The sequence below is a fragment of the Oenanthe melanoleuca genome, chromosome 1 (assembly GCF_029582105.1).
Source record: "Oenanthe melanoleuca isolate GR-GAL-2019-014 chromosome 1, OMel1.0, whole genome shotgun sequence".
Lineage (NCBI taxonomy): Eukaryota > Metazoa > Chordata > Aves > Passeriformes > Muscicapidae > Oenanthe > Oenanthe melanoleuca.
Genome location: NC_079333.1, coordinates 17036945 through 17108689, shown reverse-complemented (window position 1 = coordinate 17108689; position 71745 = coordinate 17036945). Strand labels below are relative to the sequence as shown.

The window sequence follows — 71745 nt, the reverse complement described above, 5'->3', positions numbered from 1 at the left end:
AAATTCCTTTCAAGCAACAAGGCTAGGATGTGGGTTCTCACACCCCAGCCAAGGGTTTTAAATCCCTTTTTGGCCCTCAGGAGTTTTAAAGCCAAGAATATAGGCTCAGGTTTTAATACACATGGGTTCCCCAGTTTATGAACAAGGCAAGACAGGGAAGAAATCTAAGAATGTATTTGCTCTGCCTGTAAAGTGAATCACAGGTAAGGAACAAAATAAGCATCAATTTTAGTGAGTCCTTTGCTTCAGGAAACTAATTTATGAGTCTCAATTTAGGCAATGTCTGGCCTTTTTATTGTAAACTCATTTTTCCTGTGAAAAAAGCACCATGAGTAACTCAGGTCTCATTTCATTGCAACCCATAAATAACAAAACAACTGACACTGCCAGATTGATTTGTTTTTACCAGCACAGGTAGATATATAGGTTTCCTTTGGTTCTACCATAAGCTGAATATAAAAGCAGAAAGGAAAATAAATACTGTGGATAATGCTTGTTGGCCACAAGGGAAGACAATATATTTATGCTCTACAAAACTCATTTCCAAGGAAGCAAGGAGGGAGCTTATCCACAACTTCATTGAATTCCTAGATACCCACAGGAACAAGTGGCTTGGTCTGTGACCAGGCAAGGAGGAAAATGTCTGCATAGTGAGTCTGCTATTTTTAAAGCTGTTATGCTGATGACTGGACAGGGACAGGTTGTACAGACAAAGCTGGTTTGTAAGAAACAGGAATTTCTGGAAGTGATAGGCTCAAAGACAGGAGACTGATGTGGCAGCTCTGAGGATCTGAGCACTTTAGTAACTTGGTATTTTTAGCATTTGGGGAATGCAACCAAGAGACTGAGAATCACTACTGCTGTGCTAGAGACATGCTCACCTCCTGGCAGACTGGAGAAAAAAATGCCCTGCCAGGGAGCAGAGGTAGGGGTAAGAGCTAGGGATGAAGCTTTCCATCCTGGTCTGGATTAGTGTGTGACAGGAACCTGCACTGGAGCTGAACACAAGCAGCTTGTGTCACGTTCTAGAGTTTGACTGGCTGTCACACTCACACCAGAACTGCTGCCTAGCCTGCTGCTTTAGAGGTGCTTGGTGTCAGATCTAAATCACCACCTTTTTGCTTTATACCTGGCAAAAGAAGTGAAGTGGTAATCTTGGCTGCTGAGGTGAACAGTGAGTGGTTGTGTAAACTCAAGCAGGTGCTCCTGATCACATAATCTGAAATAAGGTAAATCACAAGCATCACCAAGATTTATGGACATTATTAATCTGCTGCAAAGACTCAGAATATGATTATTTCAAGCCATGAGGATATAAAATTCTGATACTCTCTCCCTCTTGCTCCCCTCTCACATAGCCAGAAGCTTTACTTCTTAACACAATATTCCCATTTACCAGCTACATTGCTTAGAAGAAGCCATCTTCTTACAAATACCCTGTTATCACTTACATCTTTTCTGTTCTGCAGATATTCAGCTTTCATCAGTCCTGCATGAACACTACAATCTTGCTCCCACGCCTCCCTTTTCTTTTTTGGGGTTGCAAACAACTGTTTCCATAGCTAATTCTAAAGCAATTTCAGCACTTGTGTTGCTTAGAAAGGGACACAGCTAACCAATTCAAACATAATCAATTTATTTTTTTTGCTAGCCTGATGTGAATGGATACTGCACATTAATCCTGCTTTTCTGGAGTTTATTTGCTTTTTCTTCATATGCAACAGAAATTGCAGCACATTTTCCCTAGATTAAATTTCTAACAGGGACAACCAAAAGCATTTGTCTCTTGCAGGGGCTACTTTTAGAAAGGTTAATGCTGGTCACTGTTTCTAGGGAAACAAGGGTCTTTGATAAGGAGCTCTTGTGTCTAAACTATTTTTAATAACATTACATATTGGAAAGGAATGCAATAACATTTATCAGCTCTAGACAGAAGATAGTGTCAATATTGTCTAATATAGAAAAGCTGTAGAAGCTCAGCTGTGAACCCTCTCTATTTTCTTAGACAAAAAGATCAACCAGCTAGCTGAGCTTTGACAAAAGTTGGCCTTTAGACCACTCTTAATAGAATGTTTACTGTAATAACCTGGCACTCATGAAAAGCAAGATCAATGAGAGAGAAGGACATCAGTTCAATATACACATGCTTGGAGAAAACATATTTGGAGTCAGGATGCTGTGGATTGCTCTACAAAAAAGCAGAAGGACTATCTCTCCATGAGATGCATCTAAAGAGACTGAGAACCTGTTGTTTACCTCAGGGGCTTTTTTTGGTCACTGGTCCCTGCTGCTGTTGCAGTCTCTATTTAAAAAACAAATAGGAAGGAACCAAAATGTCTTAGCTGGATGAGAAAGTTCATCCATCTGGGAATAATTTCAGGAGAAGAAAGGTGCTAACATCATATCCTGGAGCAAAACCAGGCCCATTCTGTACAAATGATGCATTTTGTCTTGTGAAGAATCATGGCTTAATTCTTCAAGCTGTTGATGGCCTTAAGAGAAACTGGAGGGGGAGAAAAAAACTTAGATTTAAAAATAGTTGCACTCTGCTACATCTCTTAAGGATGATAAAATTGGCACTGAGCAGAACATTGAAAGTGTGTTTATGACAGCTAGATTCCCATTATTAGACTGGAGATTTTCAGGTCTCTGCCAGCCTTTGTGCTCCCCCTGCTGCAGTGCCTGTGCTCACTGTGCCATGGACACACATTCCTGCAGCATGAAGAGGTGTCAGGAGCATCTCTTTACTTTCCTTTCAGCAGCACCACTTTAAATGCTTTCCCTCAATTAATTCTTTGCTGACAGCTACTGTGTGATGAGGCAGTAGAAGGGAAATTTAAATCTCTCTATGGAAAGCATCTGCTTTCATACAAACACTCCTGGTGAAATCATTCCTAAGCCACCAAAAATGTTTTAAGTGCCTTTTAAGCCACTGTAATCCGTGATCTACTGCTAGCAACATGCAAACCCCTGACACCTCTTCCCATTTTGAGCAGCATGGGGCCAGCAGAGCCTGCAGAGCATGAACCCCCCAAACCACAGGAGTGTAGCTGATCCTCCCAGCTTGGTCCTCAGCCTCTCATCCCATGCCAGGCACTGAGCTCTGGGATGCAGCTCTGCTCCCAGCCCAGCCTGGGACAATAAACATCTCAGAGCTGTCACTGCTGCCTCTCCCCTGCTGACACTCCATCATTAAGGTATCTGAAGGACGTTTAGATAGGTCAGGTTTTTAATGGGAGAGCTTGGCTTCTGGGAGTGAGACTGACAACCTTTTGAGAGCAGATTAGCAGCGCTGATAAATCAATCCCTGACTGACTCACAGCCATAAGAAAAGTAAGAAGATGAAAAAAGAGCCTAGTTAAATAAATAGTCTCAGTTCTTTGGCTCTGGAGATGTACCAGGGGAGGGAAAGAAAGCTTTTGTCGTGTGCCTCATCACTCTTCTTTCTCCAAATTTGACCACATCCCCCACTCCACTAATGCCCTCTGTGGGAAGTTTTCCATCTCCAATGATCTTGAGCATCCTGCCCTGCCCATCAGGTCAGAGATTAATGGCATGCTTTCAGAATTGCTGTGCATCCTTTTCCCAACTATCACGTAGCCTAATCACCATTAGTGAATTTTGGGTTCCCCCCTCACCTTAAACTACTCTGCATTATCCATAACCACTGGGGGAAGGCAGAGGGTTAAAACCACTAATAATGCATTTAGGCAGTTCAGGTTGATCTTGTGAGTATTCATTAATGAAACATTTGTTTGCCTGGCACGTCATTGGAATTACCGTAGTCCTGCCACCAATTCCATTAAACCATCCTGAAGCTGATAGCAGAAGTATTTTAGTCTTGATCAATGCAAGGAGAAATAGAAATCTCTCTAGGGTTTGTATTATGCAATCTGACTTCAAAGACAGGGCACTTCATTAGCCTACTTCAGCCTCTGATATAATGCACTCTGTCTGCTCAAGCAGCCTGAAAACCACATTTCCATTTCAATAGGCAGCACTGTCCTAAAATACTCCTAGGTCTTCAGACACAACATATTCTAGCTCCTGGTGCCAAGCTCCTGCAAGACAACTTTTTGCCTTTTTTATATTTCAGCCTCAAGGATTCAGAGCCTGCCCTTCAGGTATGGGTAGGGGTGGGTACAGCCCTTGCTGAATGCCTGGCTTTGCTGCTGTGGAAGATTATTTTTCAGAGGAGCTGAGGGGGAAGGAAGTAAAATATTCATGCCCTTTTAGACACAGGAGGTTTTGTGAGTTTTCAATTTTTCGCTGCTCTAACTCTATGAGTCATAACTCAACTTTCAGTCAAGGATTGTTTCTATCTTTTGTTTACCTTATGGCAACTGCAAACTACACTAAAACATGCAGAGACAGTTTAATTGGTGAAACAATTGTCGTGGGGATACTTTATTAACTTTGCAAGTGCTGACAGAATAAACCCAATGTGATTGGCATGATGCTAAATAGCAGAAAAAACTGCAGGAAGGAGACTGTGTTTTTCAGCATTTACACTCTGTAAGCAACAACAAAACATCATTTCTTTCCAAATACAGATACACTGGGCTGGTCACCTCTGCTGAAAATTCAGCCAGCATAGCTTCTTGAAATATTAAGGCCAGTTTTTAAAGAAAATCTATTTCCATGAGTATTATGTTCTGCCTGAAAAAGCACAAGTGTGTGCTTCTCACATGGCCTAATGATTTGATGCTTTATGTCAGTTGAATTTAAACACCTCCAAAAATGGACATGACATCCTTCTCTCCAACAGCAATATTCTGGAGTCACTGGCTGGTGTGTGCATGTAAGTGTATATATAGGAGAGACACACATATATATATATATATATATATATTTATACATACATCTGTGTGTATATCTAGACATATCTATACATATATATAGACTTATAAACGTGAAAACAAGTTTATTTTCTAACCTCTCCCCTCCCAGCTGTGATGCTCCACATTTGGAGCTCAGCACTAGAGTAAAACCACCTTTTCCTTGGGAGACCTGCAGGACTGACCCTGCCAGTGCTGCTGTAGCACAGCAGAGCCATGGCACACTCACCCTGCTGTGCTCCCCTGATGCTGGAGCTGGAATCCTGGCCTGGGAGAGATGGGAAAGGGGGGAGTGAGGCTACAGGAACAACTCTCTTCTGAGTCACACTGGATCCCCTGCAGCAGTCAATCCTGTTGGAACAGAATTGACTCGAGTTGATTTTAAATATATATTTTTAATTTTTTTTTTCTTTTGTAACTGAAATACTCACTTTGTCTTTACAGGAAAAAATTAATTAAGGAGATGGACCAAAAAAATATCAGATCATATACTTGAGGCTTCTTGCACAAACCCAATGTATATGTACATTGTATTTATGTACAGCTATGTATATTGTTTTAGGCACTTTAGGTCTCACCCAGTGGTCTAGAAAAGAAAAGGGAAATAAAATATTAACATATCCAGCATGATGAAGCAAAGCTAGATTGCTGTAAAAATGCTGAACAGGGATGGAACACATGCCCCTCTGAAGCTTCACTTTAACTACCAGCAGCAGGAAAACACTAAAGAACCTGTTTGACCAGACCACCAGCCCAGCTGAGCGACTCATTTTCGCCAAAATTCACTCAGCAGAAAACCTTGGATTTGGATCTGTGCAGCCTGTCCCACTGGAACTTCTCACCAGCAGGTCCATCTATTAAATCTCCTCACAAACAGAGTATTTGGGAACAGTCTTGGTTGAAGGTCTGTTTATCACCTTTTATCTGTTTATGGGTTGTTCATCTCACATTTTCAGATGCCATTCTGTAGGTCTGGTGGTTGTGCCTTACTTCTGCTAGGAGAGAGAATGAGATCCTAACAAAAACTCCTGCAAGGCAACAAAAAATCATTTTTGTTGATATAGCTATAGAAAAATGCATATCATGCTTTGAAAAGGAACCTGATGTTTTCCTGAGGATCCAAATTTACAGCAGGAGGCTAACTGCAAAATTTAACACAGAACTTTGAGAAAAATATGGACTATTTTGGGGTATGAAAATATGTTTTATAAAAAAACAAAGGGGAAGGGGAAGGGGAAAGGGAAAGGGAAAGGGAAAGGGAAAGGGAAAGGGAAAGGGAAAGGGAAAGGGAAAGGGAAAGGGAAAGGGAAAGGGAAAGGGAAAGGGAAAGGGAAAGGAAAGGAAAGGGAAAGGGAAAGGGAAAGGGAAAGGGAAAGGGAAAGGGAAAGGGAAAGGGAAAGGGAAAGGGAAAGGGAAAGGGAAAGGGAAAGGAAAGGAAAGGAAAAGGAAAGGAAAAGGAACCTATATTTTTTGGCTGGATTATTCTGCCTCTTGCCTGTCAAGCAATATGGTCCTGGTAGAATCTCTGGTTCTTCTTGTACTGCAGTTGATGAAGAGGGATTTTCCAGAGCAGAAAAATCTCCCCTGTTGTCATCACCCAAATGTGCACCAGAACCACAGGGAAGGAACTTCAGATCTAAAGTCCAGGTGGTTTCCACTGGATTGCCAGCATGGCCTGGATGCCTATCTTTATCCATTACTGACACACCTCCATAATTCAAGATATGCAAGTTATCCATGATCAGAAGGACAATCAAATTAAATACACAGTGTGATGGAGGAATTGCTGATACCCAGGAAAGGGAAACTGAGGCAAAGGTAGGGGCTACATCCATATAAATAATGAGGCACTTAGTTACTAGCTGATTACCTTCAAAGAAGGACTAGGCAGTGTGTTCATGGTCATGCTGTTGGACCAGAGTTGTCCAGGCAATAGGGCTGCAGGAATTAGACAGTGCTCTCAGAGCAAGTCCCACCCTTCTCCATGGGGAAACAGGCTTCTCATGACAGGGGCCAGCTTTGTCACACTTGCTTGTTTCTAAAAGTAGGAATTTTACCTGTGTGAAAACGAATGGCAAGTTGTTTCTTACCCCAGCAGTTTATTCTAAAGAATGAGAGGAGCAGAATTTGGATGTTGCACATATAAGGAGCAATGCACTAATTGGCACTGCTGTTCACAGCAGAATAGGCAGATACATTCAAAGGCAATAGCAATGCCCATTATACTTCCAGTTACATTGAAGGGAGATTTGGCTCACTCTTCACTGGACACACGGATTTGAGTTTTAGCTATTTGCAACAATTGGAAAACTGTCCTGAATATGCCTGAACTGCTTACAGTTTTCTAGTGCCACACTGGATGTCTGCACCTTGTCAGGAAAAAGCATGCCCATTAAAGTATGACACCGACTAGCAGAATTTATTTCAATGAGAGAACTAATCAGAAAGCAGATGTATAGATCCATTCCCCAGAAATAATAAACCAAATGAGATTTCAGACCAAGTCCAACAGTAGGCACCATTCTGTCCCAAATTCATGCAATTTAGACAGGTCTTAATGATTTTTTTCATAGCATATGCATGAAGTTCAAACCCAAGTACTTCCTTAACCAGAAGGGACAGAGTCTTTCAGACTACAGATTCAAGATGTGTTTTAATGAGAGTTTAAGAAAAGTGTGAAGTTTATGGGAGGAGGTTCCAAAAGGACAAATGAAACAGAACCTTTCCCACTCTCCCTATTCCCAATACCTCAGTTGCCAGCAGTAACAGTGTGTGACATGTCACATGGGGCTCTGCTGAGATGAGCTCCACACCCCTGAGCCTGAATCCCTGATAAAGCCATGACATGGAAAAAAGGGCAGCCTGAGTGCCTTCACAACAGCCCAGCTCTGGGATCAGCAGCCTGCCATAGCCCTGTTATCTCCTCTAAGTGTCTCCTACCACTGCTATCAGAGCCAGGAGTGAAGGGGTATCAGCAGCAGAAAGGTATTTTTGCACTGTGCCCTCCCTGGATGGGGTTCCTGTGTGGGGACAAGGGGCTCCAGCCACGATGGCTGCTGGAAGGGGGCACTCAAAGAGAATCCAAACCAGTCATTCAGCCACACCTGAGCAAATTCAGAGCATTTGGCTTTCCTCAGAGTCCCCTCCTTTCCTCCCTGCCCTCACCTAAGGACAAGATGCTCTAGGAGGTGACCTGTGATCTCCCTTCACACCTTTCTTTTCTTGGGCTTGTGGAAAGCTCATGGCAGAAGGAGAACACCAACAGAGCTCCTTGCCTGTGGTTCCACATTTACAGAGGCAGAAAAGAACAGCTAGCAGAGATTTGTTTCAATCTTATTCCTTCTTTATTCATTAGTGTCTTCAAAGATATCCCCTTCCTCCCCAAAATGAACCCCTCACTGAAAGAACAGTGTGCACACTTCACCTCCTGCAACCTGACTAAAGATATTAAGCACTGACATAACTCACAAGTTTCAGCACTTGCCATATTTATCAGAGTTTCTTTGGAGATCTCAAATATCAAAAAAAAGGAATCCAGTACTTGCTAAGAGAATATCTTCCTAGGCATAAAGGATTAGAGTCCCAAAATAAAAGAAAAGCTTAAAATTCTGTGTGAACTGATGATAAGAACAGATCATTAATATTAAAAATGCAAATACAGAGAGTATATATACCACACTCCCACACCAATGGTATTTCTGATCAGCCAGTCAAGTAAATCCAGCCCAGCATTTATGTACTCAGCTTGAAGTAAAATATTAAGGACAGAATAACAGGAATATGACAATGATGTTGCCTCCAATAGCCTCCAATCAAGCATCACTAATCCAGGAAATTAAAAGATGAGATAAAACAAAGCCCAACTGAATTGAAATAAGAAACATGCAGCTACAGCCTTCAAAAATTCTTCATGTTGTGTCACAGTGAGGACAGATTGTGACTCAGGCATCTGCTCGTATTCATACAAGCCTACAAGCCTTTTTAGAGCTGATTCCACCTTTCTGGATTCATTGAATGAGTAATCACTAGCATTCATTCATTTTATCAGGGTTTTTTTTTTCCTCCCCTTCAGGAAGTTCCTATTTCAAAATGTCTGTGTGGAGACTGAATGAGAGGCACCAGCTGGGGCTCCTGTACAAGATTTCTGTCCTCCTGAAGCAGCAGAGTGCTATTTTAAGGGCAGAGCCACTGGAGAAGTATAAGACAACCAGCAGTCACCAACCCCTGAAGAGGCTGGCACCTGGTTTGCCTCACACAAAACAGCCCATTCCACAAGGTTTGGCTTTTCATATGGGTTAGGGCATTTTTTTCTCCAAAGGGAGAACACTTACACAGAAATGCTGGAGGGATCCTAGCAGCACCAAATGTTCTCTGTGGTTCTCCCTCATTCCCAGCAGCAGGCAAGGTCTCAGTGGTATGAGGGGACATTTCAAGCAGAAACATGCAAGCCATTCAACCATTAAGCCATTTAACCTTTAAAGACTAAAGCTAAGTGACACAGCTAATCCACCAGTGAAAGTCTGTGTCTTCTCTGTCTCCCCATAAGAGTGACATTCCAGTCACTGCAGAAGACTGATGGTAAGTTGCATTCTTTCCAATTTCATGGTGGAACTAGTTAAAATTTTTTAGGCTATACTCTGGATGTAACATTAAATACAGCCACTGCTAATAACTTAGCTTAATTATTAGCTGATTTATTCATATACATGCAGGCAGAAGATTTCAATTATTTTTAATTATGTGGAAAGTTCCAAGTGTCTTTTTTATTCCATTAAGATCATCCAGAACTCTGTAAAACCTGCAAGCGCTTAATTCTTTAAATGACAGTTTTTAATTAATTTGAACTCAGGCTAATTAAAATATTTGTAGACTGCAACAACCTATTTAATTTTTAAAAGGCAAGCTTTTACATCTGCAGCAAATATGTTCTATTTTCCACTGGGATTAAAGATCCAGCCCCTATTTGAAGTGCAAAACCCTCTTCACCCTTAACAGTGGAATTACAAGTGACAGCAGGTAATAGAAGTGCTCCATGGGCTTGGGCTGGATGCTACAAACCACCTGCTGAGCACACCCAAGTCCATTGCTCCCACTTGCATGAAAATCTGGGCACTGGAGACAGCAACAAGAGCTTCAGCAAGCCTTTGGTGGTAACAGCCTTGGCTTAAACCTTCACCAATCAAACTTACCTGTTTCTGCAGCACTGGATAAAGGGGGAAACCAATGGCCCCTGTGGCAGCCACCAACAGCCACCCTGCAACAAAATTAGCTAGGTACTCCACAGGACCTCTAGCTTCAGTGGGTAGCTTCAAAAGGGAAAGGCAAAGGACTTTAAATTTGTAAGCAACACAAATAAGGCTGTGGTTGTGCCACAGATGTCTCACCACCCACAGCTGCTTCTTCACTGATGATTTCTAATGCCATTTGACAAAGGGGAAGTGTCTCTGCTGACAGCCCAACAGGTCAGTGGCTGGCTGCAGGCTGGACTATGAAGCTAACACAGTTAGGAGTTGTTTTTCTGTACCCCAGAGCCCAGGCTTGCTGGCACCTCCATAATTTCCAAGCCAGCATCATGACGTGCCATTTCCACCCCAGTGGAACAACCTCCCCAGGGGCAGAGGAGGGACCCCATTGCTGGAAAGTTGTAGGGTGTGGTTGGACCAGGAGCTATCCAATCCCACCTAGGCTCCCTTTCTCATGGCAAGATGGACCAGATGATCTTTCCAGGTCCTTTCCTCCCTGGGCTTCCATGATCTCTGTTTACTATGAACACTAGGGGCACAGAAAAGAAGAAACTTCTCTGCAGAGCAAAACAAAGGCTTAAGGAGGACAAAGGAGCTGATCCCATAGATTTTGCTTCTTTCAGTCTGCAGTGCTTTACAGGCATGAAAGTCACCAAGTCCTTGAGTGGCATGAGCCAAGTTGGATTTTCTTCACAACACCTTCACAGCTGCTGGCAGTGAGCTTCCTTCACACACAAATATAGCTGATGTATACAGTGATTGTTGGCTTGATTCCTCCATTTAGGGTGAGCAATGCACATAGCCATAGAAACCAGCTCCTGCCACCCAGTCCTCCTCTTCTGAAGGCAATCCATTTATGCATGGCTCTCTGAAGAGGAGTTCACATTTCTCCTGTCTGCAAGAGCAGGAGAGGGAGTTCTGGCTCTGCTGCTCTGCCACACTCTGCAGACATGACAAGGAGTGACCTTGGCTATTGTTCTCCAAGTGGTTTTCCAACATGTCACATGCATCTGTTACCCACTTATCAACCCACTTGAGTCTGTGTAAACCAGCCAATATTCTCTTTCCTAGGCAGGGTTGTTAAAAATGCTACATCAGTGTGCAGTAATATCTCCAAACAAATTTCTCAGTCAAGGTATTAATAGCTTTAAGGTGTTGGAAAAACATTTTCAACGAGTTAATGGAGTTTCATAGCAAAATAGGCTTGTAGCTAACATTCACATTAGCATTTCTTCTGCCTAAAGAATTTTGAATCTGAGGACATTTAGCTTTTAATGCTTTAAAGATATGAGCATGCCTGAGCCTTTAACACAAGATAACAAAATCCAATTTCACTTGTCTTGATCAGCCTTTGTAAGTGTTGCTACTCAAGTGCTGAACTCAAGCCCCAGATCTGATCTGAGCTTTATCCCTTCCTAAATGGGTAAAAATAAACACATCCTTTCTTGCCCTTTATGGACACAAAAACATTGCAAAGAAGGAAGAACACGTGCTCTGAAGGACTGAGCCTATCAGCAAAGATTACCTCAAAAGGGCATGCAGCAAACAGTACTTTAGTTCCTGAGCTCTTTATGGTAAATAGTGGTGTTTATATATAAAATAAAATATTATTATGGCAGCTTAGCCTATAGACCTGTAAAAAAAAAATAAAAATCTCACCTCCTTCCCCAGAAAGCCCTAAAGAGGTTACAGAGACCTTTGCACAGAGGAATATGTAGAGACCAAGAAAAAGCCTAAAGCTTTTGTGATATTTTTAATTGCTACACAGTACTTTACTGAATGACTGAAAGGGAGGCTGGTCATATGCATGAACTGTGGAAAGCAACTATTTTAGACAGATTAAAACAGGTTTGACCTAAATGCCCAAGTCCAAAACTTACCAGAGCCCAGCTGGCATCAGTGGAATCCCTGAGCTGTGAGGCACGAGTGCAACTATCAAAAAAAAATTACCAGTTTCTATCAGTGCTGTGAATGGGCATTGTTTAATATTTCAGTCCAGCAGAGTTCTCATCCAAGCACATGTCCTTGTTAGATTTTCCTGGGTCTGATGATGTTTTATGAGTCTGGGAGAAACCCAGGAAAATGTTATCACTGAACAACAGACGGAGACTAATTCCAGACTTCAGCTACCTGATATAAAATTGTTATCACACTTCAACAAATGGAAAATAGTTGCCAAAGATTAGGACCATTCATTCTATCTCTCCTCTAATTACTTTCAACTTTAAGTTCTGAGAAATGGAAGAACTCTGGGGGGGTGTTGGTGTAGGGAACACTCTGGTTTGTGTAAGACAAGCCCCATGCTTCTTAGGCTGTGGGGCAACCTCCACTCTTACATCATTCTATCCATTTTTTAAATTACATGCATCACATGTGATGGTAAAAATCTTACAGATTTAAACACTAATACTTTACTATTAAACACTTTCCCTCTTAGACTTATTTACATAAAACACCAGCTTTATCTCAACAGGTTAATAAGGAAAGATAGAAGGGACTTAACAAGTATTACCCTCCAACAAACAGCAAAGTTATCACCTGGAGAGCTGCAGCTGTGGATTTGCACTCACTTGGACTTGGCCAAAAGGCTTTTCACCCTCCAGCAATGGTCACTTTCAATCCTCCCTTGCAATCAGGGTTGGTAAGCTAATAAAATCCTGACTGTAGATAAAGTCTAGCTTCTATCCTTTCTTCTCACCAACTTATGAATAAACATGACAGAATCATCGGGCCTTGAGTAGTTAGACATAAAATAAACAAGGTTTGGGAGCAGGAGGGAAAAAAGGAAAGAAAAATGTCATTTGAGTACTCCAGGCTTCAGAAATAGAACACAAATTGGAGGCTGTGTGACCTCGCTCCAGCACCTGCGTGCATAAGCGCTCTGCTGCCAGGGCTCTGATTAGATGCTATTTTTCCCCTGGGGGCTCTGCCTCATTCTGCATATCAGATAGGTCTGCGTGGGGAGGAAGGCAGAGCCAGGTGGTGAAGGAGACTCTGCTGTCTGCTTGTCCCTTTCACTCTGTTGCAGAAGCTGCCTTCTGTCTGAGTCAGAAGTGGGAAAAGAAAGATGGTTTTAAGACTCAAGTAATTGCTTGCTCCATTAGTATGCCAGGAGGAGTCACTACAAAGTACCTGTGTGATGGCAAGCAAGCCATTTACACCAACTTTTAGACAGACAACTACCATGACTGTTTGCATTTCCTGTGTAGCTAGAGGCTGAAACCCCAGATTTGCATGGAAATGCTGAGTGGAAGCACATGAAGTACTGCATGCCAGGGCTGCAGCCAAAGCCAGCAGGACCAGCCTCTGGAGTGATGGGAAGCACACCCATGCACGCAGCTGTGAAGTTCTGGGGACCAACAAATGGAGGTTTTCAACTTTCCACATAAGGAGCCCCAAATCAGCAGTTTACCCCAATGCATCTGGGTACCATGAAGGCAATTGTATGTGGACACTGCAACAGTAAGCACCCCACAGAAATGAGTGACTGAGAAAGGCTGCACACTACACACTCTAATTAGGGTTTAATAGCCACAGGCAGGCATATCTTGGCACACACATAACCAGAGAATATGATCAGCTGGAAGGGACCCTCAGGGGTCACTGAGTCCAGGTCCTGGCCCTGCACAGGACATCCCAAGAGTCACACCCTGTGCCCCACAGTGTTGTCCAAACACTCCTGAGCTCTGTCAGGCTGGTGCTGAGACCACTGCCCTGGGGAGCCTGTTCCAGTGCTCAGCCACCCTCTGGGGAAGAGCCTTCTCTAATATCCAACCTAAACCTCCCCTGACAGCCTCATGCCATTCCTTTGGGGGTGTTTGAGCACTGTCTGAGCAGCAGCAGCCTTTGAGCAGTTAGAGGCTGCAGCCGTGTTCTGCTCACACAGGGAGAGGCAGGAGCAGCCTCTGGCATGGCACTCCAGAGCAGAGCAGCCTCTGGAGACTCTGGTTTAACCTCTCTGGGAGAGCAGTCATCTGGGAGGGTAGCATGCATCAGCCAGCCCAGAGACTGTGAAATCTAAGCACACCTTGCCTAAAAATCCAGAGCACTTTGGCCAGACATAACCAGGGAGGATGCTGTTTCCCAGCATATCCATACACACTCCTCAACAAAAATGACTTCTGGCTAGTGAAAGGCACAAAGGCATTTACTTGGTCTTTGCAGAATACAGTTGAAGCAATTGTGATGCCTGGAAAGGCTGATCTGGAACAGAGACTAGACAGAGCAAAAGGAATAAAACAGGTATTTATTGAAAGGATGCACTTTAGGCAGTGCAAGAGCCTGGCTGGGGCTACACCCAAATCAAATCCAAGATGGATCCCAGCCATGAGTTTTTACACTTTTATAAGTTTTGGTTCATTTACATATTGGGGTCAATTGTCCAACCACTGCCCCAGGTTATGAAGTCTCAGCCCCCTGGCTTGCCCCCTTCCCTTTGCTGTTGTTTCTGCTTTTTATATAACTGTGTCCTTGATTCTCTAACTGGGAAGGGATTGTTTTGTCCAACTACCCTGTGAAGAGAACTTGCTAACACCTAATATGAAGTTTCACAGTTACACACTAAGAGAGTCTGAAAATATAAAAGCTAAACCCCAAGGCATCAATAGCACAATGCCTCAAAGCATATTCTGAATTTTTTGGTGCTGAAGCAAACTGCTCAACTGATAATGAAATGAACACAATAACTCTGAGATTTACCACTGCTTTAGTGAGCCACAACAAAACTTACATTGTTTCACCTCATCCTGAATATAAGCAAGAAAATAAAATGCTTCTTTCAAAACTAGCTTCACTTCCAATCACTAGATACATGACAAAAATAAACCAAAGGTATTTTCCTCAGCTTTACCCTCAAAGGATAAAAAGAGGAACAATTAGGGCACTCACCATGACCATGAACAGGCAGACACAGTCCCCACACTCCAACCAAGATTAAACAAAATATATTGTAACTGATCACCACTGGACTTTTTTTTCCTTTAAATATCAGGCTTATCAGTAGTCCCTGGCTTTTTAAATTACAATAGCCTTATATTTCCTTATAGAACATCCTGGTTGTGCTGTAAAACATAGCTGAAATTCAGTTTCAAAATTCAATAAGCAAATAACACATGCAGATAGATTATTCTGAAGTAAAACTGAATCAAAACAAGTGCTGCTTGATTAAAAAATTAGTTTTTAATAATTTAATACAGTGTAAAAAACCTAAAGCAGATTGTTAGCTCAATTACTCTGAAGAAGCATTTAACCAGTACAGTATTTGTTCTCTCATGTAAAGGTTTAGCTACATATGGGTAAATCAGGAGCTGGCCATCCTGCTATGAGGGGGATCCCTGCAGTATGAGGTGCTTGTTCTGCATGCAGAGATAACCTTTTCAAACATGTACAAGATCCTTTGGAATTTAATCAGTGCCTATTCAGGGACAACTCACAGGCTGGACTAGAGTCTCTGTAACATGAGCCAGCTGCTTTCAAAGAAAACTGCAGTCAACTATGATACTACAGTAGCTCAGTCAAAGAAATCTGGGAGTTTTCACTCCTGTCTTAGGATCTGGTGACACAATCTCCCCTTTCCATGTACTCTCTTCTTTCCTTATCCCAGAGTACAGGCGATACTGGAGATGTCTCAGGAAAACAAATAGAACTGTGCTGTCTCCCTAGGCTTGCCATGTTGCAATGAGGAATGTGCAAGCCACCTCCATCCCATTTCTCAAACACTGATGATTTCTGATGCACAGCTTTAGCATGAACAGATGTTTTAATGCCCTGCAAGCAACCAGTGCTTTCAAAGTCCATCTAAGCAACAAGAGTACAATGCCCACTGCCAAATAACATGTCCTTGGCTTGTCACTTCTTTCTTGAAGAAGAAAGTCTGGAGCTTTGTATCACATATGTGCAGTGTGCTGTGTTCAGGACTGAGATTGATTTGGTATTGTCTGAAAAGATACTTCAGATCACTCCAAAATGTACTTCAAAATCCTCTGGAGCTCCTTCCTTCCTGCCTCCATACACCAAATAAAATGTTTCACTGTCTGCTTTCCTCAAGGTCATGCAAAGGCTCGGCCATTGTCCCAGCAGCTTTGGATTCCGTTTCACAATGATGCACAGTTGATACAAAGAGGTTGAACACCTCCTGTTGCCATAAAGACTTCTTGCCTAGCTTGTGGTCCCTTTTGTCTCTGCTGTCCATTTCCCAAGCTGGGCCAGGGCCTGCACTGCCACACTTAAGTTGTATGGGAGATGAACCCAGAGACCTTTCCTCACAGCCAGGTGCCTTATCCCCAACACTGTCTTTTTTGTGTGTCTCCCCAGTCAGCATTGAAAATACATAAGGCTAACTAAAGGAGAAAGTTGTACCCCAAGAGTTTTGTTACATTCCCTTTTTAGGGGTTTCTCCACAAACCTTCTGGTCGGAAGGGAAGATGCTGGTAGAGGAATGCATCACACAGTGATGCTCTTACACATTTCTCCTGGAAAGATGGGACAGTGGGGCAAACACCACAAAAGTTTTAATAGTTAAGCACCAGGAGTTTGCATATTTCTATTTCTAAAGGCATCCTCAGTAACCAACCAAACAAACAAACAAAATATTGTTGGCAAAATGCAAAGTGGCTGCAATGTTTGCTCAACACCCAACACAGCCCAAAAATAATGGGTCAGGAAGACAGACTATACACTGGTAGCAACATCACATAAGGGATCCCATAACTCCTGAGTTCCCATTTTTAGACAAAAAGCTAATGGCCTTAAAAAAAAACCCCAACCTAAACCAAATTCCACCTTCTGCATTCACATTTGCACTTAAACCTTGGTTAAAAAGTCACATGGGCAAAGTCATGCATAAGAGGAAACACAGAGAGGTTCAACTGTAATGCTGGGCATGAAACACACACATGGACCCAGCTGGCTCCTCTCAGTAACTGCCCTTTACAGGATCATTCATAGCAAGACAAAATCTTCCAGCTAACCAGCAGCTCCTCACCAAGATCATCAGGCAATCTCAGGTCACAGAGCAACATGTCAGACAGGATATCAGGTTGTTTCTTAGGAAAGGTTTAACATATTGCAACCATGAGAACCTCAGGCACAGCAGATTTGTTACTTCTGCTCTGAGATGGATGTCCTCGTGGATACAGCTGAGCAGAGCAACCCAGACTGCCAGTCAGGAGCTGGGGAAGTACCTGGCCTTGGTGTGGGACTCCCAGGGTATTTACATACAGCTTCCAGTGTGGCATCACTCAGACTATTTACCCCTCATTTCTCTGCACTCCTAGGAAAGGATCCAATTTAGATTGGACTGGGGTAGAGAGAAAAGGATGTGTCACTGGGGACATAAAGCTAGCAGACTGTTCCTAATTTCATCACTCTGCAGAAGGGAAATTGGTGAGGGAGATGGAAAGGAAGCATGCTTCAGTGAACAAATCTGAAGATTTCGAAAGTAACCAGATGGGAATGGATGGAGGAGTTTATTTATATATAAACCAACTTTGCAAGGTTGAAAGCATTTTTGAAGAAATAAGTACTCGCCTAAAAATACTTCATCTTTGGCTGCTAACAATAAACTCTAAGAAAAAGGAGCAGAGAACTTCTTACAGCTTCAAAAGAATGTTGAACCAAACCTTTAAAGCTGGGTGTCACAATTTTGGAGGAGTCTGTCCCATTTTTGGCCTACACTTATTCCAGACAAGTGCACTGCTGGATCATTCTAGACATGTCCCTCTGAATCAGGAAAACTGTAAGCATAAAAGAGAGCTGGCATAAATCCTGACAGCAACTAACACTTTTGGCACTGCTGAAATCCATAGCATAAGTGATTTCTAGATTTCTTTATTCAGATTTTTATGTTTTGTTTACACCATCACTAAATAAATCCTACTGGTCGCCATGAGCACGAAGCTCTTCCTGGAAAATCTGCTGAGGATCACAGCAGCTCTTCATTAGATTGCCTGTTTTAAACAGGCCTCCTTACCAGCCCTTACATTTAGGATCACTTCCTACAGCAAAGCCATGCTTTCAGTTTGTAAAGCTCCAAATTCCTACTGTTTGTGCAGGATATTAACCTTATCCTGAAGTTAAGAAAACTCCAGCTGAAGTTCCACAAGGTTGGGAGGAAAAGGTTTTTTTTCTATATTTAGTTGCATGTGCTAGCACAAATACCACAGCACAGATATTTTGGCCACACTACCTACCACTACTAATAAAAATCTCTTGTTTTTTATAGATAAATATGGGGTGAGAGGGACAATGAAAGCTGGAAATTGGTTCAGGTAAACCTTGCCATTCCATCTTCTATGTAAGATGAGGATAATCATTGCACTTTATTCAAAAGTGAGAGTACCATTCCACACACAGCCTGTTTTATCCCAGAGGTGGGAAAGACTCCAGTAATAGATCCAAATAGCACACAAGGAAAGCTTCCTAATTTCAATGAAAGACAGATTTCACCAGAGAAAAGCAAATGGTAGGCACTGTCAGTTGGAATCAGTGGTAAAAGAGGTGAAGAGGTGGAGAAGAAGAGGACAGTGAAAGCCTAAAATGAACCACTAGGGAAATAGAAAAAGATCAAAGGATGTAGAATTGAGACTAAAGAGGAGTGCTAAAATGAAGACAACACAACAGGTGATGAAGACCAACTCCAAACCCTTTATTGTGTCATTGCTCCCAGTAAGTACACCAAAAGTGAAATAAACAGCACAGAAAATACACAGTACAGAAAAATATATACACATTTAAGGGTATTTTTAGGTATGAATGAAATAACACAAAAAGCCATATAGAACCACATGCTAAATGAAGAACTTTCTCCAGATTATGCAGAGCAAAAGGCAGCTACTTTCAGATAAGGAGTACTGGAGTGCCTGATGTTGAGATGTGAGGGTGCTCAGAACTAAGACAGCCCAAAAGTCTCTGCTTGTAGAACATGCAATTGACAACCTGACACGATGCAGATAATTAAAAATCGACTATTGCAGAGCTATTTTTTGTGCTGGTGACAGCTACTCCCTGCACTAAATGAGAGAGCCTGTGGGGAAAGGGAAAAAAAGTCCAATAGCTCAGTGGATATGGCACACAACATGAATATGAAAACAGCAGAGTTCATTACAGAACTGGTAATATCAAGATGCCTAAAAGTCAAACCCCTTACACAGGTATTTCTTTGCATGGATTAAGTACAAAAATCTCCAGGTTATTTACAGTAAAGAGATATATGTTTTAAACAAAAATTTAAACAGACATCAATTTATTTTCTAGTTCTATTAGCCACTATTCATTACCATTTGGAAAAATACTGCCACAGAAGAAGATAGAATGCAACCCAGAGTTCAGCTGCACTTAGCTTAGAATAGCATATTGAAACAGTACATTTTTCCAGTGGGAAAAAAAAAAAAAAAAAAAAAATCAATATTTATATACTCTGGATTCTGTCTCATAAATGCTAAAGATGAATTTGCCATTTTCTGCAGACATGTACCTACCTTATTGCTGCCTTACTCTGGTAAGCAGCTTAATGTTTTTCCCTCCTATTCCACCATTTGACAAAGTCAAACTGATATTTATCAATTTACTTATTAACATGCTTGGCATTTCCTACTAGAATTTGTTTACTTGAGCACTTTCTGGTAGAAAAGGAGGAAGAAAACCCAAAAAACAAAACCCCTCCCAACATTTACTTACCCCTTCCCCATGACCAAGAGATTTAAAGGGAAAGAACCCATGTCTACAAATTTACTTTGGCACTAAAAGTTTTTAACTCATTACACTGACAGTTTCTTTCCCAACTGAGTTTGCAAAACTCCAACAAACCCCCTTGATTTAGCAGCTCTGATAACACTTTTTTTGTTGCTGACCTTTCTAAGCAAAAACTGCATGTGTTGTGTATAAAGCTGGCAGTCACCCCCATAATTTAGCTCACTTAATAGAACACAGAGCACAGGAAACAGAGCCCTACAAACTGAGGTTCACTGTTTCTGCTTGCCACCACTTAGTTTGTGAATTACTGAAAGCATGCTGGTGTATTTGTCCAATTCTTCCTTCTGCAGATTTACAAGTGCTTCTTTTTCTGCCAAGCATCCTTCCAATTGGGATATTTGAACTTCCAGAGAAGATACCTGCAGAAACAAATAAAATATTATAGTTTCCTCCATTACCAACTGAAAAACACACAATATAGTGAAAGCTGAATGGCCTGGTAGTGAACTTAAGCAAGTAACTAAAAGTCAGTTATAAAATTACAAGCTTGTTTCAGGAATCTCCCTCAGCTGTACAGTCAGTGCACATGAATGGTTATAGCTACTGCCACACTGTAAAATGCTGGATACCATGGGAAAGCACCAATCCCTTTATTATCATTGTGCTACCATCTACATTTCATTTCAAACACCCCACCAGTAAATATTTACTGAGAAAAAAAAATTGCTGTATACTGGATAATATTGCCTGAGGAGATTAAACTTTTGCATCCAGGAAATGGAAATACAGTAAAGTGTCTGTCAGACTGCACATTTTGCATTTGTTGATCAGTTTGCAAGTAAAATGAATCTCTGCCTTGTGATTTTAGAGGGAGCCTTACCTGCAGTCAAGGGCACGTAGGCTGCACTGAAGCTTGGGACATTTAGTTTGAGGGGGTTTTTTTTGTTTTGTTTGTTTGTTTTTGGTTGGGTGTTTTTTCTGTTTTTTGTTTTGTTAACATTATCCTGTTAACTTGATACAGCCAAAGTCCCTCTTTTGAAAAAAAGACACTTTTTCTTGGAGAAATTTTTTTTTTTTTGTTAGAATTTCAGTGAACAAAAGAATTCCAGGTGCATTTTGGTGCATAGATATGAACCTTAATTCAATGCAAGAAAGGGAAGGAAAGGCAAGCTGACCTACATTTTCAATAGTCAAAACTACTGAAAAGGAATTTGTTACACTCTGTTATTTAACATTATGTCTGTTATTTAACAGGTTTGGCAGGTTTTTTCCCCTTCCCAATATTACATACACACACCATGCCTCACAGAGGCTCATTAGAACTTGGTCTCGACTTAAAACTCAAGAAGTATACAAATAAAGCTGAGAAAATTTATTCTTGTCCACTACTACATCAGTTACTCTAGGGTCTTTAGGTACTTAACCACCAAAATACTGATTTACCAACTCTATTAATTAAACAGATACCTAAAACTCCAGTCTCAGGAATGGAGGTGCAAGTAATTCCTTACCTTGACACTCAATTCTTCCCTTGCTTGCTGTGTTTCACTTAATTCCTTTCTAAGAATATTGATGGTTTGTTCCATATCTGATTTTTCTTTCTGTTGAGTTTTTATTTTTTCTTCTAGAACATTTATATTCTGTTGCAAGGCTTAAGAAAACAAACACATTAAAAGATTGGATGCCAACTTAGAAAACAGATACTGCATTGGTCTGGGAAACAAGGGGCTTTTTTTTTTTTTTCCTAGACTTAACATGGCTGCTAATTGAATTACTGAGTAGTGCCACCTACTGCTAAATTTTAGTTGTTGCTTCCAGTCATTTGCAGAGAGAGTTAAATTAAACTTTTCTAATTTCCAGCTCCTACAGGAAATAGTTCTAATGGACATGTTGCAAGAAGATCCTGAAGGGACATGCTATGAAGAGATTCAGGGAAGTCTGGGAAATCAACTTCATGCATACTTTCTAAAAAATTAAAATTTGTATTTGTTTCATTCAACAATTAAATTATGTATCTGTGGCCAATTTTTAAGGCTTACAAGTTCTCAGTAAGATATAGCAGTTTATCTAGAGCCCATAATAACAACATCTAATTAATACAGTTAGTTCTCTAGATTCAGTGACCTTTAGGTAGGTGACTTACTTTCTATTGTGCCATCTCTCTCCTGTAGCTTTTGCTGTAATTCATTTCTGTGATCTTCACTTTCTCTTAATTGTGCAGCAGTCCTAAAAGTGCAGAGAAATAAATTTTAATGATTAAAATGAGATATGCCACCATTTCCCTGTCCTAAGAAGTTAAAATGATTTTTGCATTATTTCCAATTGCTGTCAAGAGCTTCAAATCATCAAATCTATGAATGCTGATGGTGTGAGCAGAGATAGATCTTATTTCCTTCCTACCACCATGACACAGTCACTGCCCTTCTCTGATCATGCTAGGAACTACTGAAAAGGCTGGAGCACAAAGTCCACAGCCACAAATAATTCAAAATACTGTGCAGAACTAAAATTGTCATTCAATACAGGCAAAAATTCCCTGCCATTAGTGATTAAAGATGCTGAGGTTTTAGTTCTTACAATGCTCCTGAAGAGACAATCAGTCAGTAAAACCTGTTTCAGGTATTATCCCTACAAAAACATCTATACACAAAAAACACCGTTCTGAACATCTCCTGGATTGTCACACAATACTCAAAAGCAACCACACCATAAGACAGTGCCCCAGCTCGGGTACAGGCCTGCCTCAGTTCTCACTAGTTCAGGTAATGCTGTTTCCACACCCATTAAATACAGAGGTACTGGCATCTACAGCTCTAAAACACACTTTACACTCTCTGAAGCTAATCTACTTTTTCCATTACCAGCCTAATTTCTAAGGCATATTCTGCTTGCCACTTGCCTTGCCTAGATGGCATTTGCTGTCACTTTTGTTTACTTGTTTATCCACTTCCTATCTGCCAGTTTCTAAGCTGCACCTCTAGCAAGAGTGAGAGACGTATTTCCACAGTCTCCATTCCTGTGGCAGCTCAAGAGTATCTATAAAATAAACTGCTCCTCCAGACTGGCATTAACAAGGGTCAGTTTTCATCAGAATATCTCCCCAATTACCCTGAGCTGCATATTGCACCATTAGATGTAAGTAGCCAAATTTATTCAGTAGCAAACTAATGTATCAGTATGAAAATTTTCCATGTGAATCAGAACTCAAGGCAGTGATTTGGACTGCTCTGATAACTGACAAGGCAAGAGCCTGGAAGGGTGAAGTGAACTTTGCAAGTTAAACCAAGAATAGCATTTTATTTCTCAACTGAATACAAGGCCTGCCTATGAACATATTTTAAAGACATTTCCTGAAAAGTTATGCATTAAATAAAATTTATCAAGGAAAAGCCCTATATTTCCTTAGTAACATTGGTGAAAGGTATATGAGACCTCTATTTTAAGCCATCAAAAAGGAAAAACTACAATTATTCCTCAAGAAGACATAGGTAATGCTAGTTTTATAGCTGGAAAAGATGTTTTATATACCACAGACAGAATATCACCCATCATGGCTTCTAATACAGCTTTCAAACATGTTCATTTAGTAGGGTTGGTTAATTTGGGTTTTTTTTCCCTAATTGACAACATTAAGAGAACACTTGCAGACTAAAAGAGAATACACATAAATCTTTGGGTGATAAAAGCATTTAAGAATTCAACAACAACCAAAATGACACCTCCACGCTGTCCCAAGTGCACCTTAGAATTGGGTCATCATCTTTCTCTTCCTGTTATCATCTTTCTATTTGTGTTATAAAGTCTGTCAATATTTCCTCACCACCTCCAACCAATTAAGGAGCAGATAAAACAAACCACCAAAGTCAGTACTACAAATTCTCATCCAACACATCCAATCCTGAAGCATCTTTGGCTTCCTCTAACTTCACTTCTCAGATGTTACTTAAAGCACATTTGAAAAACTGAGACTAAAGTGCTATTTAGTTTTACTGTTTGACTTGCTTTAAAAGGACTCAACAGAACTTACCTGTCATTCTGCTGCTTGAGTGATTCATTTAGTTTTGTCATTGCTTCCACTTGTTTATTTAGTGAATTGCATGTAATCTGTAGATCTTTATATTGTCTTTCAGTTGTTTCATACCTACAAATGAAATGTAATTGCTTTTGAAGAGAGCTTTAATAGTCTGCCAAATAAAAATACTTGGCATGAGCTGTGCAATCATCCTACTCAAGAAACAATCAAGGTGTTTTTGGAAGGGGGGGGGTGTTCAGTTGAGTGGTTTTTGGTGACAGCTGGCTGTTAGTGTGTTAGATTTTTTGAGTTTGTTTTTTTTTTAAATGAACATACTTAGAATCCTAGACTCATTTATATTGGAAAAGATGCTTTAGATCATTGAGTCAAACCATTAATCCAGTACTGCCAAGGCCACCACTAAATCATGTCCCTAAATGCCCCATCTACATGTCTTTTAGATTCCCTAGGGATGGTGACTCAGCCACTTCCCTGGGAGGCCCGTTCCAGTGCTTGACTTGGAAGAAAACAGACAAATCAGCCAAGCTTCAGAAGATCCCTTAAATATCCTGAATCATCATTGATCAGGAAGTGACCTCCTTCCAGCAGAAAACTTTTAGGAATTGACAAAACTATAAATACCTTTAGAAATTTGCAAAGAGATAACCTATAACAGTTTGTGTATGTCGTCAACTTTTAAGGAACCCTTTAAACTAGTCTGTGACCTTCTATCACCTTGTCTTGTGATACTAAAACTGAACATACTGAAGACAATGCAGTTTGTAATTAATACAGGCTTATGAGGCAAATTTCATGTTCTAAGCAAACATTTTCCTACCTTCCTACCAAAAGGCAAATTCTATCCCCTGATGTTAATTGATTGTTTTTAAGAAACAGCATATTTGATGCATGAAGGTTGTTTAAAAAACTAAGTTTTTGTTTTAGAAACACATTGTAAGGATTAGAAAGTTTTGGTCCTATTTTGGAGAATTTAAAACTGTTAGATACTAGACTGAGGCTGATTTATTTCCAATGAATTAGGCAATACATATTCACAAAGTGTATGACTGCATACAATTCAAGCAAAAATGGAGAATCTAGTAATGGAAAAAAGTTTTATACATTTTCCTCCCTCAATGACTCCTTTATTGGCAGCAATATGCTTTCAAAATTGTCTAATAATGCTTGTTCCTGTTACTAAGCAAGAAACTTGATCTCAATGTTATCAGTTCCTTTGCCTTGCTGACACCTAGTGACCAGACCAGCTCACGTGAGTTGAGAAGTTAAAGCTCTTTTAAGCCTTTATTCTTTCAAAGCACATTCTAATTTCAAATATATTCTGTCTTTATGTATTTTGTGTATCTCACATATTCTTTTTAGCTAAAGATGCCAAAGAAGTAACACTTATAAATAATTCAGGACACACCATGTGCCTCCTTCCTCCATACCTCATTTTTACCTAATTTAAGTCAAATTTGGTACAGACTTGAGCAACAATGCCAAGTTCAACATTATGCAAACATACTGACATTGGCTGTTTCTCCAGAATTTCATGTCATCAAGATAAGATCATAAGATCAAAGAGAGACACTGAGAGCATGGTATAATGCTAACAGAAACTAAGCATCTGTGTCTTAGAGAACAATGCTCCCTTTTTATACAAAGCTTGTGCTATTACCTGAACTGGACTTTCAGCACCTACAATTCAGTTCTCATTCCTCTGAAAGCTGAATGTTCATATATTAACAAAATTTAACTATGTTAAATGTAACATAAATTTGAGTTCCTGAATGACTTAAGTTAACCTTATTGACATGCATACAGAAGAAAAAAAAAAGAACTTTTCACTTAAAAGCATGACACAGCATGTAATGTTGCTCTTCTAATGAGCCTAGCCCAGTAAAGGATATCATAACTCTTTTCAGATGAAATACTTGTTTAGAGATCCTACTTGTCTTACCTCTGAAGAAGATCAAGAGAGGATTTTTTTAGTACTTCATGCTCTTCAGCAACTGCCTGCAATTTCCTGTTGTGCTGAAAGAGCTGTTCAATATCAGCCCGTGCTCTTTCAGATTCCACCTGTTGAGCTTTCAGCAAATCGTTAAGCTCTTCATTTTTTCGTTCTGCATCCTTCAGCATTGCAGCAAGAGTTCTTGCCTTTGAGTGGAAAGATACCCCCAAAATAAAAATTAAAAAAAAAACCAAAACAAACAAACAAAAAAACGCCCAAAACAAAAGCCACGTACGTTAAAGGGAATTATGTTTCTCAAGTTCTATTAGGCATGCTTGAGGCCATAGATGTAACAGCAAAATGTCACCATCTACATTAAGAGAAAAAATTCTCTCACCTAATATTAACTACAAATTAATTGGTTCACTAAATTCCTTTAGCTCCATTTATATACAATGTGAGAGAAGAGGGGAGAACAAAGTAAAAGATGATACATTTAAGCTGTGGATTTAGTAACCTGTATCACAATCTTTAATATAACCTTTAAAGAACAGAAATTATTCTCACTTTTCAACATGCAGCTCAAATACAGACTCCACAAAAGCAAGCTTTATTTGAAGGTTCCTCTCTGACCAGTGAATCAAAAGGCACAAACAGGAAACAGTTCTTTATATACCAGCAAATTCTATCAAAAATTCTAGTAAGTGGGTTTATTAATTTTTAATATTGCTGAATAAACACTAATGGTTAACAAACAATAATGAGCAGAGTAGGTTGGTTTAGTTGACTTCCTGTAAGGGAAAGGACATTAAAGAAAACTGTGCCAAAGAACGATCCAAAGGAAATCAGGATGTTCATGGTGAAAATTAAGACTGCCCTGACTTGCAAGCACAGTTTAGAGATAAGCAGTATAGTTTCCACATGCAATCACAGCTAAACTACCCAGACAATCATTACTCAGTCCCACCTTGAAGCTCCTCTACTTACTTCAGACTCAGCCTGGGCTCTCTGACACCGGTACTGAGCCATCAGCCTCTCAGCCTGAGCCAGAGCTACTGCCTTCACTTCCAGAAGATCCTGCAGCCTCGTTTCTTTGGACTGTAAATAGGGAGAACATTGCTCATTAACATTTTCTGAAAGTACCAACTGCAGTGTCCCCATGCACATTGGGTTGTACTCACTGCTAACGCTGACAGCTTCTGCTCATAGACATCCATTATGTCAGATATCCTCACATCAGCCAAAGGCTCCTTCATCTGTGGAAACATTTTCCAATTACTGCTACTGGAAATTTCTATTTACATACATAGGTAACGTGTGCCTAGAGCTCAGTAGTTTTGTCAACTCCACCTGCCACTAGGCTTTTTGAATTCTGATTTTTATATCTGAGGCTCTCAACTCAAAGATATCCACCTGACCCTTGAGAAAAGTTTGTAAGTAATTGAACTGGTTAGGCTTAATAGGAGTCATCTGCAGAAGACCATCAGTCCAGCACTATAAAAAGGTAAAATCACCATTTAAAAATCATTCCCCTTGGCCTCCTGTGCTGGAGAATTAGTAGGGCCCTCATAGAACACGTAAAATAATCTGCCCTAACATTAACAGCACAAAATGCACATGGTTAAAACCCCTTGTTCATACTCTGTGTCCTCTCAACATACAGATTAAGAGAAAAGGCCCAGGAAAGTTTCTCTAGGATACTGGAAAGGATACTATTGAGGACCTACAGAATGTACTGTGTCAACCCAGTGACTTACTAGTGACATGTATGGCACAACAAGTCCTAAGTGTTTATTAAAGTATATGCCTGAGTCAAGTGAGAATGCTACTTAGTGATTTCAGGATATTTTCTCTTAGGCAGTGCTGCTATAACACCAGTTCTGAGCAGCTGTTCACAGATGATGAATAACCAAATGCAAACTATGCCAGATGTTCATACATTGAACACCTACAGAAAAGCCACCATCTCTGCACCATCCTGAACCACTACGTAACAATCCTTTTCACAAATGAACAGGAGACCCTGTGGAGCTCCAGTTCTCAGCTCATTTTTCTGTCCCTAAAGTATGAAACATGTAGTTTATTTTCCTACTTGCAAACTTAAAATATCTAAAGAATATAGAAACGACTCTAAGAAAAGCTCTAAGAATGAAATTCCCTTCACTCTCTCTGAAAAATGATACTATGAAAGGTGTTTTCTCAATTATGTTTTTACAAGCATTTGAGCTTCACACAATATACAGACACAACTCAAGTACTGGATATTTTAAGTAAATGTGTATATTGATTCTGAATTACTAATTAGAAGGTCTAAGAAAAGAATCACTCAACAATTCATCAATAACTTTTTCCCCTAAAAAAGAAAAATCGAAGCAGGTTTTTTACTTTTTATTCTGTCACATTGCTGGAAGCTGCTGCATTAGTTTTGTGTAGGTACCTGTATTAATATAAATTAATATAAACACAGCAATGCACCCACAGACCATGACACGCAGTCCTGAAAAGGATGATCTATGGGAGCATCCAGTGGCAGAGCAAAAAGTAAGCCAAGGAAGACTCACCTGACCTTTTTCACTGTTATTCTGGCAGCTGACAGGAACTGGTAGCTAAGTTTCACTTTTATCAGTTACAACAAAGAGATAAGAGTCACAAAGCAAGGGCTGGAGGCAATACTACTAATACAGATATCAAACTGTTATCAAGAAACTTTCTATACCTTTTCCCAATTTGCATCCTGTTCTTTTAAGCCAAAAGAAAACAGAATCAATAACTCATCTCTCAGTCTAAAGCAGCTACAAAGCAGCTAGCTTGCTTTGAATAGAAAAGGGAAAGAGGAGATATATTCAGTATCTGCCAGGATGGCCCACAAAAGCAGCACACAGTATGTGGTGCCTGGTTGTGTCTCTCATTCACAATGCAAGTCGCTGCAGAGGGAGGAAAAACTTCCTTCTCAAATAATAACAGTACCTTTCCAAGAAGGCCACAAAAACTGACTGCAAGTGCTAGAGTCAGCTACAGCCAACAAAAGGAGAATGTCAGGATGTGTGTTTAGGCACACAAGAGATGCACCACAATTTCCTAAAGCAGCCCTACCTTCAGGTGCAGCTCAACACAGCATCTCTGAATTCTGCTCAGGGTCTCAGTAAAAAGTATGTTCCAAATAGACAGGAATCTAAACCAAACCTAACTGTTATACACATGGTAGTCTGACACTTGGATTTTAATTTCCATTCCTCACAGTAAAAAACAAGTGTCAAATGTTTTGCAAGAGTATATAAATTCTACTAACCTCTAGTCCAGAATGAAGTTTTTTTATTAATTCCTCAATATTTGAAGCTTTGGATTCATTATTTGAAGGACAGGATGAAGAACACCTCACTGAAGTAGTGTTGATCACAGGTGACTGCATTTGGATTCTCTTAGCTGTGTGCTGCATTTCTTGCTGTCTGTAGGCATTATTTGCTGCAATGCTTTCACCCAGCCTGTACAAACATGAGGCTATTAACACAGCCTGCTACAATTAACATTGCAAGTACTGAAGAAAACAATTTCATAATAAAATTTACAGTCACATTGGAATTAGCACACATTACAAAGATGTGTGCTGGGCATGTACTCAAACTGGCCAGAGACAGAGGGGGAAAAAAAAAGTATCATGGCTAACCTTCAGAGACAAATGCAGAATCTCATCAGAAAGGGCATAGTACTCAGCTCTTTTTTGAGCAACAGATCATGTCTCTTATGAACCTGAGAAACAGGTTATTTCACCTATTATTCTTCAGCTTAACTAGGCCACTGTCTCAAAGAAGATTGAGAAAGTATTTAGTAAAAATTTTTATTTGGCATAAAAATAAGATTGAATCAAGAAAAGGCAGAATGCAACCAATAAACCTCATTTTTTCCTTGTCTGCAATTCTATTTTACAATACTGTATTGCATACAGTACATTTTTTAAGTTTTAACCAAAACTGAAGTATGCAGATAAAAGTGTAATCTGTTTAAATTTGTATAGAGAATTCAAAAGCTTAGAAAAAAGTAATTTCAGCAGCTATATTCTAGTGTTTGTTGTAATTTGTGGCTGGTATTTTCAAGGCAGGTACCAATAATGTGTTTTGAACATGAATGATAAACCAAAGGAGCTGATTTTAGAGACAGCAGTTATAAATTTTTTGTTCTTGATAAATTCCTTAATTATTAAGCTATCCCAACCACTTCACTGAAGTGCTGTCTCAATTGCTTCCTAAGTGAGCATAGCCTATTTTTAACTTGCATTTATAAACATGTTATTTGGCTGTTCCATTGTACAATTGCAGACATATTTGATTGTACAGATCCTTCATTCTTTAAGCCACACTATTCATTACTGGCCATTACAAAAATGTTTCTTATATCCACAAACCCATAAATTATAGAATAATTAAGGTTGAAAGGGACTCATCTACAGACCACCTAGTTCAACTCCCCTGCTATTAGCAAGTTGCCCAGGACTCTGCCTTGTAGTTTTGACTCTCTCAAAGGATGAAGACTCCACAATTTCTCTGGGCAACATTTTCCAGTTTGACCTTCCTACCCAGTAAAAGGGTTTCTTTTTTTGTAAAAAAAGTTTCATGCAAAAAATCTAAAAAGGTTTTTTCTTATATTTCAGTTTGTGACTACATCTATCTTGTCAGTGGGTACCACTGAGAAGCCTGGCTCCATCTCTTTTGTTCCTTTCTATCAGACATTTCAACACACTGATAAGAACCCTGCAAGTCTTCCCAGAAGTAAACAAGCTCAGCTCTTGCAGTCTCAGCTTGTGTAATACATGCTCATACCTCAAACTCCCCCCTAGACTCACTCAAAGATGTATCTCTCTTGCCTTGTCTCTTGCCTGGAGAGCCCAGGCCTGGACACAACACTATAGGTGTGGTTTCATCACAGCTGAGCAGAGGGGAATGATCACCTCCTTTGCCCTGTCATCAGGACTCTTCCAAGTGCAGTTCAGAGTGCAACTGATCATCTTTGCCATTCTTGAAGCCAGAAGTTACAGAAGTTTGTTTTCATCTAGTCTTCAGGAACCTCTCTCAATCAACATGAATTTTCCCAGACATTCTGGAGTGGCTTTGGAATGACAACAGGGAGCTCCCTAAGTACTCAAGGGCACATCCTGTCATGTGTTCTCTGTACACCCAGTTATTTTAAATGTTCCATAACCTGACCCTGTGCCACCCAGAGTATGTCTTGTCTCCTCTAGGCTTTCCCACTGCTCTCAGGCACATTGCTCTGCCTCTGGGAATCCTTATCAGTGAAGACCAAGCAAGGCAGTCAGTATGTCAACCTTTTCCATGCCCTTTGTCAACAGGTCCCCTGCCCCACTCAGCAGAAAGGCACACATTTTCATGTCTGGCTTTTGCTGCAGATGCAATGGTGTTTCTTGTTGCCTTGACATCCGTCAGATTCAACTCTTTAAAATCTTTTTTAATGTATTTTATTGCATCTACAGAAATAAGGACTCCATCAAACAGCTTCTCAATACTTTTTCCATAGTTTAAACCAGCTTAAATACTACCTGAACTGCCATCTACCTGTGTCTTATCCTAGTCTGTTCTTGGAAGCTACTGCAAAACAGTGAGCAAAGCTTTAGGAACTGAAGAATGACACATCTGACAGAGTTCATTAGAGAGAAATCTGACAGTCAGAATATTAGATGCACCCTAAGTTCCAAGCACAGACTTCAGACAAATAAGCATTTAGGGACAGGAGTCAATTGTTCCTCTGCTGTCTAGGATCTGACATGAAATGAGCACCATCAGCATTACAATGGCTTCCTCTGGCCTCCAGGATCACTGCTGTCTCATAAGAGCACATACAGCAGAAACAAGACAGTTTTTCTATAGCTTCTTGTCTCTGATGGGCTGAAAATAGTACTCCAAAAAACATGAATATCACTAAGCCCATAAAAACGTCAAATCTAACCAGAGTATCACAAAAATACTTACACTATGGCAGGAAAATCTGGTAAGGGTGCAGCCTCAAACAGAATTTTAAGTCCCACTTGGACTCGCTCCCCATCGTTTGATGTTAAAGCAAATGTCAAAGGTGTAATCAAGCGCTGATCCTAAAAAAGAAATTAGTTTGGTCAAAAGAAGACACAGCAGATAACAACAACAACAACAACAAAACCCCATGAAACACGAACTACCAAAACATCACAGTACCAAGGCCCATGAGAACAGAAATGTTTCACTCAAAACTTAAGTTACCTTCCTAAAGTTTGCCCTTCTAAGTTTCTGATCCTGAAGTCCATGGAAGACAAGTGATTTTAAAAATAGTTTATACTTCTGAGTATTTGAAATAATGTTTTACATTAAAGGCAACACAATAGATAGAGAGGCTAGTTAATTCCTGCAAGTTTTCAAGTGCTTGATACTCAACATAAAAGGTCACTAGTTGAAGTTACAAAGATTAATCATGGACTGTAAAACTCATTGTTTGTTACCCATTAAATTACACAACTTACATTCTAGAATGAAAAAAATCTCCAAAACAGCATGTGTTTGACTCTCTGGATTGCTTTTGCACCTATAAAGTAAATTATTAAGGTACCATCTGACCAACGACTACCAGAAACTGCTTTGGCCATGCAAAGTTCCAAATTAGATGTACATATTTAATAGTAACCAACCCCACAAATAATTATATTGTTGTGGTAATTGTCTTCTAGTTTGCTACCTTTAAACAGCAGTTGAAATGCAATCTTAAAAGGATAATTCTTACCAGGCAGCTCAAATACGATTTCATATGCATTACAAAGAAATGACTGGAGTAAAAGCAAACTACTGTCATTTTGGAAGAATGAATAGTGAAACAACCTTTAGGAATTGTGCATAAGGGACTGTATTTTCCTAGAAGCTTTACCACTTCAGAGATAAGCATGCAAAACATTTATAACTAAAACTACTGTAGTGCAGTGACACTTTAGTTCACAGATACATTTCATAAAACATTTTAAACATACCTGTAATATTTTGTAGAAGCTGACCTTCATACCAGGTATATTCTCCTGCAATCTGCTCATAAGATCAAGTGTTTTCAAAATAATATCAGCAGCAAGTTTGCTTTTAAACATCCAAGTAAAGCAAATTGGGTGGGGGAAAAAAAAAAAGGTGAGATGTCAAATCAGCACTGACAAATTCAGTCAAATTAAAAAAACCTAGTTAATACTTTCACAAAGAAAATAAATATATCTAGCAAGGCAACAAGGCTAGAACCAAAGAGATCATATTGACTTCTCTGGATGTGTGCCTGAGCTTCTCCATCCAAGGATGGCAAACAATGAGGACCAAAACTGTCACTTCCAGATTGAAAGTGAGAAGGGTTTAATTAAAAGTCCAGTTATATTTCACTGAGTTTTGGCCATGTAACATATAGCTATATTGACTTTCAGCTATAACAACACTGAGCTGAAGGAATGTGTATTTAATTTTCAGTGCAACAACTGCACTCCACAGTGATGTGTGATATTTTGGAACTCTGCATAAAAACAAAATGAGAAATCAAATGCCATGAGAAGTTCTAGTAAGCTTTAACTTGGATCAGCCTTAATTACTGCATGAGGTTTAAGGTCATTGTTGCACATAAGTGGAATTCCAGCTTATGCCAAAAACATTATCTGAATGAACTGACCATCAAAATTACTTTTTATTCCACAAAAATACTAAGTTTGATTTAAAACCAATATATATGCATTTAAATGGTACTTTCAACTACCATATTTTTCCATTGCAAAAACATTGCAACTCTCACACCAGTCATGCTTAATTAGATTTTAGATAAATATGTCTGCTCACCACATTTTGGAGTCCACCAATTTTGTCCCAAAACCAGTATCAATCCCACTATAAGGAAACTGGTGTTCTATCAGACATGTGCATTGGCTGGCAGTCAGCACCTTCGAGACATGCATTTTCAGTGTGTCATCCCTGCAGAGCAGTAGGCAGAGTTAAGAATAAATTCAATATACCAATGCCTAGGTATTGGCACCAAAAGGCAACCTTTTGTAATAATAACAGACACAAAAGCTAGGGCATCAGAGCACAAGAGCCTCTAAAAATGCTTTTAATACCAAACAACATAAAACACTTAAATCATGCTTAAGTCATAAGCTAAGTCAGCTTCACTTTTCAGTTAATACACACACTTATTGGAAAGAGACAGTGAAGGGAAACCTCAACAAAATGGGTGGCATAAAGAAAGAGTGAAGAGAGTGACCAGGCAGTCCCTAATACAAGAACCAGCTACCTAGAAGTGAACTAGCAGAGACTTCTCCACAGAATTCAGCTTAGATGCAGGACTATACCCTGCAGTCTTGTCCTCCTTATTAAACTTACTGTGGACACCAAGGACTCAATGAGAGTGTAAAACTATCATTCCACATTATTTTTCCTTGTAAGTATCATATTTAGCTGGGAGCCACACTTGACTTTGCTAGGCAACAATACTACATGCATCAAGAAGATGGCTGCCCAAATTCCCCACAAAATTTCAACAAGAAAACAGTCATCTTTGTTTTTCATCTGCAAAGTGCTTCTGTTCTGTTGAATAGCCACAGCATTTTATGCTGCACCACTGTATTACAAAATAATTTCACAGCAATTAGAAAGCTACTTTAGATCTTGCAAGATGACACTCCTAAGTAAAATTAGGGCAATTATTGTCATTAGAAGCTATTAAAATGACCCAAGGTGGACATGTCTTTTAACATCTCAGAGCAATCATGGGGAGGAATAATAAATCAGCTGCCAATAAGCACATAAAAAGGATATTTGTCAGGACATTAATAGCCTTGACCATTCTTTCACACTTTTTCTTCACTAATAGCTCATCCACAATCTGTTCTGGCATCTGAAGATGATCAAGAAGAACAGGCAGCAAAAGATCCATAAAGTGTTCAGGTGATTTGCCATTCTTATTGTTAATAACATCCTGTAATAAAGACATTTTATTTTATGTCAATATTTAAAAGTATAGTACAAAGAAGCCAAGCTTACTCTACCCCCTCCTGCACCAGTCTGTGTTCCTGCTTTCCCAGCCTGTTGCTATTTCAGGTTTAAGATGGCTGACCTGTATCATACTGGAGGAGGAAGTATACAGGGAACAGAAACAGCAGGAACTTCCTCTTTTCAGTAAGTCCTAGAAAGGAATTCTGATAGTTTTCTACCTACCTCATTACTTCATAAACTGCCATGTCTTCCACTTTTACAACACAGACATATTTCTAAAATACTACATGTCTTTAAAAGAACAGTTGTTTTATGAAGCACGTTTATTTCAACATAAATATTTTACAATGAACTTTATTACAGATATTTTCTGTATGCACTATTTTTCAAGTCAGATTATAACAGTTGTTTAAAAATAATTTAAAAATAAGAGCTACTAAGAAGCCCTTTAAACTCAATTATCAGTCTTGGTACCTCAAAAATCTCTTTGAATAGTTGCAATGCTAGACCTGAACAGTCTTCAGAGCCTTCCAATGGTTGGTTTGACAAGTGCACCAATGCAACAGATGGTTCAAAACTCTTTGAGCGAGTCCCAAGCCTGGTGTTCCCAGAGACTGGCAAACCAGCTGGCTGCAGTATCGCCTGCCGCAGGGTGTGACGCAGTTCCAGCACAGAGCAGAAGGCAAGCAGCAGCTCTAGGATCTGTGGGAAGTGAAGAAGAGTTCAAATGCTTTTAAATCAAGATCTTGTACAGAAAGTGCAACTCCTGTAACACAAGTCTAAGAGATACACAAGTTCTATGAAACTCCTTTTAGCACTTGAAAGTTTTCTGAGGAATAGTTTTCTTTCTTTGAAGCCAAGTCAGCAGCAGAAACACTTCATTGGACTGGTGAAAGTTTGTGACAGTATTCAATATATTGCTTTGTTTTTTTTGGCCATGACTGCTGGTTAGTGATACAGTAAGAAGTACAAACATGTATACACTCAGCGTGAAGAAAGCCATCAAAGAGAAAACATTCTGAGACAGGAACGGATGCACATCCATTCTCTGAGCATGCACAAAGAGAAAACCACCCTGGGAAGCTCCTTGTCAACATGCCTCTCTAAATAAATCCAATAAAACACAACAAAAATCTCTCAGAGAGAAATAGCACCTATTCTTAACTAGGATGTGTAACACATTCATAGAGAAAACTCCAGATCTATTTCACAGATATATTTAGCCCCAACATTTTCACATTTCATATTTTAGACTTCAGTGACAGATAGCAAATATTTCATTTGTGTAAGGAGGTAGCGAGACAAGGTTGAATGTAACAGTTTGCTGCTTAAACAGAAGCAGAATTTATTTGTTCTACATGTTTGAAATCAGCATCAGCGTTCCCTGATCACCAGTTGAAATCTGAGTAGTATTAATTCAAGGATTAGAGTAAAGTGGGATACACTGCTTTCTCAGTAGATCCCAAAATTTCTTATTAGCCAAAGCACAAAAGGTGTTTATGTTGGCTTTTTGCCTTTACATCTGTTGCCTGAAAGCAGGCACACAAACTGGCAAAAACCCCAGCATTACAAATTCAACCTGACAGCCTTTTAAATAACTAGAAAATATAAACTTGGTGAATTCTCTAGGTCATTTAAAAGTCCTGAAGTCAGTGTATTTCATTACCAACCATTGTACACAAGGAACCTATTTATAACAACAGAAAAGAAACTAGATTAGGGTTGTAACCTCTTAGCCTTTAACTGAAAAACTGTACCTTAGAAGATGAATCAGGATCCTTTCCATGAAGAAGATCTAATACTTGACCAAGGCAAGAGGTGAAGTGCTTGTATCTACAGCATGCATAGAGAAGAAAAAAAATTATAAAAAAAAGTGAAATTTCAGCACATTTAGACATTTACACCAAGTGATAAATGAAAATGCCCCTTTCTCCTTCTTACCCCCAAACATTTCAAGTACAGTGATAGTTTTGATAATTTAATTTCTATTTGGAACAGCACAAGCATTAAAAATATTCTAAGAATGAAAGCAAATTCCTTGAAATAAGCTATGATTTTTCAGCTATTCTTACTGCTTTAGATTCAAAATCAGCAATTTTTTAGATTTCTTTAGATTGAAAATCTACTAGTGGAATTTGCAGAACTACTAGTCAAGCTCTCCACAGAACCACTCTTATACCCCTCCCCCTGTAAAATAATTACTTCTTAAAACTTCAACCATACTATTCCACTTCAAGATTATATAGCATGGTAAAAGGCAGGTTAACTGCTCATCTTGTTGTCTGAGCACCAACACTGTCCAGACAAAATTTACAGAACAGGAGATTCAATTTTCCTTCAGTGACAATGAAAGAAACAGGTTTTGAGTCAGACTTCTGTGTCAAACTAGTAACCCAGCAACTCTTTAGGCTCAGAATTAGCAGTTATAATTATAATCAACTAGCAACATTCAAAAAATTCTTGGGATTTTTTTTCCTAGTATTTGGTTTCCTATTAGGAAATTAAGCCATACCTGGTAAGATAGTCTGCAATTTTGGGGTTCTTCATAAGATCCATGAGTAGATCAACAGAATATTTTCTTGTTAGAGGATCTCCATTTATAACAATATTGAATATTAACTGAAATGTCTGATGGATGTTTCGAGCATGAAAGAGCTGAAAGGAAGAAGAAAGTTATGTATAGGCACATACTTTGCTAGGTCTCTTGCTTATTAAAACTAGCTGTAATTAGAATTTTATATGGACAGTGACAATTGGCTTTATTTTATTTTTACAACTTAGGAATAGAAACAACTTCAAAGACTCACTTACTTTTTCTCCTACTTCTTCATTTAGGGTAAGGCTTGATAATACTGAAAGTGCAAACACAACCATAGTCAAACTGCTATGGGCCAAGAAACTTATTAGGGTACGATAGAAACTCTTCACATTATTCTACAGTAAAAAGGAGAAAAAAAAAAGTATTACAAACCCACCAAATTTACAGGTTTGACGTATTTATACCTAAGCCATACAAATAATGAAAAATACGAAAATAAGTTAGTAGGGTAACAGTTCTCTACGAAAGCTATTTCATTGTTCTGCTGCACAATACTGGCATTGATGCTAATGTTCTCTTTTGAACCTGTATAAGGAAAAATCAGAAAAAACACCCCAAAACAACAGAGAATCAACCAAGGAAGAAATTCCACCATTATTTTAAAGAAATATGAGGAAGTCACTTTGCTAAAGCCTATAAGAGAAAATAATCACTGAAAATTGACTCCCATCCCTTCTCTGATTAATGATCAGATCTGACAATAGTTTCCTTTTTTTTTTGCCCCCGCCTTTCTTCCAAGGTAAACAGAACAACATTTGCTTTTATGTGGATGAATTTCTCTTTCTGAATTAAAAAATGTTTTCACTGATTTATGAAGACACAGGAACCAAGTAGTTCTGATACGTATATGTATTTGAGGATTCAAGGGCCCTGACATGAAGATATTTTATTGATTTATCTTTTGAAAGGCAAATCTCTTTCTTGCTTACCAAAAATCCACCTATAGTTTTTATATTTTAATGACATTTAATTTTTCTAAGGAAGAATGATTAAATTTTAAATTCACCTTTCAGCTACAAGAGAACAGTTGCAAAAACCAAATGCATAAAACAAGCCAGGGCAAAGACATGACAATGTACCAAAGAGAATGAGAATGCCCAGCTTCCTGTTCTACTGGTTATTTTCTCATACTCTCAAACAACTACCCATTGGGCAGAACAAGCAGGTCAGGGTTATCACTGCTGCAAGCAAGCTACCTAGAGTCAATCAACTCTTACCTTAAGCCAGGGAATCATGACACAAAAGCAAAGCTCTTACCGAAGATTTTATCTGACTTTGAATAGACAAGTTGTGTCGACAGAGGTTTGCCAGGAGTCCTAAACACGGTATTGTTAACTCATCTTCAGTGGATTGACTTAAAAGAAAAGCCCAAAAGATGTGTTCATTCAAGCATCCTGAATTTAATTACAAGAAATTTTAGAGTGGGGGCTGAGAGAGCTGGTCGGTGGACTTTTATTTTGTTTTGTGCCTTGGTGGGAGCTTGTTTTTAATGAGACACCATTTCACCATACACAGCAAAATTCAGATTATAATCCATGCAGTGTGGGCAGCTTTTAACTGAGTACATCTGAAAAAACCCCAAAGTATTAGAGATCACTGCTATCAGAGGTCATTTATTACGTGTACTTCTAAGATTCATCAGATTTCTTTCAAGGGCACGTGAATAAAATTTTTATTAATCTAACAAGTCTGCTCCTAGTGACAAGCATGAATTTCCTCCTAGTTTTTTCTTTGTTAGCTCCCTGCTCCCAGAGGTGTGGAGGTGGGCTGAGTCAATTAATATTCCATCACCCAAAGTCCCACAATCACTGCATTTGACAATCTGTAACAAGTGCATACATGGTTTTCAAAGGAAAGTCTGTTAACTTCAGAGCACAGCTCACTCTGGAGATTCAGGTTAGTACAATACTTTAATGGCCTTCTGAAAGTTTAGAAACTTAGCTCGCTGTTTCCCATAAGAAAAAGACATCAAATACACACTTACACATGATGCATTAGAAACAAAATTAATCCATCGATGTTGGCACCAGCACAAAAGATGGGAATGTTGTAGGTTAGTCTCAGCAGCAACTGAATACCCTGAGGAAACAGAAAGCTGTTCACATGCCTATCCTACACCATCTCAGGAGGAAACTTTGAAAGGACAAATATCAAGATGTCACAACTGAATTAATTTTCAGACTCTAACATTAGCATAACAATTACACAAGTTGCTGCAAGCACATTGTAATGTTCTACCATATGATGTACTTAGCAAAAGCCCAAAATTATTATTGAGATTTTATTTTGACAGAGAAGTTACCTTTTGAGCCCATTAAATTCTCCACCTTTGCCTCACCAGCAAGCTCTTCATTCTGTCAGTGATAAACAGGCTTTGTCCTAAGGTCTAGAAGTCTCATCAAAATCCAAAAAGCACTTTGCAAGCTCTTGCAGAAAGGATACTTACAGGAAAACAGGTTTGCTCTAAAGACTGCCAACAGATCTAAGGGTAGCAAAATCCTTCATACAGAACACTTCTGGCACATAACTGAAGCCAATACATTCAAACATGACAAAAATCACAGTAGAGGTTAGCAGTTAAAACAAAGCCTCACCATTTAGATATCTAAGAGCTTCAAGGTCTTAAGATTTGATCTATCTGGTGACTACAAAATCTGTCCTATTGACTGGCCAGACACTTGGATCCCTAGTGGGCCTCCTAGTGCTTTGAGAAACATACAAACCACAAGAAAAAGGATCTTTACTGGATGCCTGACTTATTTTTCCACAGAACAAGAGCCACAGGACTGCTAGTAAATTAATTTTCTGCTTTTCAGAAAAAGACAAATGACAACAGGCAACTAGCAAGTACTTGCTGAAAACTTAGGGGAAAACCTGTGCATATTTGAAAAAAATAAAGAAAATTTTAAGGGCAGGTTAAAACTGGTGAGTTCAAACTAATAGATGTCAGACATTCACTGTAAGTCTGGCATTCACTGGCAGACAGCACTGACCAGAAAAGAGGAGGCCACACATGCTCTGCAAACCTCCCATGAAAACAGACAGCCACAGCTTTCACTCATTCACAGTTACCTGTCAAAGTACTGATTAGACAAAATGACCTCCAGGCTTGTGTTATGAAACAGGCTTGTATCAGGAGAAACAGCCAAATACCTCAACTGGAAATCAATCTTCTGATTATTATATGCACACAGTACAATGTTTATTATGCAACAGTAGCCAAATATTATTAAGCATTATTTCCTTACCTGTAATAAGACTGGGTCACTCAGATTAGTAGAACTTCGATGAACCACTCCTGCCAGCACGCTGGTCAGATTGTAGGTGTCCTGGAGAGCTTCTCTAGTCTCTGTGTCTGAAGCTGCAATTTAGGAATTATTAGCGAAAGCCCCATCTAATAGCAAAAGAAACTGTTGCATTAGCTAGTTGAAGCAGAAGCTAAAGTCTCTGACCAGCTCTTCATGCATGTTTTAAAGCTAACTACAAATAAATGACAGCTCCTACACACTTGCCTCTCTACCTCACTCCTGGACATACAGTTAATTGTAACACTAATCCATTTCCTTAAAATGCTTGGACACTGAAAGAATATCTACCTCCTACCTACCAAGTTTCAGTTCTGAGATTTTGAAACCTGCACTTCAAAGGCTTAGGTCTTAAACTCAATGAGCTCAGCTTCTTGCCTCATGCTATGGTGGACAAGTAGACTCAAACTGATAACTTAATAGGGTTATCTAGCATTAGTTAAATGCATAAATGGAAGCCAGTACTGCTTAGGCAATCCTCAAAGAGATGTAGCAAACCAGGTAAAGCAATAGATCATTTGGAAGAGGACTTAATTCTTAAAATTTTCCAGACCAAACCCCAGCAACAAATATAACTTTACAGTAACTGTTCCAAAAACATAAAAGGAAGCTCAGAGAGGCTTAAACTTCATGAATCCGAGAAGATAAACAAGGGAGCATCATAAAGGACTCAAATCTTGAATAACTACTCACATATGATGAGAAACTAAGCAGTGAAGGGATAACTTTTCCTAGTATATGTAGGTTCTGCTCTGATCACAGAGCTCCCTAGACAATAAAGTTTCATTTCTATGAAGTAGAGGGGCAAAAAAAACCCAAAAAAGGCATTTCAAGACACAAATAAAAGGCAGTAGAATGTCTTTTGCAGTTGAATAACTTAATGCACACAAGCCCAGGCTATTGGAGAGCCCACACTGCCAGCTAACACTCAAGAAGGAGAGGTAAATGAGGTGATGACAGTTGTGGATGTGACACAAGTTCTCCCTATCCTTGCATGCCCTAGCCAGGTTTCTCATTTTAAAAGAGAGTAGTCTTCTCCAGCTTAAAAAAAAAAAGGACAAGAGAATAATTCCTCACCCTACCCAATGGATATACAAATTCTGACAAGCATGATCATTGCCATTCATAGGGATGACCTAAAATCTCCTTCTCACTGCAATTTAACATCTTAACAAGTGGCTTAGCCAAGCACTCCACTACAATGAAAAATACTTCATCTTTCACACGTTCTGCTTCTTCCAAGAAATCCAACACTCACACCACAGAATTAGCATCTGTTTTATCTTCCCTTGCCCAGAAAAAAAGATAAAAAGTTCAGATGCAAACCTTACCTAGCTGTGATAGCAAAGTAACCACGGACAAAGCCAGAGAAGGGTTTATATTAGTGTCCTCCAGGAGCTCTACAAGGCAACTGAGACATTCACTTGGTAGAATCTGGTTTGAAGCAAAAAACCGGGTAAGCTTCAGTCCAGAGATAACCTGGCGATGAAAGGAGAAAAACAAACTTACTCAACTGCAACAATGTAATTGGCACAGAAGTCAAAGCACAGAGTTGTATAAAAGAGATTCTGTCCTTCTTGAAAAACTGAGAATGTGAGTACCACCCTAATGGGACACTGGTATTCAAATCTGATGAGGAGAAGAAAAAAAAAAAAAAAAAGGCAATAATGGAAAAAATCTGCTTTTCATTCCTTTATATTGGAAAGTGCCAGTTTTATTTATTTTGAAGGAACAACCCAACAGATTCAAATACAAACACATAGCAATCAGCCTGCCTTCCAAAGGCCTGGACAGGGACACAAGGAACCTGAGCTCGGGGAACCCTATATAAGAAAATGCCAAAAATTATACACCTTCACACCAATACAGGCAGACACGATTTATATTTTGCATAATGGAGACACATCATGTTGTTTTTGTGTATTCCCTCTGTCTCTTTACAAGGGACACAGAGAAGAAAGCAAAGCGAGATACTAACTCTCATATCAAGGCTCTAGCAATTAAAATAAATCTGTATTTGAAAAAGGCAACTTGGAGATTAATTCAAAGGCCACCATATAAGTTGTACACAAAGATGAAGCTGAAGATCAGGGAAATGCCTTAGCAGAAAACCCGTTTGTATATGTGTTGCAGGGAACTGGCAAACTCCAGACACAAGACCAGTTCGTCAATCAAACGCTATTTCATAAGCGAAATGATTCATGCGGGCCAGAATTTTGGGGATAAATAAAAACCAAGCCCCTTGTAACACATACTACACAGACTCACAACACAACTCCGTAAACACACCGTATAACTTTACAGTAACAGCCACCACAGCCACCCGCACGCCCCGCTCCCGCCGCGGCCCGGGCCGGGCGCCGCTCCCACCTGCAGGCTGCGCTGCAGCAGCGCGGCGTTGTGCGCGGTCTTGGCGGCGCGGTACTGCGCGGCTGCGAGGAGCAGGCCCTTCATGCAGCCCGGGGCGTCCATGGCGGCGCGGCCCCTCAGACGCTCCGCACTCGGCCCGCACTCGCATTTCCCGCCGCCGCCGCCATCGTGACGCAGCGGCCACTGAGCGCCCGCGGCCGCCGCGCGGCACCACGGGAGGCGCCGCCGCCGCCATCTTGCTTAAGGGAGGCGGGCGGGCAGCCGCCGCTTCACGAAGGAGACAGCGGGGAGATAGCGGGCAGTGAGGGCGCTTGGCTCGGTGACACCGGCTTTAGTGCCGGGGCGATCCAGAGGGATGCTTTTCCTAAGCGGAGCTCTGTGTGCTTCGGGTGAGCTGAGTCTGGAGGGCCGCCTCCGATTGCAGCTGCCGTCCGTTCCCACCTGGCTCCCGCAGCCCTGCCTTGCCTTCCTGCTTTCTTTCTAGTCCCCGTTATCCTTTCTTCTCCTTCTAGGGAGGGCCAAAAGCCGGGTTCTCCTTCCCGCCTGTGGCTTCTCCTGCGAGAATGGGAATCTTTGGCGGTGTCACGGCGATGGCGAGAATCGAACCCGCGGCCCCGCGACTCGGCCGCTCGTCCGCTTCGCACAGCGCCCCCCGCAGGCCGCGGCGGGCACAGCGCCCGCTGCCCGCGCTGCAGAACTAATCCTTCCCTCGTAAATTTTGTTGGGTTGGAGCGCCTCGGGATGGATACCAGGATCATGTCCTTCTCGGGCCGTGTTCTTCCTTACACCGTGTGCTCGCACCTTTCGAGGGTACGAGAGGTTCCACCCCCCCGACACGGACACACACGCACACTCACCCACGCACCTTTGGGATATCGGCAGGTAGACGCTGCTGTGCGAAGCTCTTGAACGTGTTTTCTCAGCTTGTGCGTGGATTGTTTTCTGCCATATTAGGCCTGCAAATGTGTGTTGGAATGTCTGTATTGGCCTCTATATTTTCCTATACTGTTTATAGGAAAATCACTGCCGTAAAGCACGGGTGAGAAATGTGAATGTAAGTGTCATTGTGTCTCTTTCCTCTTTTAAGTTTTTGATCCTTCTTATGTCCCCTGCTTCACATGACTGCTGCAAGGGAGCCCTGGAGAAGTGACTGGAACATGTAGAACTCACCCTCAGTCCTGGATACTGCACCCGGAGCTGCAGCCAGCACCACTGCTGTAAATCTGAGTCCAAAACACGCTGCCAGGTGCCACCTGAAAGGGACCACTGCCCAGCCCTTGTCCCCTGCTCAGCCATCAGAATCACTCAGTAGGTACCATGAGGCTGGGATTCCTTGTCACTTGGCCTTTTCCCAAGGCTGAACGTCAGTGTGACTGAGTGAGCACCTGGGGAACTGCTGAGACTCATTTCAGAAAAAAACCTGCAGGGTTGTGCTTTGTTAAGGACTGTGCTGCTGGAGGTGGGGTGTCTCAGCACAGCAGTTCCTCAGTCTGGCACCTGTGATAACCAGCTCTCAGACAGGCTGCTGGATTCTGCAAGTAGAGAGACACATCAGTTATGTGCTTCTACAGAGCAAGGGCTGGAGTGTTTATGTCCCATAATACTATTTTTCATGGACAATTATTACTTTTTTAAAATTTTTCTTTTCAATTGATGAAGTTTTGGACACATATTTTAGTATTTCTTGGCATTGCTAGGGTTAATTAATAGTCTCTCTCTCTCTCTCTCTTTTTTTCTTTTTTTTTCTTTTTTTTTTCTTTTTTTTTTTTTTCTTTTTGAGCCCAGAGCCAAAAACTCTGCAGCACTGTTAAATTCAATGAAGTCCTAAGCACTGAGAGGTCTAAAATTCCTTTGACAAATAATGGTGTGCAAGAAACATTAAAAAAAAAAATTAACTAATATTACCCAGTAAAATATATAAATAATTAAGGGTCTTAAACATACAACCAATACAAATGTCTTCCTAACAATCTCAAAGGGTGTAGCAGTGACTGGAAGACTCAGGACATACATTCCAGTTCTGGCTGTGGCTGCTAATTGCAGGCCACCTTCAGAACTAAAGTATTTATTAAATATTTAAAATTCAGGGTGATATTAAAGCAAATTCTTACATTTAAAACAAACAAACAACAAAAGATAATATACATAATACAGAACTAATGCCAGTAGAAAATGAAATGGAGTAAGCATTCCTATATGTACAGAACCTATTAAAAAATGATGTGTTCACACTGACATGCATGTAGAACTTGTAGTCCTCTTGTAATCTGCCAGAACCATTTCTCAACATTAAAAGTATTTCAGACAATTTTCCTCTGGTTGGTTAGTTTTTTATGGCATGGATTTAACACAGGATTTTTGTTTTAATTTGCATTATTCAAACCACGGACTACTAGTATTCCTTGACATTGCTGAAATACTGTTCACTCCTCCAACAATGAGGTAACGTGAATCATATGCAAAGTAACAGAGTTTGGGGGTTTTAAATGCCAATAGTTTTGTCATATATGGTTTTTATCAATTCTGCCATGAATTTCTGCTTTATGCCCATTCATTTAAAGTGCTTATATTGCTGCCTGCTAACAGAATGTTCACTCTAGCAGTCAACATCTTGGACAATTTGCTGGCTAAAAACCACCAGAAGACACATACATGGACACAAGCTACCTTCCCCCCATACCTATGTGTGTGTATGAGTCTGTAACAAAAAGCATTTCTTTTATTGCTGAGCAAATATGCATAATAGCTTGTACAGGATCTTTTGGTAGAAGATACAGCTACTCTGCCGAAGGAGAAGGGTAATTCCAGATCTGGAGCAGAGGACACCCAGCTGGAAGCTCTCTGCAGCTGAGGAACTGTGCTGGGGCACATCCTGGAACAGCAGCTTCCCAAACCATCAGTGCAGACCCATCAAGGTAAGACATGGACGTAATCACCGCTGTCATCAACTTCTGTGAAGTAATAGATACAAACAAAAAAGCAATGTCATTGCAAGGCACTCTTCTGAAAGGCCATGGGAAGCAGCATGGCCTATGGCAGGGCAGGTATCAGTAACTCAGTTTGGTTTCTCCATGTTCTCTCTGCTATTGCAGGGCCAATGTTTAGGCCCCCTGTCCTATGGACTGGATTCTCCAGGGACACACCTGCAGGCAAAGCCTTTTCTGAGCCAGCAAACACTGTTATAAACAGTTGTGTCCATGTGAGACCCCCTCCTTCCTGAGGAACAGTCAAATGCTAGAAATCGTCCATTCTTGGTAAATCAGATCAATAGCCAAGGTATCTGTGACTTGCAGAACACATCCCTTCTTCTGTAAATAGATACCCGAGAGAAAAGTTCTCATCCCAACTAAAGAAGAGCCTGAAAAATCCTGTTGTCTCTTATACTTTGTCAGATTGGTTATGGTTTTTGAGAAGCCAGGGAAAAGGCAGAAATTCAATGCTTGGAACTCAAAGCTGCACTATGGAAACCTATTGTTCTTCAAGCAGCTGCCCTCAGGAAAGCTGTTCCTAGGCTAGAAAACAAAGCTCAAGTATTCCAACCACCAGGATCGCGACCCCAGTCCCTTGAGGTGTTCCACTGGTTATGCTGGAGCTCTCAGTCCCACATGTGCAGCATGTGCAGCTGTGGGCATGTAATAATGCAGTCTGAAAGAGAAGTTTGGGATGCTGTACAAGTGAAATTAAAATCAAAATTTAATAAAAAGAATTCCAAAGTAGTTTGATTATTTCTAAAAAGCCTCCATTTTTAACGGAAGACTATACATACTTTGACACTGAAATGAAAGGGTTTGTTTTCCTCCCTGTGAGTCCAGATGAGGACACTGTACATCTTCTAGAAAAATTCCTATTGCAGGACCAAAAATAAAATACGTATTACACCTAATTCTTCCTAAAAACATATCAGTGTTAATGCAGTACTTTCTGTCTCCCTGGAACAGCAATGATAAGAAACCATAGCATTTTTTAGTGCAAATGTGGCATATTTGCCTTGTGATACAGGTGACAAGGTAATGTTGAAGATGTAGTAAATGTGTCTCTGTGACTTCCCCTCAGCAGGGTTGCTGGGGCTCAGGCCCCAAAACTGCAGCTTAGTGCACGCAGTGCTGGGAGAGCTTGGCCAGAGTGGTTGCACCGTTCTTGTGTGTGAAACCCCAGTGAGCCCTCTGCAGCACTGGTCAGAGGCTGAAATAGTTCATGCTTCAAACTTTGATATATAATTCTGCTCATTGTAACAGAAACTATATAAAGAAGCTATAACCAAAGAAAGCTCTCTGAAGATGCCTGACTGGAACTTTGGACTGAAAGGGACATAAAGGGAAAGCCCATTCTTCAATCACCTGAAGCAAACTAGTAAACAAGGAAAAGAATGTGAGCCAAACCCAGCAGCTGTGCTAAGAATCATCTCTGGATTGCTTCAGGGTGGGGAGGCCATAGCCCCCAGACCCATTTGCTGGGGGCAGGTTTGCACAGATTTCCCCCCCAGCCGAGATGGGAGGAGGAAGTTTCATCGCGTCTCAGGGGCAGTGAGCCCATCCTCCCTTACACAAGCTGGCCCACCAGTGGAACCCCCAACCCCACAGGTCACATCCATGGGACATTCATGTGAGAGGCAGCTGAGGGGGTGCCTTAATCCATCAAAGACTGCCCAAAGTGTTCCCCAGAGTCATTCCTGAAGCCTTGCACCACAGGACTGCACGTGATGCAACAAACGCAGAATCTGCTGTAAGAGACAGTGGCAAACTGCCCCTGCCCCAGGGAGGTGCTTGGGTTTTCCTGCCCAGCCTGAGTGTATATCAACCCATCAGATTCTGTGCTATCTGGGGGGACCTTCACCACCAAACACACCAGCTGGAGAGGATCAACAGAACATTGTTGGGATACACAGAGTGGTGATATTTTCTTTCACTCTCTGTCCCCTCCACCTCTTTCTCTTTTAACTCTCCTTTTTCTCTCTCTCCCTCTCATATTTACTATCAAATAAAACCCATACTATTGTCACAGGCATATGGTCTCCTTTGCACCTTAATTCAGGCAGAGGCCTTTCTAATAACTTTAATAACTGCATCATAACACTGCCCCACACCACCGTGCTGAGCTGCTGTTGGGGATGAGATGCAAATCACAGGCCAGGGTGGAGAATCCAAAGTTTTGTTTCCTTTATGATATCTGTACTTAATGAAAAGATTTCCCTTGCTCACACATGCCCTGGTTGGGGCTCTCTGCACACTCTGCCAGAGGTCATGGAACAGTCTCAGAGTTATTTTGCAGCCCGTGGCCTGATGGATGCTGCAGCTGAGGGTTGTACAGTAGGAACATGAGGAATGGTGTGGAGGGATACCAGCAAGTTACCAACAGTATCTGCAGTCATGCTTCTCAAAACAAGGATGTAAGTATGACATGGGGTTATGCAACACAGTCGAAAGCTTTATGAGAACCTCTGTCTTTATTGTATCCCTCTGCATAATTCTGTCAGGTAGAAACATCATATCCTTGTCCTACACCTGGGACTTGTGAGCATAAATTAGCAGAAGAAGAGCAATGAGAGGCTGAACTCTGGTTCCAAAGCTGTGATCCTGAGCACAAGGCCTGTTATCAGTTAGTCATGTTTGAATACAAATCACAAGCTGGCTTGCTTACCTGTCCTCTTAGAACTAACTAAGGTTTTTATATAAAAATATCTTAGAATCTGGACAATGGAAGTAAAGGACAGCCTCAACCCCCAGTGAAGTGCAAGGGTTTGGTACCTTGGCCGAAGCACATTGGATAAAACTGGTTCTCAGCCTTCTCCAGCCTAGAAGCATTAACATCCATGATCGAGAGAGCTGTAGGCAGCTTTTTCATCATTGTGTGTCTCTAGCAATTTTAATTTGTTCATTTGTTGTGGGTGAGGGTACGTAACCTGTGAATAGCCATTTCAGTGAACATATGAGAGAAGGGGGGATGCAAAACTTCCGTCCATGCAAGAAGACATTTAGCAGGTATTCACCACAAACCTGTCAATGCTGTCATCTTTAAAAAACCCACAAAGGCAGAGTTTCTCACCATCATAAATGCTGTCCATTTCTGACTTGCACCTCTGGCTTCTTCGCAAGTCGTTCGGTTTCTTCACTGGATAGCGGAGGTTTATTACCAGTCCTTGGTTTGGCTTTTCAAAAGCATATATTAAGTCCTTTAATGTTTTGAAGGTCATTTCTGGAGCACCTTCAGAAGTCTGTAAGGAAAGGATGACAAAATATGTTTGCAAGTTCCCTTCACATGGAGTCCCCTAAATGAAAAGAATAATAAGTTGTTTCTGTTTACCAAGGAGCTGTTTTGTAAACAGGTTTGGTGACAGAATATTGCACTGTCCTTAAAACACTAGGGACATCCATTTGGAGCCATGGTTATTGCACTAAAAGTAACTTTCCCTCACCATCTTTTTTTTTTTTTTCCAAAAAGAACATCAGTTAAATTATTGGTGTAGATGTGTGCTGCAGTGATCCACTACAGCAGAGTGTTGAAGAGTGACAGCATTACACACTGCACTCTGGTCCAAGTGCAAAAGTTTAGGGATAACATATTTAGTTCCCAATTAAAATGTTGCCTTTAAATAACTAGGTGACAAACAGAACCCAAACTTTTAGAAAATATCAGCATTGGCAAGCAAAGGTCATGTGCACAAAGCTGTTTTTTAAGTATGGGTTCATATGACAGGACTGAACTGCCCTTGCAGCTCAGCCCTGCAGGGATCTGTGCATGGGTTTTACAGTGCTGTGACTTCAGGGCAGTGACAGACAGTGAGCAGCCTACAAGTAGTCATTAAAAGTGAATGGGGCTTTGGTCTTACTTAATCTCCTAGCTAACAAAGAAACATGTATGTATTTTCTTTGATTTTCTGCATCCTCATCTTCCATTCAGCCCTGGATGGACTGGGTGCCAATGGACTGGGTCTGGCTGGGACGAGTTAACTTTCTTCACAGCAGCCTACATAGTGCTATGCTCTGAGTTTGTGACTGTGACAATGCTGATAACACAGCCACGTTTTGGCTGTTGCTGAGCAGTGCTCGTGAAGCATTAAGGACGTCTCTTTCTTGCATTTGGTTCCCCTGGGGAGTAAGCTGGGAGTGTACAAGATGCTGGCTGTCCCATCTCACCCCATCTGACACTGTATTCAGCAATAGAAGCTTAGGGAAAGGGAGGATGTTTGTGGTTATGTGTGTGCTGAGGCCTCACTTTTCAGGAGGTCACTAAACATCTGCCTCCTGATGGGAGGGAGTTGCTAAACTTCTTTGCTTTGCCTGTGTACAAAGCACAACTTTACCTATTTACCTATTACACTGTATTTTATGTGCTCCAGGAGTTTCCTTAGTTTTGCTGTTTGTGTTCTCTTCCCCCACCCTGTCTTGCTAAGGAAGGAGTGAGCAGCTGTGGGGGTGCTTAGCTGGTTGGGGCCAGCCTGCTGCACTCTAGAAAGCTCATGGCTGAATCTGGCATTAAAAAAACACAAAACAACCTCTTCTCCACCATCAACACATTATTTCAGCCAGTTATTTTAGTAAGCCAAAATAATGTTACTTAAAATTTTTAAAAACTGAATTCTACTTTCACATTATTGGCAAAACTTTATGAGGAAGAATGGGTTTGAAAAGTCTAAAAATGTCTGTGCTATATGCTGATAGGAATGACAGCATAACCCCAGTAGAGTGGCTAAGGTCCAAAGCAGAATATCTTTTGTCAGTAAACCATTCTTCATGGGAAATTGTGTCTTTCATACACAGGCAAAACCACTAATAAGCAATAAATTACCAGCATATGAGAGCTTGGAGTGTTCTTTATGAAGTGATTTCCTCATTCCACTTAAATGCTGCTTAATATTGGCAGTCCTCTTGGCTGTGCTACTACAAGCAGGGGAGTGAGCCAGCTTTTAGGTGTCCTTTCACATTGCCTGGAGATTTGATTGATGCATTAGTCTCTCTTACACTTGTTTTACTTGAACAAGCAGCAATTTTTGGCATTGTCACTTCAGGTGCCTCACGATCACACAGAATTAATAGATTCTTTAAATCAAAAGGATCATTGCAATATCCCAGATCCCTATGAGATGCTGCATGCATTAGCAGTGCTTTCAAGTAGAAAAAGGTAATTAGGAACAAGAGAAAGTAAGATTAGTAATAGATATTTCATCAGTGCTCTCAAAAAGAAATAGTCAAATGAAAAGGCAGCTGGTTAATAAATAACAGAGCCACTTAGATTATGAGGAAATTCTACAAACACAAGAGCTACCTTTTGAGCTCATCTATAATAAGAATCAAGTAGAGACCAAATTTGGAAATATTTTCTGTAGTATTGTGTTTATGTTTTTTTGGTTTTTTTTTAATCTATGATCGTAGACTGAAATGACAATCGATTAAAATTATAATTGATCATAGATTAATCTAAGATATTTTAATATATGATTTTTAAAAAATCTGTGATCCTTAATGCACTCATTAGAGATGTAGTGAGAGTTACTCACCTGTATTCTGAAATGCCCTTGCTGTTCCCTGAAGATACGGTAAGTGTAGATGAGGTCCTCAAAGCTGTGAAAAACATTGTATACATAACACATCACATTAATGAAGTGACATATCTGCAAACAGTATTAAAGACATGAGAAGTGCAGTTAAATTGAATGAGGCAGAGACAAATAAGCAAAAGAGAAGAGATCCTAAAGATTAAAAAATGAGTGAAGGTTTAATATCTTGAAATACAAGATTACTCTAACCAGGGGTTTCAAAAAACATATGAACTAAGCCAGCCTAACACAGGCCTTTAATAAGCATAATTTTATTCCACAGACCTCTTCTCATCTCTTTCTTATCTTCCTACTGCCCTAACCTTCATTTTGCATTTGTCACAAGAAGGCTGTTGAATTATTGGAGAGATGTTGGCAGAAAATGGCCTCCAGTCACAGCACCCAGAAAATGACTGTATGGCTCCTACTTCTAAGAATAATGTTCTTTTACATTTCCCAGGGTTTTAGTTATTGTTATTCTTCATAATATGCTTGGACACTGAGGCTATTGATGTCTCTAGATATATTTTGTCAACAGAAATAAAAGCTTTATCAGACACCACAGTAGCAGCAACTCAGGAGGTGAACTGGAGATCGTGACTGTGATCAAAAAAGGTAGCAGAGCTGCAAGAAAATATACATCACAAATGAGTGGGGAGGTTGGGGAGAGGGGGGAGAAGCATCTGAAAACAAGTGTTTTTAACTGGTATGCCTGTTCATCAGGAGGACTCAGCTGTACTTATGTGTCTATGTGAAGTGAACTGTCATGAGTAGGAGAATCTTGGGGCAAAGACCTGGTGCAAGGGACTTGTGCAGAAATGGAGGATTACTCTAAAAATAAACTACTTTGTTCTGCCAAAAAGTTACTATGAACTGAGACCAGATTAAGGCTTCCAGTTATAGCAGGTTTATTTTAATTCAAAGAGTGGTATGACAGGGATGCATATTTTGGTTTTTGCCTTCTTGAGATACCTGTGGAAATCCACATGTTCCTTGGTGAAGAGGAAATTTATAAATGTGAGTGCTCATTCTTTGCACAGAGACAGAGAAGTGAGTCAAAGAAATACCTGGAACTGATCATTTTTGAAACTTGTTCTTTACTGATCAATTAAATTTTAAAATGTTACTGCCTGGATATTATTCAGCTACTGTAATTTTTACTAAATGAACATGAAACTACCATTAAAATGGAAACTTCTGTTTCCTCATTAACTACTAAATGAGCTAGTAATAGGGTACAAATAAACAAAATGTTTGGTCTGGAAGAACAGTGAGGTGAGAGGGAGAGTGGCATGTTGAACAGTAAGGAGAACAGTAGCAAAAACAGTAGGTGTGAACCGAGGCACTGTCAGAGACCTGGGGGAATTCTGGATGAAAGAGAGTGTGCTGTGGAGGAAGGTGTAGCAGCAGAGCTGTGCGCCTTGCCTGGGTAGAGGAGAGATGCATTTGAACTGGTCCTACCATTCTGGCTCCCAGGTCCCCCATGGGAGTGCACTCCCCCCATACACCAATGAAAAAGGACAAGAAGGTTTGTTTGCTGTAGCAATCGGATCAGTATCTCTGCCCACAGATCAGTTAATCTGAGAAGGGTTTATCAGTTTGCACATCAACCATCTTAGGTGCTAAACAAGGTGTTAAGATGCAATTCTAATTCAAAATAATAGATCTTTCTTTGAACATCACTGAGAGTTTCAGTGTTGATTGCCCCCAGTTTTAGGGCAGTTTCTGAGGCAGTTCTCAGCCAGTGCAGTAATACTATCCCATGAGCTGTCTGAACACAAGCCTTGCTCTGACCTGTGCCAGCCACCACCTGTGCACCACTGCTGCTCCTCTCACAGTTTAACTGCATTAGTTCATGTCGGGATAATAGTCAAATCCACTAAACACTTCAGTTTTTGATCAGCTTTTAACACTAAAACCCACAGAGACAAACTGGAAGTCACATGTTTTTTCACATGCCTGCACAGAATATCGTTGCCCTTAAAAAAAATAAAATAAAAAGACGAAAGGAAAAGCAACTATGTTGGTGTGGCACAAAGCTTAACTGAAATTCTAACTAACATTGTAATTCTTCCTGTGTGTCAGGTTCCCCATTTTTCCCTTCTGACAGGGTATGCATGCACATTCCCTCCCATCTCCCTGCCCTTCCCTCACCCCTTGCATTGTTTCATTCCACACCATACTGAAAGCAGGTTCCTGTAGCTCCCTTGCTGAGGATCTGTTTGTCCCTCACTTGCTATTTCTCTCCTCATTCTGTTATTTTGCAGACCTCCCTTCTTCCACCCACCAACCCAGTAGTGCACCATTTCTCTCTCCCTTTTTCTCCCCTCTCTGAAGCAAGAGGGTCAGAAGTTGAAAGGTGGTTGGTTAAGAGCAGCAGTTGAGACAAGGTACATTGCTTAACATTGGCTGTGCTTGCAAAGACAGGATGAGAGAATGCAAAGATATTTTGATAAGAAGGGGACTGCAAGATGAGACAATGCCAGACTGGTCAGGCTGTTGAGATAAGAAAGGTTCCTCAGACCCCTGGACTGGCCTGAACCAGCCTTGTGCAAGACAAGGTGAAAAGTTCAGCTGTGAGGAAGACTCCTCCTACTTCATCCTGACCACCACCTTAGGACCACCAGAAAGCACTCTAATGCCAATATGAACTTTGTAATTCTAATAAGAAGTGGGGCTAGGTGGGGCTAGGGAATGAATGTATCATGAAGCTTGATGCACATGTAACATTCCATAATAAGAAATGTTAAATAAAAAAGAGGGAATAAAAAGAGAGTTGAGCTCTTTGGCAGGCACACAGGTCTTTGTGGAGAGACCCCACATGCACGTGGTGCTGGATAAAAAACACACCTACTTTATACCTTACTCTGTGAGTTATAGGGTCTTTCCATTAATCATCTCCATTGATTTGTTTAATAAGAAATTCATTTCTAATGATTGATAAAAGGATCCTCTCATATTTTTTATTTAATTAGATGAGTTAAAAGGTTTTATATCACACTCAAATGTATCCTCAACTAGAGTGCAAAATCTCATAGGTTCAAAGACCTAGATTCTAGTTTTTAAACTTTGAATGCATTATGAACAGATCAATTATATATGAAAAGTGCAAAAAGGGAAATAAAAGTGCTATTCCCTACAGAAAAAGAAAATACTAAAATTTTAATTGTAGTTATTAAAGCTTCAGACTAGAAATAGCAGTTTTCTCTGCCCATCTTATCTGTGAATTTGTCATGTGGATTCAGACAGAACTTTGTTATTTTCAGCCTCAGCCTGTGTTCTTATATCAGGTAAAATTCCTTTGAAACACAAGGCTGAGCTTTCATCAGACAGAAATTCTACAAAGAAGGAAGTGTTTTGTAACACACTGTGGGACTTCTCCGTGTCTCAACAGTGCTAAAATGCTGTTCACTCATCATTACAGAGGCAGTTACTTTGAGTAAGGTTCCTAGAATGGTTTGGGAGGCTGAGCTATTTTCTCTGGGCTCCCTTTATTTTCTGCAGAGAGAGACCAGCATCACCAGATTATAGTTCATTTACCATCTGTTACATAAAAGGGTCTTTTGGAAATACCACCCTCTCACTAGTCACTTAAGGAAACCTAAAGTAACCAGCAGTATTTGAATACACAGACACACTTCCTTGGAGTCTGTTAATATCAGGGAAGAGCAATTAATGTTAGAGAAGATGATTGTTGTCTTTGGATCCAACTGAAAACTCATAAAGAAATCAGGATTAGAGTACTTACAAAACACAGAGACACAAGGCTCCTTCCACACTCTCACTCTCCCGTATTAAATAGCTGCCATTCTTCTTCTTCCTGCTCAGCAGCTCTTCACAGGCTTTTCTTGTTATCTTCCCATGAAAAAATGGGAATTCCATGGAAAAAAGAAAGCAAGGTATCTTGCCTTTCAAAGCAGTGTTAGAGCAAGTCAGAAACCTGGCATAGAAAGAGGACCTATTCCAAAGGCAGCTTCCTGCAGTTATCTGAAGTTGGAGGTGCCAAGAACACACAGGAGTTCATCTGTGGTGTTTGCTGAGCTGTCCCCAGTGAGGTGGGTCAGCTCTGCAGCTTGACAGCTCATGAGCTCTGTGGAGGCAGGAAAGGGTTTGTCTACACTGGTCACAGTCCACACCAAAAAGGAAGACAATTTCGTCACCTTGTACCAGCAGACTTTAGGGTTATGTATCACACCTCTACGCTGTGGAATCACTAAGTTCACACTGAGGTATAGTTATTTTTTAAGTTAACTTTTATGTTTAAAGTGGCTCAATGCCCAGCAAATAGGGTCCTATGCTTCTGGAATAAGTCAGGACTGTACAGGGAAGGATAAAATGATCTAAAAGCACTCTTATATTTTTTCAGGTAATTTTGAGAAAAGAAAATAACTGTTTGTGATATTTTAAACAGCCTCAGTCATGAAGCCATAGAAAGTGCCAGAAAAAACTTGGCAATTCTCTGTTCATGCAGAGGTTTAAACATATTTCATCAAAATAACCTGTAGAATGACACAAGGTGTTTAATAGAGGAACAGTGTGAGATGCAGGGACTGCTGTCAGCTTGATCACAGAGAAAAACAACCTGTGAAAAAAACAAAGCAAACACTGATGGAACACTAAGCAAAAACAACCATGTTTTACATGCAGCTGTTACATTCATGCTTTTTCTCTGACAACTTTGTGCACACAAAGATCTTACGTTGTGTGTTTCGATGAAAGTTGATCATGCATCACACTGAGACCATTTCCAGATGGTATTTTAGTTAGTTCAGGAATGAAGTACCTCTAAAAAGGTACTGCTTTGTCTCAAAAAAATGCAGAGACTTAAGGAAAAAACACATTCCAAGCAAGAAATTGAGAAATGGCAAGTCCGAGGTGATGCTGTTGCTGAGGTCTGTCCTGCAGTGACCACAAGTTACTGATAAAACAAGTCCTGATCACCAAGGAGATGAACTTGTTTATGTGCCTAGCTCTTCTGGTTTCAGACCAGCTTGTCTGGTCTGTCCAAATGCAGACAGCTGCATTTGGAATAAGTCTTGTTTTATCCTCCAGTGGGATGGGGATAGTGATATTGGGAGGGAAATAGCCCAGTCTTGTAAGCGTCCTTAAGAGCATGTGACAAAAATTCTCCTTATCAAACACACTTGTATTTTCCTCAGGTTTAAACTGTTTGTACCTTTTTTCCTACACATTGTATAAATAAACAATTTCCATGAGGTTTTGTGAGGTGAATGGCTTTTCCAGAAGCCCAGCTATGCAAATGAAGAGCAGCAGCTGCTCAGCACTGTCCTGCTTCAGGCAGGTTCTCTCCTTGCACTGAAAGAAAGGTAGATAGGAAACAACTGCACATTCATCTTTCAAGAAGGTAATAAATAGATGTTACTCACCATTTTCCCTGAAGATCTCATTACCTAGGTGCAGAAATGTAAGACAGTAGTTTCAGTAGATCTTGCACATCTGAATGTAGGAATTACTTATAGTGAAACAGCAACCACACACTACCTGCTGACAGCTTAGCAGAGTGCTTGTCTGATAAAAATAAAAAACCTTAAGAAGGAGAAAGTGCTTGAGGAGAAATGGAGCTGGGGTCTCCTTCCAGCAGCATTCACCACCCACTGGCCTGATCACCTTCCTCCTCAGTTGTCTCCACAGCTCCCTGAGAGCATTCACAAATTAGCATTCAGGAATTAACATTGTCCTTTTACCTCACCTTACCTGTCTGTAGTATTCAAATGGACTTGAGAATAGGAGCTTGAAATCATTGAAATATGCTAAAGAAAGGGGTCTGGGAGGAAGTAAGGAAAGGTTGTAAATATGGTCTGGTCAGTCACTAGATATGTTTGTGTGTGTTTGTTTGAGGGCAAAACACACAGCTTCTGGCAAAAACACAACAGGACTTGCAGATTCTAGCCTGGGATACCTGTTGATGGATGCTGTGTAAAATCTGGAAGATTGGGGATTTCCTTGTCAGCCACCACAGAACTGCACCATGAGCCTCACCAAAACTTGTACCACACAGCGCTGAATATTCACTGTGCATGTAGACATCACATAACAATATATTTCCTTGGGCCCAATATATCTGTGAACTCTGAGCAAACATTTCCTAACGCAAACATTTCTGGCTTAACAAATCTCACAAGTATTTTTGGCTTACACAAACCTGCATACCCAGGCTGCCTCCCCAGCCAAGTGTGAAGGGTGGTAAGAAATATGACCTGATGAAATTGAGTCTGAATATGTGATGAGAGACCTGGGGGGCTGGAATGGCAGCCATGCCCCAAGGCTCTGGGGTTTGGGTGGTTGAGCAGTGCACCAGGCTGAGCCCCTGGGAATCTTAGTTACACCAAACCAAGCAATAGCTGTTCTGAATCTGTACTTAAAGTCATTTTACACCATTCCTAAATGAAATTTGGTTGTTTTTCATTTCTCATCCACTTAAGGAGATTTTACAGTTCCTAGGATAGCCTCCTGCAGTGACTATCCTTTCAGATGGCAGAGAACAGGAGAAAAACAAACTCCTTTTTCCTGAGAGACTGTCTCTAGGTCTGCTTCTACCACAGCATGGGCTAAAAACCCAGAGTTTCACTTCTGTATGTCAAAACAATTACATCCTTTAGCCAATCTGATCTTTTCTGAGCTCAGTGCAATCACTTCCTTCAGTCATTTTCCACAAGCCACCTTTTCTTGCAATTGTTCTCTTTTCTCTGACACAACTTTGGCTACTACTTCTAAAAAATTTGAAATGTGTAAATAAGCAAGGTCTTTTGATTAGAAGAGCAGGATAGTTAGTCACTCTTCACAGAAGAGCTGCTAGAGAAACAAGACCTGCAACATTTTGGCAGCAATGCCAAGCACTCATTGACTGTAGATCTAATTGTTTTTTTCCCATTTGGCTGCCTGGACTAATTTTTTTTTTTTTTTTTTTTCCCTTCTGTTATTGTAAAACTTAGCAAGGCCATTTCATAGTGACACCTCATGTTTACAAGCAGAAGTTCTGGTTCTGCAATGCCTCCTTTGCTACAGCTCTAGCACAGCAGAGCTCTTGACTGCCTTCTGTAAGAGCAGGAAATCTGGGGAGAAGCTTGGCTGTTGAGGGTCAGACATTCAGTGAATCATCAGGCAGAGCGTGGGATACCAGGGCTAAAAAGAAGCTGTGGTCAAAAGCAAAAAAAACAGTGTGCTTGAACTGTTGTGAGTAAAGCAAGGAGCTGAAGGGTCATTTGTTGTCTGGCCAGAAAGAAAAAAAAAAAAGCCAGCCACAACATAAGAAAACAGGAAGAAAGTTGAGTTCTAGCTAAATCACCTGGAATATGAGTTCTCGTTGAGCTGTGTTGCTGGGCAGTCCCAATCCTGTGCTTTACTCTGCCAACAGAATCAATAAGGTTTTTGCAAGAAGAACTGTTACAGCAAAAAATTACATTTAATTTCAATTTACAACTTTATTGTGGTATCTACACCAGGCTGTACTTTTGCAATTTACTGTGCCTAGATACAAAGGGAGTTTTTTGGCCATATCTGTTGATGGTAAGGTTTACTTGAGACTGAAAGAAAAATCATTATGATGCAAATTCAAGAAGAAAATTGAACTAGTGTGCCTATTATTTAGAGATTGCTGCTACAGCTGTCTGTGGTGCCCCAAGGCATCAGAGCTCTGCCATTAGCTTTCTAATAAAATATAAACCTAGGAGGAAAAGCCTGTTTTATAACCCTCTTAACATACTACCTGTTTTTTAAAATACAAGTGAAGACAAAATGGTTAAAAATGAAAGTGGTATTTCAAAATGAACTTGTCCATGCTAAAATTTGAATTAAAAACTCACAGAGCCAAGCAAATAAAAAAAAAATGATTATAAGATACATGAATATGTGTAAGTAGTGGGTTTTGGTCTTAAAATTATCTAGCATTTTGCTTAAAAGTTTACTTAAAGGCCAGAGTCATAAAACAATAATTTAATAATTTCTTTCTCACTGACAACCACATTGTCAGGGTTCAGAGTGATCCATATTCAATTACTCCCTGGGCTTATAATAGCTGAAATGTTTATATTTAAATGTTATGATCTGCCTCTGAGGCTCTTGTTAGTAAATCCCTTGGAGTGAATTAGAGTGAAACAATACTGAATGACCAGTGTATATATGAGGCATCCTTATTTTAAAACAATCCCATTGCAGCAGAAAGAAGGAATGTAACCATTTTTGTTCTTTTCTATAAAAATATATCCTGAAAATTCAGCTTCTAAGACATCATTCATTGGTCTCAAATATCACATACATCAATTAATGAAATGCAGTAAAAAGTTCACATTGTTGCCTCAAAAGACTGACCTGGAACAGAGCAAAAGGAATAAAATAGGTATTTATTGAAAGGTACACCTTGGGCAGTGCAAGAGCCTGGCTGGAGCTACATCCAAATCAAATCCAAGATGGATACCAGTCATGAGTTTTTTCACTTTTATAAGTTTTGATTCATCTACATATTGGGGTCAATTGTCCAACCACAGCCCCAGGTCTCAGCCCCCTGGCTTGCCCCCTTCACTTTGCTGTTGTTTCTGCTTTTTATATAACTGTGTCCTTGATTCTCTAACTGGAAAGGGATTGTTTTGTCCAACTGACCTGTGAAGAGAACTTGCTAACACCTAATATGAAGTTTCACAGTTACACACTAAGCAGCAGAGATTCTGAAAAATATAAAAGCTAAAATCCAAGGCATCAACATCATAATGCCCCCAAAATACTGCCTTCCTGTTAAGAAATGTGCAAATAAGGCTGTAGGAAGTGACAAACCTCACTTACACTTAATCATGTTTCTATACTTCTGCTACATACTCCATTAAATATAACTGCACTATAAAAGTTGGAGCTTTTGTCTTAACATTTGACAAGACTTTGACCAGGGTGTTTATCTGCCCTTCACATCTAGAGTCATATTAACAGTGTAATTATTTTTACCTTGTGAATTTTCTCTTGCTAGTAGATCTTTTTACCATTACTAATATTTTCCTAGTGACTGACTTACAGTGTCCCATCCAGAATGCTGTGCACATGGCAGTACAGCTTGCCTCATTGGAACAGTGCCACCTTTGCACACTACTGAAAACTACAGTTATTTCCCCTCCCTCCCCTTCAGTAATTAGGCACTGAATAATGTAAAGAAAAACAGGATGACAACATGTAAACTTCAGAGGGTTCTTGCATTTCTAAACCATTTGGATGCCAGCATTTAGTTTTTATCCCACAACTACCAAACTTCCTTCACATAACCCTCTTCCTTTACTGATGGTCTGGGCAGGACTACAGAGAGGTGATCAGAGAACCAGACTCTCCAAGTACATGCAGTGCCTGCACAGCACAAAATGATGGTCCCAGCTCTCAAGGGTTTACAGGACAAGGTCACACACAGCTTGGATTCATATCTTGGGAAGGACAGACATGAATCCCCATACAGAAGCTTATGCTTGAAAGTATCAACTTTCTAAAGCCAAAGGCTAAAACACAATTGGAGTTTAAGTTAAAGATATAAAAAAGTGGGGTCAAAAGAATAGGCTAGGAGAGCTGATTAAAGAATAATTTGTGGAGCTTATCAAAAGCAAAGAAAGCACTTAGGCTGCCCATCTGGTTTAAGCCAAAAGCCACTTTTATATCCCACTTCCAAAAATGGTGACGAGCAGAGATGTAGAAAGAGTATGATACCCCTTTTTGTACAAAAGTGAGTACAGTTCTTGTACAAAAGAGCATAAATACTGTGAAAGGGCAACTAGGAAAAGAACCTTATCTGTAAAAATCAGTAGGAAAATACATGTCCTGCTAGACAGAAGCTGCAAAGTTCAGATGAAGGCTGAATATGGGAACCTACAGATGCCTCAGCAAAGCTGACATTCAGCTTTGTGTCTCTTTGGTTGTGGTCTGTGGTAGAGAACATAATGGAAGAATGGTTTTAGGGAAAACTGGCTTGGTAGCCCTAGATTCCAAGAGAATGCATCAATTAAATTAAAGAGGTCTGTCAGCCAATTGTCTCATTCAGAATCCTCTGTGATTCCTCAAAGGAAAACCAGGAAGAAGCAAAGGGAATCCCTCAAGGAGAGTGGAAATCCAACAGAGCAGGTGATAGGATGGAAGGGAGGCAGGCAGACAAAAGGGCACAGAATGAGCAGCAGGCAGTAGGAAGCATGAGTGAGATCCTGTAAGGAGTCCCTGAAGTGAGGGTCACTGAAGCCAGGGGAAGGTGTCTCAGGTGTCTCAAGGTACACTCAGGCACACTCATCCAGCAGGTCAGTGGCTGAGGTCAGCCACCCAGCAAGGCAAAGGCAGAGGCAAGGCAACAAAGGAGGGAAAGGAAGGGAACTAGGGAAAAAAAAAAAGATTAATGAATGAAACAAAACCTGATTTTCCTTAAAAACAACCAAAGACTGATGAGAATAATAAAAAAGAGAAAATATCTAAGGACCATTTGACCTAATTTTGTTTAAAGACATATCAGCAAGCACTGATCATATGACAAGTGATTCATTAGGGCAGTATGAAGCACAGGTACCATGACTTTCATGTGAACATAGCCCATGAACTGCACTGCAGGGTGGTTTTCCCACACTGCTTCAGCTTCTCTGATCAAATTAATTTTGATCTTCTCCAGCGCAGTTTGAGCTGGTGAACTTTTCTCTTTTTCAAGGACAGTTGTAAGAGTGACCTGAGTGGAGATCATGTGAGGATTCCCAGCTTTTCTGTGGATTTCAGAGCCTAAGAGCTTCACTTTGGCAGCTTACTATTTGCCTGCAAAGGCACCTGCCTCTCTCCATGAGAAACATTCTCCCTAACCCTTAGCTGGTCTCCTGCTAGTTTTCATTATTTTGAAAATAATTAGATGAAAATGTAAGGAATTAGATTGTAGTTTAGCATTTGAGCCCAAATCAGTGCTTATAGAACCCCAAACCAGTCAGAGAACCTTTGTTCTTTTTGACACAAATTAATAGAGGCCAACATTTATCAAGGGCTTTGTGTTTTTACAGCATGCCTAGATTAGAAGTGCTGAGCCAGGCAGGATCATGTTTTTTGTCACTTGATTAAGAAGGGAAAAAAGGGCTTGAACTACTGCAGCATAGCTATGACAGACTCTCTTGCTGATGGAGCTCTCAGTTCTGCTCCATTTTGACTCCCTTTCTCAGATAAAGCTTCCCACTGCTACTGTTGCTACTATCAAATTCATATTCAAACCCAAATGCTCCATCTCACAGCATGAAAGCTGAGTGCAATGATTCTCTGGCTGGGTGCCTCTGAAAATAACTCCTCTGCACTGGTTAAAATAATCATGAAGAAGGAAGCAGAAATGAAAATTAATGGCATGAACACTTCAATTTTTCTTTGGAAGTCTGGGAGTTTATCAACAAAGTTTACTTAACTCCTGTAGAGGAGAGAGGGGCAAGAATTTGTGCTTACATAAAGACTGTTATATCTGTATAGATAAGCTCCATTAAAAAGGAGGAAAATTCACCTTGCTATGCAATCATTTGTGGTTCAGCTCAGCTCTGCAGCCTGACACACTGGCAGTGTAAGTGTTTTGTTTTGTTTAGTCTGTCCTGTTTGCAGCTCAGCACCTCACTCCTGTGATGTAGAGAATACATCAGTTTGGATATGAAGTCACAAGGACCTTATTAGTCACCTGTGAATAAAATACTTGTTATGAGACACCACATAGTATCTGTGCAAAAAAATTCAAATGTTCTGCAGCTGTAATTAGGACCAAAAGAGAGCAATGCAGTGCAGAAACCCTTTACATACCAACTCCAAGGCCCTGAATGCAGCCCCCAGGGATGACTGCCTGGGCCCATGGTCCAGCCCCATGGAAAGAGCCCTGAACACAGCTGTAAACCTGTGCACGTGCAACATCTGGATTTACAGCAAAACTGGATTGTATCCACAAGTGTCCTTGCAAAATTGGAGATGTAGCAAAAGGCGATTTTTAACAGCAGAGCTTTCAGCAGACTATCAAGTAGATCTGTTTTCTTGCACACCCTCTGAGAGACCTATTAGGCCCTTCCCTTGCTCTTTGCTACATGCTGGGCTTTTTGTTTTAGTGAGGAGTTTTTTCAGCAGTTTTATTGCTGAAAAATATGGAAGGTCTGTCATGCTGGTTTGTCACTTCATGATCCATTAAATTGCCTTCTCAAACTGAGAGCTGCTCTGTAGGTTTCCTCAACAACTTTCATAAAATGACATCTCACTCAGCTTGTTACAGACAAATATGCAATGGTTACATCTAATACTGGGCTAACAGCAGGTGGGGTAGACTTTGGCTTTAGAAAGGTACTTAGCTGTTAAACTTTAGATCCCCCAAACAAGTGAGATATTCCTTTCATAGTGAGAGAGAAAACAGATTTCTGGATAACCTTACAGAATTTGTCCAGTTATTTGTTTTAAACTGCAATTAAATTATGTATAGAAAATAAGAAGGAACTAACAAGGTAACTGGTATAAATTGACAAAACAGAAATCTCATTTCTGTCTTAGCATATTATATTTAGGCAATACACATCTCTCTGTATCTGTCTAAAAAGTGGCAGAGAGGGTTTTCACCACGAAGCTTAGAGTAACTCTGTGAAGGCATAGGACTGTAATTGAGACCAATTTCAAGAGGCTTCCATGGGGTCCCTTGTATCAATATTTTTGGCTGGAACATACTGTCATTATTCCACTTTTTACATTTCAAACAGCTGAGTTAAGAGAGAGCAAAGAAAAAGAAGGTTCATTTGTGAAAGAGTGAGGCTGATGGGTACATGGTCACCCTGTGTCCTGTGGTGATTGATAATTTCCAGTACATTGCATTCCTTTTGCTTTGACTTTTCTCCCTGGATTGGGGGCTACAGCAGGATGCTGAGGCCAGCCTCAAATTTTGAGATGTCTCATTTTCATGAATTAATTCCAGCCTTGTGTAAGGTGGGAAGAAATGCCCTTACATGTTAAAGAACAGGTACAGAGAAGAGAAGGCAGGGATTTTCTCATCCACCTCAGCATGGGGCTGCCCTGGTGTCCTGGTTTGGAGAACAGGTGACTGCTAAGAAAAGCAGAAGACTCTCTTTGGAATGGAAAATCTAAACCCTCTCCCTCCGAATTATTATAACTTTGAAATTAAGGGGCTCTCAGGCAAAGATATGGGAATTAGGAATAACAGTTCTTTACTAGGAAAATTAAAATAGAAGTACAGTATTACAAAGAACAATCCCAAAACACTGACAGAGTCAGAATACAACCTGACACCCTGTCAGTCAGTCAGGATTGTTGGCAGCAGTCCCATTAAATGGTGGCTGCATCCTCCTGCAGTGGCAGATGTGGTTCAGCTGAAGCAGTGCTCCTGTGGAAGGTGCAGTTTTCCTCTGAAGGTCCAGGAATGATGTGGAAAGGTCCAGTTTTGCTCTAGAATCCAGTGGAAAGAAGGTACCTTGGTGTCCAAAATCTCAGTTTTTATCTAGGTAGGAAAGGCTTGGCTCCTCCCCTGGCTGGAGCATCTCCCAGTGGGATGATGTAATTTTATCAGTCATGCAGTGGGACTGAATGGGCCAGCAGCAGATGATATCTTCCTGGAGGGAGGATGGGCTGTGGAAAAGATAAAGATGATTGCCCCAGCTGGTTTTAAAGATGGCCCATTAGCAGATAATGTGTGCCATGGAGATAAGGGTCACTGCCCCACCCAGCTTCAACAGATGGTGACAGAATACACATTTCTGGCCACATCAACCCAACACAGCTGTGATAGCCATCAAGCTTCTAGCACCCTTCTACCTTCATTTCTCAAAGAGGAAAAACCCTTTCATGAGATAAAAACAAAATAGTGGAATGAGGGTATGATAGCTAAATATCCTTGTGTGCTGATTCCTGAAGCAACAAAAAGCAGGGTCTCTCTCCTTCTGCCAGGGGAAGAGTAATTCTTCAACAAGATGTACTTTTTAGAGAAATGAGGGTCCAGAAGTTCTGCCCATGATTTTTCCTTAACCCACATAGTATGTTATTATCATCACTCAGTTACCCAAACTCCATTTTCAGTCTGCTTGAAAGGAAAAAATGAAGATTTTAAGCTTGTATGGTATACAAAGAAGTAATGTGTTCAAGCATCTGTAGCAGGACACTCTGCCTAGGCGAGGGCAGAGCAGCTCAAACTTTGCTTCATTTACAAGCTGGCAGTGATGGACTGAGCAGAGAGGAGTTTTGGTGTTGAAGAATGCTGAGACCATCTTGCCAAGCAATCTCAGTTTAGACCCATCATGAACGAGTGCTAGGCAGATGGTTCCTGGCTGAGGCTAGCACCAGTATGGGTGTGCAGGCTCTGAGAGCAGTGTGAGAGCCACAAGAGTGGGAGAAACCCAAGAGCTGATAATACCTCTTTCAGCAATAAAGCTTATTTTGCTGAGTAGGAGTATTGGGTCTGGCTGAGCTGGAGCTCATTTTCCCTGGAAGCTCTCACAGTGCTGTGCTTTGCATGGAAAGGTGTTGAATGTTCTGGCTCCTGCTGAGAGGTGCTGGCACAGCATCAGGGCTGCTGTCCACATTATCCCAGCCCCATCCAGGGGGTGGGGAGGGGCGAGATCCCAGGAGGGGACAGAGGCAGGAGAGCTGACCCAAGTGAGCCAAAGGGATATTCCACACCACAGGGTGTCAGCCCAGGTATGAAAGCTAAGGAAAGGAGGAGGAACAGGGTGAGGGACTTTTGCTGTTTGCAGTGTTTGCCTTCTGGAGCAAAGCCCTGCTTCCCAGGAAGTGGCTGAACATCTCTTGAGGATGGGAAGTAGAGAATAAACTTCTTTTTTCCTTTTTGCTTATGCACTCCCGTACTTTTACTTTGGCTTTAGTAAACTGCCTTATCTCAATCTAAGAATTATTTTCCATCCTATTCTCTCTCCCCTGACCAGCTGGGACCCAGGGGAGTGGTGGAGTGGCTTGATGGGCACCTGGCACAACAACAATTGTGTATGATTGACAGTCAATCATTTTATACTATAAAAGACCAGCCCAGATTTTCACCTTCAAGGCTGTGTGAAAGTGATTGCCCATGGCTATGGGTGATTAACATCAATATATGCTAGCTCTGATATTGATTTAATAAAAAGTGCACTATATTTTTAGTTTTATTGTGTAGTAAATAATTCTGATTAAAACCTTTTGTATTTTTAACCTTTTGTCCTTTTCCATTTTCACTTTTTCAGTTTTTACCTAATCATTAGCAATTAAAAAAAATTGTTCATTTTTTAAATACTGAATGTCTGTTTTGCCATCCTTAACCCTGCAGGACAATCTTGATAAAAGTTCTATTTCCTCTATACAATTCTTTAGACATAAACTAATGACCAGGTCTGGGGATAGGACTGGATCCAGCTGCACCTTGACTCCTCTTTGAGAAGGAGTTTAGAAAGCATGAGGATACATCCTGCACCTTGTGACCCAGCAAGAGGCTCTCCCTGATAAACTTTTCTCAAAGTTCCCCTTTGGTTGTGTGACAGCATCCAGTGTAAAGACTGTGGGTAGCTTTCAGAGTTGTCCCAGCTCTGAAATGGCTCACAGACACCAAGAAGGATGGAATGGGGGATTGCCAGGCCTGGGGAATTGCTGGGCTTTCCAAATAACCTGCAAATCCTCCAGGCCTCCAAATATTCCTCTCCCTTGTCCTTCAAGGCACCAGGAATATGAAGTATAAGCACGAATTACAGCACCTCTGTGGGTTCATGGGTTTCCAAATCCCCAGAAGTGGGGATTAAATGAAATGTTTGTATCTTCTCCACAGAGACAGGAGACATAACCCAACTGGTTTTGGACACCTGACTGAATTATACCAACTATGAACCACGTCACCCAACTCCCAAAACTGACTCTTTCCTCTTGGGCTATCTGAATCCCAAATTGTCTGACATAGATGCAGGATACTCTTCACAGGGGCAGATTGCAACTCCTGCTTCAGTTCTCAGGAAAATTCAGAGTGGCTTCTTGCCATTAGAAGTCATTAATTAAATCTCTTTGGTTTAATTTAAAGAAAAATCAGAACGTGTTATTTTTCTCATTTGCTAATCCCAGATTACCTTGGTCTTTCTGGTAAGTGGTTTTTGCCAAGTGTGTTTTCCCCCACACATCATGGAGTTGAGAGATGTAATGTTTTTCAGACACTCATGCCACTCTGCCTGCCTCCTTCCCTCCTGTAGGTGTGAAGGTTGTGTTTTCACAGCCAACACTGAGCACACAGGCTTCCCAAAACAGCCCTAAACAGAAAGGCTGGAAATGCACATTATTTCCTTCTAGGAGCCTTGCCTCCACCCCAGTAAACAGAGCAAGGCAAAGCATGTGTCACCTGCATTCACTCTGAAATTCCCTCAGATTATCTCATGAGTGCCTTCTGGTGTGTAACACCACAGCTGCACTTCAGCCAAAAATACTGCAGGGGCTCGGGTTGCTTCTCAGGTTAGTTTTGGTTAAGCTTGCCTCCACCAGTCCCCATTCTTCTTTGCATTTTCATGTTTAAGATTGGATTTCAGAAAAACCCCACGAAGACAAGGTAGGCTTGTGATCAAAACTGGATATTAATAACCACAAAGCAAGCTGTTGTTTCAGTGAAAAGCAGTGCTCTCAAGGGATAATGTACTAAACCTAAGTGTGACAACAAAGCCTTCTCTGTTCCCCTAGCATCAGTTCTGAAAGCTGTCTGCAGACTCTAGATGGCACTGTGACTCTTTATAATGATTGATCTAAAATTACCAACCCTTGTGAAAAAGTGCATTGCCAGTTGAGTAAGAAGTCACAGCCTCCAAGTGACTCTCTTCCATCCTTTATATATCAGACATGTAATCATAGCTGTGTTTATAGTGCCTGTTTCCTCCTTGGGTCACAGCACAAGCTTGTGCTTCATCAAACACCTCCCTCAGTGTGTTCACAGTTAATACCACACATACAATACAGCCAGCTGGTGCTGTTTTACTCATGGGTTCTGTCTTAAGTAATCTGAATTATCCAATTAGAGATTCCCTTCCCTACCACTCAGTCCCTGTACTCTGGATGTAGCAGTACCTATGGCCAGGTTGTTAATTCTGATTAGAAGCACATACCTGAAGGGCTAATCAGCTGTTCACAATTGCAGGGTGTTAGTGTGATCAGTCAGTGCTAGTGAATTTACTGCTAGTCATCATGTTATTAAAGGCATGCAGAGTTATATTATCCAAAGTCTTAAATTAATAGAGATAATTTTTCTTGCCTCCAAACTGGAAATGAATATAATTTAAAAGTTTTCAAGTATAAATCAACTTTCCAGTCTACATTACAGTTCAGAATAGCCACTTGCAGAAGCACAAGTGTAGGTGTTGGGGGATAAGCAAACCAAAAGCAGGTTCAGGATCCCAGGGATCTTTTGTATTATCAGAGACTGGCATTTAGTCACCTCCTGATTCATAGTGATAAAAGCCTCTAACATGATTTCCTTAATGGAAAGCAGCATGATAGCTGTCATGATGAAAGACCAGGCTTAACATTTTGAATGAGCATTCTGTGTATTTGGGCTGCACTTGGATATTTTCTCTAAGAGCACTACAGAATTAGGATGAGGGAGGAATAGAGTTTTCACAAAGAAGCTTAATCTGTTCCAGCCCCCTGAGAAATCCAGTGCATTGTATAATCCTTTCTTATTTGTAATAAATACTTTAAAATAGTGGTGGATGTTATCATTATGTGACCACACTATGTTTCAAAAAGAGATATAAATAAATGTTATAATGAAGGAACAACAAGTTGGAATAAAGTTATTGGGTGAAAATGACAGAATTCTTTGTGGTCACATACTACAGAAACCTAAGCTGTTTTACCCTCTCCTCTGGGATGCAAAAGTTTGCATCTTTCCTAAATTCAAGTAAAACGTTTCATATTTGCACAAAGATGATTTCACTGCTACAAGGAGAAGCCTTAGCCAAGGCCACACAGCTTAAGACAGTCAATTGGTTCAGTTTCTGTCCTACAGAGTGGATCCAGGCTGTATTCACACTGGGTGTTAATGATTTCTTAGCACAGCCATCAACAAAGATGGCAAGAGGACTGGGAGGAATAATGATCACCACTGAATTCCATTTAGTCCTAGACAAATCTCTCCATGTAGCAATTTTTTTTGTAATATCCATCAGGGACCAGGGAGTATTATGGTATAAGGATGATCCACACAAATATTGCCAATAAATAATGCTGGCTCATAATTTTGTGTCTCAGATCTCAGTGGGAAAATGAGACACAACTATAAGATATAATTAGTCAATTCTTGAATAGTTGAAGTGAGGAAACTTTAAACTTTTTAGCTTTAAGTTGGTTTTCAAGTGATATATTTAATTTTTCTAATATCCCCAATGTTCCTCCAAGGATATTTGTCTTTGTTTGGACAATTTTCATTGCAACAGAGAACTTTACCAGAACAGCCAAGCCCTCAGAAGTGGAATTGAACATTCCCTGAAGCAAACTCGTGTTACCTGGTGCCTGTGCAAGGGGGGAGAGGAGTGATGGTCATTTGGGTCCTGTTCTGCAGGATGGAAATGCTCAGGCTCCTGGTGCTGCTGGTGCAGTGTGTACATCTGGCAGGCTTGGACTGTGGCCCTGAGCAGCCTGGAATGTTTTATATCAACAAGTGTTTTTACTGTTGTTGTTGAGTAAATATACTGCTGTACAAGCATGGTGGAAATAGCAATTACTACTGATTGAGTTCTGAAGATCACAAATCCTCTGCAGCAACTAGGCACATGATGATGTGCACTGCAGCTGTCATAGGGCTTATGGAGATGGATGGACCAAGGCAGGCATAGAATTACAGCAATAAATCAGTTTATACCTGCTTTTTGCCTCAGTGTCAATGAGACTGTGTTCTGACCCACATTTAACTAGAGATTTGAGCTAAATGAGAAGTTAATCTGAAATAATCTAGTTTCTCTATTGAAAGATGAATACTATGTTTTTAGCATCCACGTCCACAGAAGAAGCAAAGTGAAAACAGTTTTTGTTAATGGAAAAGCTGTTGGATTTTTTGGTCCTCTCTCCCATTCCCCACATCTTCATTCTAACACAAGAATAAAGCAACTGATGGTGCACCCTACAGTAAATGTGGCACTTCAGTAATTCTGCATCTCATTTGTCAGTTTATACTGTGCTCCTTGGAAATCTGAAGATCTATTGGTTTCATTCATACCAGAAAGTACAAGAGATGACTTGCCAGTAAGGTCTACCTGCTTCTGGTCCTCAATTGCCATTTACTTACAGATTTAATGACATTTTAACACTCCTGATTCCAGAACACCAACTTACATCTGTCTTCTTGCTCCATTACGGAAAACAAAACCCAAGCTTGTTCTGTGCCAAGATGAGAAGTATATTTTATCTAGGGAATAGAAATAATATTCAAAGACAAGTTACAAATCTTGCTTCCAAATCAGTGGAAAACAAAAAAGGTCATTATGAAAGATAAAAATTGTTTTGAGGAAGATTTGAAGGGGGTAACTCTTATTTCTTATGCATTTGTGCCGTGAAGTTCCACTTTTGATTGCAACCCACTTGTTTAAGGGGGTACAGATTTTGATTCAGAATTTCTTATTTAAATCAGATTTATGATTCTTTCATGATTTTAACTGGAAAAAACCCAACATAAACTCTTTTGTTTCAGCTCAAAGATCTGAAAAGATTACTTTTTTTTTTTTAAACATTGGGGATTTGAATATTTCAGAACTTTGCTCTGAGAAACAATAACTATTTAACCATTGCCTTGCTTCACAGTAAAATATATTAACTTTTAGCCGATTTTCCTACTGGAAATTCAATTTTTTAAATGTCCCAATTTGCACTGTAATTTTCTTCTTTCTCTTCCTTTGCATCTGCCTCATCACACACCCCAAGCACAGAGACAAGGAGACAGTTAAATGCCTTCTTTGAGAAGCTTCTCTGATATCTGCCCGATGTTATAAATCACTGCTTGCACTTTGACTGTCCTGGAAAAGTTATGTTGGGTTTCCTCATGCAAAATGAGACTGGGAGTTTACACAGAGAGCAGCCTTTGTGTACCAGTTGGGATAATTTGGATAATTTGGATTGGGGTACAGTAATCCCTTCTAGCTGGCAGCAGAGCATTGACAGTGTTTGTCCTGGGCATCTGATTAAGCACTCCTGTGCTTCTGAACATGGAGCCTGAATATTTTCCTCCTTTTTCTGATTGTTCAAAGTTTCAAGTAATTTAGA

General features: G+C 40.4%; 3 protein-coding genes across 3 annotated transcripts; 1 reads left to right on the top strand and 2 right to left on the bottom strand.

Annotated features, from left to right (window-relative positions):
- Positions 1-18704: 18704 nt before the first annotated feature.
- On the bottom strand, positions 18705-43174 carry CIP2A (cellular inhibitor of PP2A). The gene is made up of 21 exons (XM_056499818.1): positions 42990-43174; positions 41951-42098; positions 40563-40675; positions 39299-39393; positions 38572-38668; positions 37527-37649; positions 37228-37370; positions 36473-36548; positions 35190-35417; positions 34539-34698; positions 33564-33705; positions 32732-32831; positions 31713-31831; positions 29024-29216; positions 26916-26990; positions 26722-26832; positions 25744-25940; positions 23799-23912; positions 21915-21997; positions 21283-21422; positions 18705-20190 (listed from the first exon to the last, which is right to left on the bottom strand). The coding sequence occupies exons 1-21, from the start codon at positions 43089-43091 to the stop codon at positions 20041-20043; spliced, it is 2709 nt and encodes a 902-aa protein (XP_056355793.1). The 5' UTR covers positions 43092-43174; the 3' UTR covers positions 18705-20040.
- On the top strand, positions 43090-45293 carry LOC130266843 (uncharacterized). The gene is made up of 3 exons (XM_056516149.1): positions 43090-43095; positions 43167-43378; positions 43502-45293. The coding sequence occupies exons 1-3, from the start codon at positions 43090-43092 to the stop codon at positions 43896-43898; spliced, it is 615 nt and encodes a 204-aa protein (XP_056372124.1). The 3' UTR covers positions 43899-45293.
- SH2D1B (SH2 domain containing 1B) lies at positions 45003-55647 on the bottom strand. The gene is made up of 4 exons (XM_056499805.1): positions 55271-55647; positions 51484-51547; positions 49032-49200; positions 45003-45940 (listed from the first exon to the last, which is right to left on the bottom strand). The coding sequence occupies exons 1-4, from the start codon at positions 55402-55404 to the stop codon at positions 45900-45902; spliced, it is 408 nt and encodes a 135-aa protein (XP_056355780.1). The 5' UTR covers positions 55405-55647; the 3' UTR covers positions 45003-45899.
- Positions 55648-71745: the final 16098 nt, after the last annotated feature.

What these genes read in the sequence shown, in the direction of transcription:
- SH2D1B (XM_056499805.1), bottom strand. Translation starts at nt 55,404, where the DNA reads ATGGAATTCCCATTTTTTCATGGGAAGATAACAAGAAAAGCCTGTGAA. An exon ending in GCCTTGTGTCTCTGTGTTTT is followed by an intron (nt 51,548 to 55,270) that starts GTAAGTACTCTA and finishes TGTTTTTCACAG; the next exon opens with CTTTGAGGACCTCATCTACA. An exon ending in AATGGACAGCATTTATGATG is followed by an intron (nt 45,941 to 49,031) that starts GTGAGAAACTCT and finishes ATTACTTCACAG; the next exon opens with AAGTTGATGACAGCGGTGAT.
- CIP2A (XM_056499818.1), bottom strand. Translation starts at nt 43,091, where the DNA reads ATGGACGCCCCGGGCTGCATGAAGGGCCTGCTCCTCGCAGCCGCGCAG. An exon ending in TGCTGCAGCGCAGCCTGCAG is followed by an intron (nt 42,099 to 42,989) that starts GTGGGAGCGGCG and finishes TTTCATCGCCAG; the next exon opens with GTTATCTCTGGACTGAAGCT. An exon ending in ATCCTGATTCATCTTCTAAG is followed by an intron (nt 35,418 to 36,472) that starts GTACAGTTTTTC and finishes CACTTCCCACAG; the next exon opens with ATCCTAGAGCTGCTGCTTGC.
- LOC130266843 (XM_056516149.1), top strand. An exon ending in CGGAGCTCTGTGTGCTTCGG is followed by an intron (nt 43,379 to 43,501) that starts GTGAGCTGAGTC and finishes TTCTCCTTCTAG; the next exon opens with GGAGGGCCAAAAGCCGGGTT.